The 51402-nt window shown below is 29.9% G+C and overlaps 3 protein-coding genes across 3 annotated transcripts in view; 2 read left to right on the top strand and 1 right to left on the bottom strand.

The window, feature by feature from the left end:
- Positions 1–15214: 15214 nt before the first annotated feature.
- On the top strand, positions 15215–17751 carry LOC137805755 (zinc finger protein JAGGED-like). Its single transcript, XM_068605680.1, has 5 exons — positions 15215–15348; positions 15452–15543; positions 16163–16291; positions 16589–16676; positions 17070–17751. Coding segments are annotated over exons 1-5 (786 nt in total). The 5' UTR covers positions 15215–15346; the 3' UTR covers positions 17545–17751.
- A 21558-nt stretch (positions 17752–39309) lies between these two features.
- Positions 39310–48298, bottom strand: LOC137806280 (caffeoylshikimate esterase-like). The gene is made up of 8 exons (XM_068606295.1): positions 47758–48298; positions 46652–46681; positions 46391–46520; positions 46162–46308; positions 45921–46051; positions 41781–41918; positions 40282–40380; positions 39310–39612 (listed from the first exon to the last, which is right to left on the bottom strand). Exons 1-8 carry the CDS (start codon positions 48034–48036, stop codon positions 39394–39396), a joined length of 1173 nt encoding a protein of 390 aa, XP_068462396.1. The 5' UTR covers positions 48037–48298; the 3' UTR covers positions 39310–39393.
- Positions 48299–51215: 2917 nt separating this feature from the next.
- Positions 51216–51402, top strand: part of LOC137808824 (uncharacterized) — an 897-nt gene continuing 710 nt past the window's right edge. Inside the window, exon 1 of the mRNA XM_068610104.1 lies at positions 51216–51338. Within this exon, the coding sequence (XP_068466205.1) occupies positions 51216–51338 (123 nt within the window). The remainder of the gene's footprint in view (positions 51339–51402) is intronic.

Genomic DNA, 51402 nt, shown 5'->3' with positions numbered 1-51402 from the left:
GTGATATACTCATGAGCTCTTAAAGAAGGAATCTTTAAAGTTGTTTCTACACAACTAGAAAATTGATAAAGTGGTACTTTAGAAAAAACTAGGAACGACAAATAAACTCATACCCATGAATATTTCATGAAAAAACTACTTCTCCCCAAGTAGTGGGTAAAACAAAAATTCTTAAAACTTTCTAAATTCATTGAGAAACTTAAATTTTCCTTTCCCAAATAAGGTTCCTAGGAGAGAATGAGAAGAAAATACTCCTATTTATGGTTCAAGAGAATAAGAAGAAAGCATTTAAGCAATTCAATTCTCATTCAAGAAAAGAGTGAGTGTACAAGTGTGAAAGAGATCTTATTTATAGATGTATAAGCTCCTTCTTGAGCATAACGTACGTGCCTGGTCATTGGCATTCCAATTTGCACTAATTTTAGCCTATTTTAGGTGATGTGGTACTTCATGCTTCAAGCCTTCTTTTTCCTTCATGTCTTGGACAAATTTGACTATGTATCTAGGATTTTTGGTTGACTTTTCAAGCCAAAATCAAGGTCCAATTATGATCCAAAGAAAGCTCACTTATGTCTCTACAAAAACCTAAAAAGAATACAAAAGAAACTACACCTATACAATTTGTACAAGACTAAGAAGAAAAAAGAAAATATTAGAATTCTACTATTCAAATGTAGAGTCTTCTTTCATGAGGTTTCCTCTTAGTCTATAGGCTATATCGTTTCCATCAATATTTTTCAAAACCAATTGGATGTTGATAAGGAATACCAAAATTGATTGGGCATGAGTATTGGTAAAACTTGATTTTTTAAATTCGGTACACAATAACAATGAGTATATAAATATTCATCCTGTCATCATCCTCATATCTTGTTTCATTTTAAATTATTAAAATATCTTTGGTTTATTTGATACTTTATTTTAAAATTTATGCAATTATAATTTTTTTATTGTTAGTTGACATTGAAAAGGAGAAAATGTGTGTACTTTTGACACTAAATTCTTAATAATGTCACGTTTCCTTTTGTCTTATTTTTTTATAAAAAAAATTATTTAATAAATATTTGGATGAGTATGAACGAGGTACAAGTATACTCATTACCCAATGAGAACGGGATGTATTAGAAATTTCATATTCGTCAGGTAATAAGAATAGAGATGTGTATAAATTTGTATTTCAAAGATGAAGATATGTATAGTCAAATTGGCACCCATCATGTACCATTGTCATTCCTTGGAAACAACATTTGACAAGAAATAGTAGAATAAAGAGATTTAATATTTCTTTCAAAGTTAGTGAGTAAGAATATGAGATGAATTAATACTTTTTCAGTAAAATAATTTTGCACTTTTTATTTTATAGTAAATACTTTTTTTGTAATATTTTTAAGTAAAACCTTATGTTTACAAACATACATACATATTTACATACACATACACACATACACACATACATATATGTGACAATAAAGGTAGAAAGAGGTAAGAAAGAAAGATGAATGAACCTTGCAATCACAATATTGACAAAGAAAAGTAAGATAACACTTAGAACTTGAAATTAAGAGTCAAAAGTCTCACATCAAATAACATAAATTTGACTTGTGATCTTCTTGAAAATAGATAAAGGAAATAAAGAGTACGTAATTTGACCTAAACCACGACCTTCTAGTTGAACCACAAACTACCAAGAAAGTGTGACCCTAACCTTCTAGTTTTCACTAACCACACTAAAAATTGACTTTGACAACATGAAAGACATTTAAATTTATTTCATCAAAATTTGAAATGAAAAATACACAAAAAAATTAGTAGGAAATGGATTTTAATTGACTATTAAGTTCAGTCACTAATTAAACATCAACCCATGACTGATGTATTAGTCCTAGAACATTCCACCATGTGTAAAGAGTGATCCATTGAGGCATGAAGTTGATCTACAAATGTTGAAAGGTTGGAGCTTGGAGTTGAGTTAAAGATTCTCAAGGCATAAGGATTAGCTAAAAATCCTTAAATTGTATAGTCAAAGTAGAGATGCTTAAGATGTGAAGTTGAATTAAACATACTTTCATACTTAAATAACAAAATATTTAAGACACAAGATACTTTTGTACTTGATTATAAAGAATTGCTCAAATCATGACGTCGAACTAGAGATACTTAACACTTGAGACTAAACTAGTGATGTTCAAGGTGTCATGTCGAACTATAAATGTGAAAAACCTAAATCCAAATTAAGCATACTTAATGGTGAACAAAGAAATATCAAACATCCAATAATAAGCAAGCTAACAAGTTACTAAACACAAGTTGACCTTGACAAATCTGTTACCATTCTTGCAATTTTTTTCCTTATAAATAAAATTCAAACACAAAATGTATGCGACATATAAGTTAAAATATTTGAAAAAGTTAATAGATTTATTCTTTTGTTACATATAACAACTATATTATAAAATAATATTAAATATAATTGAAGATAAATTTATTAAAAGACTTTTTTTTATCAGCAATAAAAAATAAATTAATAAATTATTAAAAGACTTTGATTATTTGATTATTGTTGATTAATCGATATGTGAATTGAACAACTTATAGGAATTAAAACATACACACATGATGAATTTGAGATTTACTACTATCATCACTACCTCCATTTATAATTATACATGTGAGTAATATAAACCTCTTCAAATGACATCTGCTAACAACTCTAGTATCGTGGACATTGCCTTGTCACTTATTTTGCATAAACATTTGATGTGGAACAGCTTGATCAAGAAAGAAAGTTTAGAATATTTATCACACCCTTCATATAGACTTTCTTAACCATCTTGCATTAACTCAAAAAAATCTTCAATATCATCATTCTCAGTATGGCTTGAATGTGCACTCGTTTCCCTATCATTCACCATGTCATTGCTATATTGATGATGCCCAAATGCCTTGTTAACCATATCATACATCAGATTATCAACAACAATTCTTTTATTATCTTCTTGCGGCATTACATGTGCTTCATTTGTCACAATTACTCCTGTTCTCTCCCCATGTAGAAGCCAGACTCAATATCCACTTGGAAAAGGTTTAACAATCAAGTGGTCATACACTACTTCACGACACTCCCATTTGTTAAAGTTGCACTTTTGACATGGGCATATTATCTTCCCCCTCACACCATTATTAGCAAATGCAAAGTCCAAAAACTTATTCAAGCCTTCCATATATTTCAGTGTATTTCTTGGCATGTCTATCCAAGATTTATCCATTGAAATGAGGTCTGCTCAAACAACGATTGATACATCATTTAACTATTTCAATAAAAATATATTCAATGATCTTAATTCTTTATTAACACAAAACCAAACATGTGAGGATGATTTTTCTGTCATGTTAGATAACAAAGGATGAAGATGCTATAAAGAAAGTTATCAAATAATATATCCTTTTTATATAATAGTATAGATATAAAGATATATTCTAAACTTAAAAAAGTATATTCTAAATCAGTTTTTGAATTAATCCGCATAAAAAATATTGTTTTGATGTCACTTGAATTTTTAAACATATAATATGTACCATCTCAACCAAATCAACATGTCAATCAAGAAATAAATACAGATAAATCAATACTCCGTTAGTACATGTATGCCCTCGTTATGTAAAAATTAATTTTTTATTTAATTACGGTGTAAGATAAATTTGTTGAGTTTTATATAATAATTATTTTTAAAGTATGTCCAAAGTTATCTTCTTAAAAGTCCAGTAGTTAGAAAAAGTTGTAAAAAGCTTCGATATTACAACTTTAGAAACTAGTTGATTAATACTATTTTGAGCCAAAACTAACAATCTAATCATAATAATAGTAGTAGCAACAACAACACAAAAACTGCACACACATTGTTCTAAGTTAGTTAATTAGGTGAATAGTTTATGTGCTTCTTTTCTTTTCCAACCTTATTCTGAGTACATCACACTTTTTATAAGGCCAAAAATTGTACATTAAAACAGGGTGCAGCAGAGATAGAACAAGCAAAAATAAAAAACAGAGTGCATCAGTGAAAAACTAGGACATGTTTTCTGCATAATTATGCAGAACTATACAGCGGCTGCACAAGTTCCTTTTACACAAGGTTCATCAACATCTATCTAGACCCCCTTCACTTCTACACACCAAAAACCTTTCCAAAAACACTTGACAGTAGCATCACGTGCAAGTCCAGAACCATTTGGTCCAGGAGTTTTGTCTAGCCAGAGTCTAGGAGTTTTGTCAATTTGCTAGGTAGTACAACTTGGTCCATTGGAACCGTAGGATATAAGTTGACTTGAAATCATAATGTACTATGCCTCAGACATTGCTCTCAAGCTCTTGACAAAGTGCTACCTCACTGTGGCTGCTCAACTTCTTTTTCCCAAAGCTATGGTTGAGAGTTTCTCTAGGTTACCTTAGACCATAGTTCTCATGCTAATTAGTATTCTGTGGTGTTCAATGAGAACACCACATTTGCTCACCAATAGCTTCGTTAACTAATGATAACTTCTAAGAAACTTAAATTGAAAAACCACTAATAATAAGATCTAAATACAATAAATAACAAAAAAAAATTCAAAATAAGTTAATATGAGAAAACAATTAGACCAGGAATGAGAAACAAGTATCATAGGGCCCAAGCAGAAGTTGTTCACAGTTTTCACTTTGTAAAGATAAAGAAGGGGATGAAGGTATTGATAGTGCAGGAGACAGAACCGTGTAGCAACTTACGAAAAACAATATCCCTATACTCCACTACACAAAACAGTCTCCCTCCATTTATATCCTTAAAAACAAAATGCATACATTTTAAAAAAAATATTCAAAACAATTCTAAGAAAAACAAAGCTCGGAGATGAAGAACATGTCATCGAACCAAAAAATAAAAATCATTACAATAAGAGAAGAGCGTACCTGAGACTAATCAGAGACAGTGTTCCAAGAGACCTTGAGCAGAAACACGAGGTAGTAACGTGCAAAACGCACCGCAACTCTGAAAATGAGAAATGGAGAAGATGAAAACCAAATTTGAAAAATCAAATAGGGGAAAACGGAAATGAATACCAAATATAACAAAAATCAAAGTGAGAAATTAACCTTCAATTCAAAGGGAAGAACGGAGAAGTTGAAGATGACTTTCTAGGGCAAAATCACAGTGAGAAATGAAGCTTCAATGGGAAGAACAGAGAGGTGGAAGATGATTTTCTAAGGCTGAAACGTGAGAGAGTTGAACTGAAATTTCTAGGACCGAAGGATCTGTAAAAACGTGAGAGGTGAGAGGGTTGAACGTTGGAAGATTGAAGAATGTGTAAAAATGAGAAGTGTGTCACCAATAAAATACGGAAAATAAAAAATAAAGAAAAACAAAACTATTATTTTGATAAAAGTATATGAACTTATCAAGGGTTTAAAAAACCCTCATTATGTATATGTATTAGTGGAGGTTCTTATAACCTCTTCTAAAAAACCTCTACTAATTTTTTTTTAATTTTTTTTAGTGAAATGAGTATTTTGAAAATGAATTTAAGTAAAATTATTTTAATAACAAGGTCTAAATTATTTAAATATTTTTCATAAACTTAATTATAATTATTTTCATGAATGATTGAAAACTTTCTTACTTTTATAATATAATTATACATTGTTAACAAATAACATATATCAAAATTAGAAAACAATTTACTGAAATTTCCATAAAAAACACACAAATATATTTAGTAACTTTTTAATTAATTTTTATTTTATTTCATAATATATTGAATGAATTTTATAATCATGTAAAAAAATGTGTGGTGAACAACCTTAACGCACATGCAAATCAAAATTGGGGCGTTTATTCCTGAATCCCAACATTTTTCTTCTTGCACCCCTACATTTCTCAAAGTACCAAAACTAATCTTGCTATTTTTATTTGGAAAGACACCATTATGGTGTTTATAGATTTCTAGAAATTGGGTTTTGGGATATTTATGGATTGGTGAATCAAGAATGCATTTTTTTGAATTATGGATTGGTGAATTCATAATGTATTTTTTTGAGTTATGGATTGATGGACCCGAAATGTATTTTTTTGACTTATGGATTGGTGGGTCCATAATGCATATTTTGACTTACGGATTGGAGGATCCAAGATGCATTTTTTACTTTTAATGTTTGGTTGTGGTTTTCAATAATTTTTAGGAATTTCATGGTAAGATGTTAATTTGTAGAAGTATGGACAATACCGAAGAATTTGTTGAGCTTCGCTATTAGTCAATTTTAAGAAACATAAACATAAACATTTTTATCCAATCACAAAAGTTTGGTCTGCATATGTAGTTATGAGGTTGTAATTGAATTCATAAGTAGTTGTATTTCTAATTTCTAATTTGATGAAGTTACACATTGTTTATATTATTATTTTAAAGGATAATGGAATTAGTTCTTACACAATCGTGAGTGAATTTGTTCTTTCGCATTTATAATAGCCACAATGTATGTTTACATATTAATTTATGAATTCGATTACAATCTCATAACTACAAATGAAAAACAAGCTTTGGAGATTGCATAAGAATGTTTATGTTTATGTTTATGTTTTTCAAATAATCCTAAAATTGATTAATAATGAAGTTCAACAAATCTTTCGGCATTGTCCATATTTCTACAAATTAACATCTTATCATGAAATTCCAACCAATTATTGAAAACCACAACCAAACATCAAATGTCAAAAAAATGTATTACGGATCCAACAATCCATAAGTCAAAAAATGCATTCTGGATGCACCAATCCATAAGTCAAAAAAAGGCATTACGGATTCACTGATCCATAAGTAAAAAAAAAATACATTATGGATCCACAAATCAATAAGTCAAAAAATGCATTCCGGATCCACTAATCCATAAGTCAAAAAAATACATTCCAGATCCACAAATCCTTAGATATCGTGGAACCCACATTCCAGAAACCTATAAATCCCATAACAACACCTTTTCAAATAAAAATAACAAGGCTAGTTTTGGCATTTAAAAAAATGTACAGGTGCAAGAAGAAAAATATAAGAGTGCAGGAAGAATCACCATCCAAATTTATAGCATTAAGCAATCCTAACCTTCTCTTTAAGCCCACTCAAAAACCTCTATCCTTACCACATAATTGGGCCAAAAGGGAGGGGGGAAGAGAGGAAAATCCAAAAGTTCATTTCAAGTGTTGGCGTAAAACCTTTGAGTGAGTTTCATTTTAGTGGGCTTTGGATGAGTCCAACAACAACATTCACACATATCAAATTGAAGCTTGTAATGAGTTGAGGAGGCTATCTTGCATGTGATTTCCCTCCAAGAAAAAGCCAACATGCAACCACACTTGGATTGTTTTGGTCTTTGTGTTAGCATTACATTTAATGAATTTAAGAAAACTAAACAAATTTTTTTTGTAATTCTGGTTGTTATTCACCTGCACTTCTTGTGCAACTTCTTGTTTTTGCCTTAAATTAATATTTATCATCACTACCTCCATTTATAATCATACATCTGAGCAATATAAACCTCTTCAAATGAGTATTTTGAAAATGAATTTAAGTAAAATTATTTTAATAACAAGGTCTAAATTTTTTAAATATTTTCATAAACTTAATTATAATTATTTTCAGGAATGATTGACAACTTTCTTACTTTGATAATATAATTTTACATTGTTAGCTGATAACATATATCAAAATTAGAAAACAATTTACTGAAATTTCTTTAAAAAGCACACACATCTATTTAGTAATTTTTTAATTAATTTTAATTTTATTTCATACTATATTGAATGAAGTTTTTAATCACTGGTAAGAAAAATATGTTGTGAACTATCCTAACACACATGATTATCAAAATTGGGTGTTTCTTCCTGAATCTCTACATTTTTTTCCTACACCCCTACAATTTTGAAAGTACCAAAACTAATCTTGTCGTTTTATTTGAAAAGACACCGTTATGGTGTTTATAAATTTTCGAAAATTGGGTTATGGGATATTTATGAATTGTTGGGTCTAGAATGTACTTTTTTGAATTATGGATTGGTGACTCCATAATGTATTTTTTGACTTATGCATTGGTGGATCCAAAATGTATTTTTTTGACTTATGGATTGGTGGGTTCATAATGCATTTTTTACTTTTGATGTTTGATTGTGGTTTTTAATAAGTTTTTGGAATTTCATGTAAGATGTTAATTTGTAGAAGTATGGATAATACCAAAGAATTTATTGAACTTCACTATTAATAAATTTTAAGACTGATTGGAAAACATAAACATAAACATTTTTATCCAATCACCAATGTTTGGTTTTCATATGCAGTTATGACATTGTAATTGAATTCATATGTAGTTGTATTTCTATTTTGTAATTTGATGAAGTTACACATTGTTTAAATTATTAGTTTAAAGGATAATGGAATTAGTTCTTACACAATCGTGAGTGAATTTGTTCTTCCGCATTTATAATAACACATTGTATGTTTACATATTAATTTATGAATTCGATTACAATCCAATAACTACATATGAAGACCAAGCTTTGGCGATTGCATGAGAATGTTTATGTTTGTGTTTTCCAATGAGTCCTTAAATGATTAATAATAAAGTTCAACAAATCTTTTGGCATTGTCCATACTTTTACAAATTAACATCTTACCATGAAATTCTAACAAATTATTGAAAACTACATATGAAGACCAAGTTTTGGCGATTGCATAAGAATGTTTATGATTATGTTTTCCAATGAGTCTAAAATTGATTAATAATGAAGTTCAACAAATCTTTTGGCATTATCCATACTTCTACAAATTAACATCTTATCATGAAATTCCAACAATCCATAAGTCAAAAAATGCATTCCGGACCCACCAAACCTTAAGTAAAAAAAATGCATTCCGAATTCACCGATCCATAAGTCAAAAAATGCAATCCAGATCCAGCAATCCATAAGTCAAAAATTAAATTCCGGATCCACCAATCCTTAGATATTGTAGAACCCACATTCCAAAAACCTATAAATCACATAACGTTTCCTTTTCAAATTAAAATAGAAAGGCTAGTTTTGGTATTTTAAAAAATGTAGGGGTGCAGGAAGAAACACCCATCAACATTTACAAGATTAAGCAATCCTAACCCTCTCTTTAAGCCCAATGAAATTCCTCACTACCCTTACCAAATAATTGGGCCAGAAGGGAGGAAGGGAAGAGAGGAAAATCCAAAAGTCCACTTCAAGTGTTGGCGTAAAACCTTTGACTAAGTTTCATTTTCAGTGGGCTTTGGATGAGCCGAACAACAACATTCACACATCAAATTTAAACTTGTAATGAGTTGAGGAGGCTATCTTGCATGCGATTTTCCTCGAAGAAAAAGCCAACATGCAACCACACTTGGTTTGTTTTGGTCTTTCTGTTAGCATTACATCTAATGGATATAAGAAACTTAAGCAATTGTATTGTAATTGTGGTTGTTATTCACCTGCACTTTTTGTGCAATATCTTGTTTTGGCCTTAAATTAATATTTATCACCACTACCTCCACTTATAATCATACACGTGAGCAATATAAACCTCTGCAAATGAGTATTTTGAAAATGAATTTTAGTAAAATTATTTTAATAAGAAGGTTTAAATTATTTAAATACTTTTCATAAACTTAATTATAATTATTTTTATGAATGATTGACAATTTTCTTACTTTTATAATAAATTTTTACCTTGTTAGCTAATAACATATATCAAAATAGAAAACAATTTATTGAAATTTTCATAAAAAGCACATATATCTATTTAGTAACTTTTTAATTAATTTTAATTTTATTTCATAATATATTGAATAAAGTTTTTAACCACGGGTAAGAAAAATATGTAGTGAACTACCCTAACACACATGCACATCAAAGTTGGGTGTTTCTTCCTGAATCCTTACATTTTTCTTCCTGCACCCCTACAATTTTGTTAGTACCAAAATTAATATTGCCATTTTTATTTGGAAGGAACTGTTATGATATTTATAGATTTTCAAAAATTAGGTTATGTGATATTTATGGATTCGTGGATCCAGAATGCATTTTTTTACTTATAGATTGTTGAATCTGGAATGTATTTTTTTACTTATGAATTGGTGGAATTTGAATGTATTTTTCTAACTTATGGATTGGTGGATCCATAATGCATATTTTGACTTATGGATTGGCGGATCCGGAATGCATTTTTACTTTTGATGTTTGGTTGTGATTTTCAATAGCTTTTGGAATTTCATGGTAAGACGTTAATTTGTAGAAGTATGGACAATGTCGAAGAATATGTTGAACTTCACTATTAATCAATTTTAAGACTCATTGGAAAACATAAACATAAACATTTTTATCCAATCACCAAAGTTTGTCTTGATATGTAGTTATGAGGGTAATGGAATTAGTTCTTACACAATCGTGAGTGAATTTGTTCTTTCGCACTTATAATAGCCACATTGTATGTATACATATTAATTTGTGAATTCGATTATAATCCCATAACTGCATATGAAGACCAAACTTTGGCGATTGCATAAAAAAATTTATGTTTATGTTTTCCAATGAGTCCTAAAATTGGTTAATAATGAAGTTCAACAAATCTTTCGGCATTGTCCATATTTCTACAAATTAACATCTTACCAAATTCCAACCAATTATTGAAAACCACAACCAAACATCAAAAGTAAAAAAAAAATGCATTAGGAATCCACCAATCCATAAGTCAAAAAATGCATCCCGGATCTACCAATCCATAAGGCAAAATATGCATTCTAAATTCACTGATTCATAAGTCAAAAAATACATTTTGGATCCACCAATCCATAAGTAAAAAAATGCATTCTGGATCCACCAACCCATAAGTCAAGAAAATACATTATGGATCCACCAATCCTTAGATATCGCGAAACCCACATTCTAGAAACCTATAAATCCCATAACGGTGCCTTTTCAAATAAAAATAGCAATGCTAGTTTTGGAGTTTTAAAAAATATATGGGTGTAGGAAGAAAAATATAGGGGTGCAGGAAGAAATACCCATCAAAATTTGTAGGATTAAGCAATCGTAACCCTCTCTTTAAGCCCACTAAAAAACCTCACTACCCTTACACATAATTGGGCCAAGAGGGAAGGAGGAAAGAGGAAAATCCAAAAGTCCACTGCAAGTGTTGCCATTAAACCTTTGACTGGGTTTCATTTTAAATGGACTTTGGATTAGCCCAACAACAACATTCACACATATCAAATTGAAACTTGTAATGATTCGAGAATGCTATCTTGCATGTGATTTCCCTATAAGAAAAAGTCAACATGCAACCACACTTGGATAGCATTACATCTAATGGATATAAGAAACCTAAGAAATTGTTTTTGTAATTGTGGTTGCCACCTACACTTCTTATGCAATATCTTGTTTTTGCCTTAAATTAATATAATTTTGCTTATATGAAAAAGTGAGTGTCGTGCTTCTTTCCTTTATAATTTTGCTTATATAATTTTTTTTTTGGAATAAGTTTCAACCATACACTACAAGAAAATTATTAAATAAAAACAATTTTTAGAGACAAAAAATAATTAGTTGCTATATTGACTAAATTAGATACTATTTTAGAGATTAAAAAATTTATTGGTATCTAAATTAGTTTCTATTATTGATAAATACTTTCTAATTTGACATATAATTAGCTACCAAGGTTTTAGATACCAACTTTAGAATCTAAATAATTGGTAGTTAAAACCTAGGTAGCTAATTAGATACCAATTTAAAAAATATTTTTCAATAATATAAACTAATTTAGATACCATTAATTTTTTTAGTCCCTAAAATAGTATCTAATTTAGTCAATGTAGCAACTAATTATTTTTTGTTTCTAAAATTGATTTTTATTTAATAATTTTCTAAGAGTGATATTTCATAATATATAAGTGTGAAACCTCATCTTATAATCATATCAAGTTTAAAGTCCACTTTTTAATAAATAAATACTATATATGCTGATTATTTTAGGCCTACCAGGGAGTCATTGAGATGTGATGTTTAAGTTGACCACGAGAATGGAATGTATGACTAAGAAGCTAAGTCCATAGATGACCCATTGTTGAAGTGTATTAGAAGAGGATTGGCTTGGCTTGTGAGGAAGTCTCTTTGGAACTTGTCCCCTCTCTTACTAGAGCACAATCATGATCAAAGCCTAAAGAAAGTAGAATGTAGCAGTGGTGAGAAAGGGGTGCACACAACAATAGAATTGCTTTTAGTGGAGCAGATTTCATGACTTATGCAGAACATTATGCCAAGGGGCAAGAAGGAGTGTATGACTGCCTGCAAAGAAAATCTGGGCCAGTTGATGCTTCACTTAAAATCAGTGCCTCTGCATTCTTTTAGCAAATGTATGTTTCTGGTTTTCTAGTTTTGTTGGGCTTTGAAACAACTTAGTTTTTAATGTATTGGCTAAAAAGTATGTATCCTAGTAGGGGATCTGTTTTGGGTATTGTAGGAACTATGTCTGAATTCTGTATAAGGGTTGGAGCATTTCTGAAATATTCCATTTTATTTATTCAATTCTTTGTTGATAAAAAAAAAGTTGATCAAGAGAAATGTTATTATGCATACGATTAGGCTTGGTTTAAGATCCCTGTATCAACACAGTGGTAGAAATAGCAATGTTGGATACTAATAGAGAAGGAGTAAAGTGTTAAGCTTAGGCCAGATAAATTATGCCTTGTAGATGTTTATGTTTGTAATATTTTTCTAATGGATCAACTCAAGGACTGCTTACGGTCTACAAAGTTGAATGGGAATATTGGCATGGATTAAGTATTTTACTAATTGTGTTTGGTATTAATGATGAAAGATCTTGTTTTTTCTTCTGCAACTTTTCTTTTGCTACTGCAAAAACTCTTATTAGGATTTCTATTTTTGTTGTGAGATTTATGTGTAATAGTTTTTATGTGCTGATTAAAAAAATTATATAAGATGTTTTGAAATTCTTTAAAAGATAATATTTATTAAATAACTATGACTAATAATTATAAACGCAGCATCATTATTCAATATCATTTTTATATAGATACACGGTTGACACATCCTTCTTATAATATATCTTTTTGGCCAATAAAAAACACACCAAAGTTTTTGAACTATTAATTGTATTCAACGGTAGTCTCTATGTCACATTTGATTAACTAAAACATCATAACTATGACTTTGGTATTAGCATATTCCCTTGAAAATAATTACATAACAAAAAACCAACACGAAAGATTATTCTCACTACAAGAAAATCATGAATTAGAAACCAATTTTTAAAAACCAAAATAATTAGTTGCAATATTAACTAAATTAGAAACTAAAAAAAAATTGTTTCTAAATTAGTTTCTATTATTGTTAAATAGTTTCTAAATTGGTATCTGATTAGCAACTAAGATTTTTGCTACCAAATTTAAAAACTAAATAATTGGTAGTTAAAACATTGGTTGCTAATTAGATACCAATTTAGAAACTAATTTAGAAACTCAATTTTTTTTTAAGTTTCTAAAATGATCTCTAATTTAGTTACTATTAAAACTAATTATTTTGGTATCTAAAAAATGGGTTCTATTTCATGATTTTCTCGTAGTGTTTTCATAAAATATTGTTTTTCAATGAAGAGATATATATGCATTTGAATTAAAATCTAAAGCAAAGAAAGAGTGAAAGAAATTAGGAAAATTGAAATTGAGTTGTTGAAATCCATAACCATGAACAGAAAAGGACTATGTATATGTAATCTGTGAGATATCAGAACTTCCAAAGAATAAAACAAGAAGTGGGGTTGGGTTTATGAAGCTAGATTGCAAAAACCCTAATGATAGATACTGATAGCAACCCTTCCTTGATGCAAGTCGAAGTCCCCTGGATCGAATTTTAAGCCCTTCAGGAGGCATTCATCGATTGTGGACCATACTTGCCATGTTATATCAGATATATGTGCCCTTCTTTCAACACAACAATGCCTTCTCTTCCTTTCTTTCTTACTATACATATCTTTTCTTTCATTCTTAATTAACCCTCCTTTTAATCTCATCCTTTCTCTCATAACCATTTTCTTTTCACCTATACATTATTTTATTTATTTTATTAATTATTTAATTTCAATATATTTCACCACTCATTGCTTACTCTAGGGCAAGAACAAGATAGAGCCAAATATATAGTGGGTGTAGATTTATTATTATTATTATTATTATTATCATAAAGGCAACTTCCTTCAGTATTTCTCAGACCCTCTTCCATGTTAATGTTTTCATTCTTCTCCTTAGTCCCAACCAAACAAGAAGAAGTAGAAAGATAAAATCATTATAATAAAATTTAAAATTTAGTTCCTATTTAATAGTCATACCCTCATATTTCAAAATATTTTTACTGTCACACACACATAAATATATATATTTAAATTTATTAATTTTCATAATACTTATTTCAAAAATAATATCAATGATGGTTTTAAATTGCAGTTGTCATTGTGGTTGTTGCTACTGGGATGTAAATTGCTGTGGTTGAATCATAATAATCATGCATTGAGCTAATTTTAGAATTACTCTAATTGTTGATATATCTTTAATAATCATGCATTGAGCTACTCTTTAGCATCTCACACAAGAATTACTCATTCCATCTAATTTATACATTTAAAAGTTAAAATAGAATATTGAATTTAGAATCTTTATTTCTTCTTGCAATAAAAGTGAAATTGAACTATGCATACCATGAAGTGTCTCTTGTGCTCTCTCAACATCTCACACAACAACATTCAATCCACCATTGACATTTATCAGAAGTTTGAGATTATAATTAATAATCTTCGTTAATTTCTTGTGATAAAAGATAAAACATGTGATTCAAAATAAAACTGCAATTTGCGGTTGCGGGAGAAACTTCAACAGTAACATTGCAGCCGCAAGTAATTTAGAACTATGATAAAAACACAAAGTTATTTCACAGTCTGAATACATAGAATTTTTTTTTATTTTTTTTACTTTTTACTTTTGTTGTTTCCATAGTCACGAGACCTGTTGGTTGTCCCTTTTTTAGTTTAATTTTATGTTTAAGGGAGGGAAGAGAGTTGGCAGAGGAACTGATATAGAACTTTCAAACCTCTTTTTATCTTGCACCATCACTCAGCTGATAGCATCTATATATGGCAGTCTCAAACTGAAGTGTTCCACAAAATGCTTTAGTCTTATCTTCCCATCTGAAACAAAGTGTTTGCCCCACTGCACTCCAACGTCTTCCTTTTATTTTTTTTCCTGTCTCTCTCTGTCGGTATCATGTTGGTCTTCCCTCACAACACCTTCACATTTCTCATTCATAATCTTCTCTAACTACTCAATACATATCATACTCTCTCTCTTTACTTTGTTGTTGCTTAACAGGAGACCACAAAATAACCCATTAGATCTCAACAACTTTCCCGATGAGTACTCCCGAGATGGCTTACAACTCTTCCAAGATAGTTCCTCATCTGGTAAACCTTTTCTAATCAATCATCCTTCCACCACATGCATGTTGCTATAAAAGTTCAAAGCAACATAAAAGTTCTACTGTCTTTTAGTTTTCCTTTTGGGACATCCATTCCCTTCAAATTAATGGAAGCTTTTCAGTTTTTGGCCATGTATTAGGACACAAAATGGCTGGAACAAACCCCCATATTTTAACACTCATCACATTTTTTATTGTTTTTTTTTTCTTTTTCCCTCACCCATCTCTTTCTTGTCCTTTTTTTCCCTTTCTTCAAACAAACTTGAAAGTTATAAACATCAATCACAAGGAAAAGTCCATGAGAAGGAAGGGTTACAAAAGGAAGTTAGTTAGGTTTACATGTTTGTTTATTTGTTTGTGGTATATTCTGGTGTTTGGGGTTTTAGGAACATTAGCTGCATCTGGAAGGAAGGTGTTGTATTGTTAGTTTGTTTTTGTTCTTTATATGGATCACTTCTAAAAAAAATTAACAATAGCTGCATATGGTTCTGGTCTACTATCTTTGTATATGGAACATCTGTCAAATGTTGTTTTATAAGGAAGATGTTGTTTTATAAGGAAGGAGGGATCTGATGGATATTGTTAAATTGGCTTGTTTTTTGCAGAAGGATACAGGAAAAAGAAAAACATCTTGAAGGAAGATGAGAGTGAGAAGGTCTACGAGTGTAGATTTTGTTCCCTTAAGTTCTGCAAGTCACAGGCTCTTGGAGGACACATGAACCGCCACCGCCAAGGCTAGATAGCTATCTATCTTCATAACTTTTGTTGTTTTATCTTTTACCACTGTTTCCCCCAAAAGAATCACTTTTACAAAGCCCTGGAATAGTAGTGATTCAATTTTTCTTGATTAAAAGAATGGAAACACTGCATGGTTGTTAATGATTTGACCACGAAGCGTGGTCATTTCAATCATAAAATTGAAAGCCGGATTGCTGAAATTCTTGACACGAAAATGGTACTTTTTTTTTGGTAAAAGAAAATTGCTTTTGTTTCCTTATTTGATCTGATGCGTGTGTGAGTCTGTGGTGCAGAGAGGGAAACAGAGACACTGAACCATGCTCGTCAGCTGGTCTACCGTAACGATCATAACCTAAGCACTCAACCCGCCCCCAACCTAGTGTATGTACCCACCATTACCCTAACTCACTATTACACTTTTGTTATTCCTTTTTTATTTGTTTTCTCCCATGTGGTCCATCATTTTAATTGCAGTTCTGCTCTTCTCAAACATCATTAATTAAGGAAACTATTTCATGAATAATTCTAAGGTTTTTTTTAACATCTTCATAGCAGAAAGTAATGGAAGAATAGTTGAAAATAGGGCAAGATAATTTTGATGTTTTCACATACTGAATGCAGAAAAATATTAATAAAATATATAAAGTTAGAGGTCATTAATTGATTCACATCTCGGATTTAAGAACCGATAAAACTGAGCTGCTTTTCATGTTTTTTTTTTTTTTGTTTGTTGTATTTGCAAAAGTAAATTATAACCATGCTCAACTGGTGCAGATGCTGTCAACCAATAGCATCAGGGGGCTATCATGCTGCAAGTAGCATAGGAGACCCAACAATGCATGCAAGGTTCCCAAGATACATGTCGGGTTCGGGTTCGGGTTCGGGTTCATCTTCATTCCACTTACCAACTCCACCACCACAGCTCCACCTACAACAACCATCTCATCATCTCCTACTAGGCTCACCTCCACCACCACCGCCACCACCCCTTCCTTTTCCCTTGCCGTATTCTCACCACCCTCATGACTACTATGTGGGGCATGTTCTGAACAGCGGCAGCAAAAATGGCATCCTCAATGACTACACTTGCATTGGGGCACCCGTAGGACAAGCATTGGTGGGTGGTGGCAAAGACAGGTCAGTGCAGAATCCTGAGGAGGAGACGTTGAATTGGGGAAGGGGCTATTCAGGAACACAGCAGCTATTGGATACTCATGCAGCGATCAATCGGTGTCACGAAGGGTTTTAATGAGTGGTGACGATTTTATTATGTATCACAAAAGACATGCTATTCAGAAAGAGAGAGACTTAACGAACTGACACATGGGGTCATGAGTGAGAGGGAAAGGAAAAAGAGAGAGGTGGTCTTTGCTTTCATACTTAATTAATGGACACAGCTTTTGAGCTCATGGATAGGCTCAGCTACTTTGGCTTAAAGCTCCCACTCAATTTTCAACTCTTTATTATTACTTTTATGTTTATGTTTATGTTCTTTTCTGTACCCTAATTGCTGTGTATGAAGTGAAAAACAATAACATGTCAAATGCAAGTTTTCAACACTACACTTCCAACTTCACCAAACATTTCTATGAAAACTTGAAAGGATATGGTTTTCCTTTTCTACTTCTTACTATTGTTCAGATATTCTTTATCTACTTTCTTCCTTTTTTTCTCTTATTTAACAACTACATTTGATTATTAATATGAATGTTAAGAGATGGGTAAAATATTTTTATATTTATAATAATTATTATTACTTATTAATGAGATACAAGTTGATTTTCATTATTGGTATTTTAAAAAATAACATATTGAAATGTATTTTAAAATAAATAAGAAAAAGATAAGAGGTTAAAGAATCTAAAAAAAATTGTTAAAAGAAAACTCGCTAAAATACTCTTTTAGAGAAATTATTTCTAGAAGTATTTTTTATTAATTATAAGTACTTTTACTTTTATTTATATAAGCAACATCTTATTTCTTAGAAAAGAAATTTTATAAAGGTTTTTACTCAATTGGATATTTAGACAAGGAGATTATTTAAATATGTGAAACTGTTTCTAATTATTTTTAAGTAGAGAAGAACCTAGTTCTTGTAAAACAAAAAAATACAGTGAGAAAATTATGGTAAAATATATTCTTTTTTATTTTCTTTATACATAATACTCACCCACTGTACATCTTTATTTAAATATAAAAATAATTTAAACATTAGATAACATATTTTTTTTATAAAGATTAAATAAAAAATGTTTAATTTTTCTCAATAACCATTGAAGGTATGGATCTAATTTATAGTATGTAATCATAATAATATTGTGAACGATTTTACACTGATATTATCAATATGAGGCAAGAAATAAAAACTATGATATATATTTTCTTTTCCATCCATGGATGTTTTATTATAAAAATTAAAATATAATTAGTAAATAAATAATAATTGAAGAATTGCAGAATTACAAATATTGACCTAGTTAAAAATTAAAGTTACACTAATTGGATTATATAACATAGTTAAATTCAATTAAATTGATATGAATTAGAAGAAACAACATTAAACTGTTTATTTTTTAACAATATGTTTTATGTTAAAGTTATAAGTTATTATAAGTAGTGAAAAATGTATTATAATAAATTTCTCATAAACATAACATTTAGTTCCAATAAATGATATTACATAAAGAATTAATGCACTGTATTTGTTTTTCAATTTCACTTTGACAACTCTTTATCATTTGTTTTTATTTATAAATGTAACATATGTGTGGTGACCATTTTAAAATTTGTGGGAGCTTTTTTTTTTAATCAATAATGAGATGGATAGGGCAAGTGTGAGGCGGTTAGGAGTTGTTCCTCCCTTTCTCTTCGTATTTGCAAGTAAGTACCCAATGTAGCCTTTATATTTGATATCTTTTGTGACCATTAGTATGGTGATTCTAAGAAATTTAAATAAGTTTTATTTTATTTGTATGATAGTAGTTTGATGATTTATTTTATATGAGAATTAGTATGATGTTTTAATTGTATGAAATTGTTTTTTTGTATGTATGTATTTATAATTATTGATTTATATTTATTTTACTAATTTTATTCAAAATAAATATTGTATTCATGTGCATATTGAGGGTTAACTTTAGTTTTTGTTTGAGATTTAGTACAAATGGTTAAACATTAATCCTTTGTATTAAATCTTGAATTGTCCAAATAAACATATTCTGAAAATTATTTTTTATTTTTTTTATCAATAAAAAATTCATAATTTGTTAATACGAACACATTATAGTCTAACCTTAAATTAGGTGTAATTTTGGTTCAAATCATGTAGTGTTGTTTTCTGGATGCATATTTGACTATGATATGTTTTTTATGATCACTTTTGCATTGTGTACTTTGGAGGCCAACGCAAAATGCTGTGAATATTTTATCAAATTTAAGATAATAGACATAATTTACATTTTTTTATCAATAAAAAGAAGTGGATTATGGAAAATATTTTCTTAAATGGGTAGGTCACACCTTCAATTATAAAAGTAAAAATCACATTGCATGGTTGATGATGATGGAGTTTGTAACATATCTAGTTATGGAACAAAGTTGAATGTATGCATGTCACATTTGTGAAGAGTATGAAACGGGAGTTGATGAGTTCTTACAATTTGCTCACCAAAATGAAAATACTATCAAGGGGATGTTGAGTTAATAGACAAAACAATACTCATCAGATGATCTCGTGATTGAGCACCAATATGTTTTTATGTTAACAAACACTATAAGGTGTATTGTGATACGAAAAAGCTCATTCATCTATAGAATAAGATCAGACAAAAACAAAAGAGAAAGTGAGCAAGGCTCACTAGACGGTATGAAAGAGAAAGATTGTTAAGACGAAATAGTAGAAAACCCTGATCAGACAATCCAATCTTAATGTTCACTTGCAGCCAAGTGTACAGAGAAAAAGAAAGACTAGTGTGCACAAAATACAATAAGATGAAATAGCATCATATTAAACGAAACTCGTAAGAAAGAACGTGTTAGACGAAGGATCATGCTATGAAGTTGAGAAAGATCTTAGAGCCACATATTGCATTTCATGGTTTTCATGTGTTTATTAGCCTCCTTATGTGTTTGGTGTATGCATGGTTGTGTGCGGTATATGTTGGGCCTTGTGTTCACTTCTTCTGGTCTCTTTAATTAGGATTTTGACTTCCCTAATATAGAGGATTGCATGCTAACTCAACAAATTAGGGTTTCAACTCCCAAAACCCTAATTAGGCCCAAAAGAAACTCATTTATGCTTCTAGTTTTTACAAGCTATACAAAATTGATACTCCTATTTTTATTAAGGAATACTCCTTTACATTTTTTTTATTTATATGAATAAGAAGAAAAAAGAAAATATTTTTATTTCTAATCTTCAATGGAGATCTTTTCGCCATGACGCTTTTATCTTTTCCTTTCCTTTTAGCCAAAGGTGTAGTGGTTGGATGATCCTCGATCACTTGAGAAGATTTTTTATCACTTATTATCATTGGTATTGTTAAGATTTATATGATATGATAATATGATAGAGAAATATTAGACATTCCAATTGTGTAACTTTTATTTAACTTATCTTTGTCTCTCATTTCCTCTTGTGGCTCTTCAGATCTAGGTTAGGAAGAGTAACCTTCCCTCTTAAGCTCTCTCCTAGGTTTTCTCCTCAATTATTGTTCAACCCTAACACAAAGTTGAACTGGTTCATTTATATAATTAAAATGTATGATTTCAACCCTATCCCGAATCTCATAATTTAGGCCACTTTTGAACCTTGCCACAGTTATCCTAAGTTCTTATCTTGTACCCTCAAAATGAGTAACTCCATTTTTTGTTTGTACACTTCTACAGTCATGTCTCCTTGTTGGAGTCTTTGGAGTTAATAGATAACTCTTTATCATAATATGAGGTTACATGGCGTTTCCTTAGAGCATATATAAGTTCATTCCAATATCTTATTTGAAAGTTATTATTTATTCTAAGGTCTTTAACTAATGAGGTCTACCAATACATGGTTGGTCCTTGAAAGCTGAGTGTAGCTAGGGATACTCATCTTTCTTGATCCACTTGATGACACTGAAATATTTGTTCTACCTTCATCACCCAGTTTAAATATTCTTCAACATTTTCTCTGCCATAAAAGGGAGGAATTTTAACCTTTGTTTCTTTTGGATAATTATGATGAGATCTATATCTATGTTGCCTAGGGTGTTTTTGATAGTGATCCATGCTATGGTGACTATAATATACATCTCTTCATTGTGAGAATAGGGTTCTAACATCTTATCTTTTCTTCTATTAGGCTTTTCCCATCTTGACTCTTAGGTTTTTCATTAATACTTAAATATTTAGATAACATATCTTTCAACTCAGAGATTTCTTTTTTTTTTCTCTCAAAGGTTCGCACCTTCGTCTATCTTAATACTATCTTGGACACTAAACTTATTGAAATTAGACTTATGTGAACGATCACTCATTTTATTTTATTTTTGAATTTTTTTTTTGCAAAAAGGCACTACAAAAAAAAGTGTATATTTTGGCGGTTTTTTTTGTATAAAGTGACGTTTATAACCGCCACAATATACGCTTGTGGCGGTTTCCCAAACCGCCATAGAATTGGCCGCCACAAAGTTTAATGTGGCGGTTTTATGTTACCCCCGCAACACCCGCCACTTTAAACATAGTGTAAGTAGTGGCGGTTTTTATATGTAACAAGTGTCAGTTATAACTGTCGCAATTTACATTCATTGAAGAAGATTCTGGCGCCATAATATACATAAGTAGTGTCAGTTACAACTGTCGCAATTTACATTCATTGAAAAAGATTCTGACGCCATTATATACGTAAGTAGTGGCATTTTTAACTGACGTAATTTTAATTCTGACCAAATAAAATATAACCACCACCTTTTTTATAAACTTTTTTATAAACTTTTTTATACAATTTTAAAATTTAACTACCACCTTTTCATAATAAAATAAAATAATGTATAAAGTTATAATCATCCATTCATTTCGTTGAAAATTAAAACATACATAATAATATTCAAAAGTTTATATATAATTGAAAATTAAAACACATAAAAAGTTCATACATCCCTAATCAAATTTAAAATTACAACACATAATTGTTCAAAAGTTCATACATCCCTAATCAAATTTAAAATTACAACACATAATTGTTCAAAAGTTCATACATCCCTAATCAAATTTAAAATTACAACACATAATTGTTCAAAAGTTCATACATCCCTAATCAGTTTGCTTCGAGCACTTGGTCCTATTACTTGATTCTATTATTTTATTAGGTGATGAAGAACCGGTCACTGTTCCTCTAACTGGATCTTGCCATTGCTTGAAAAGATCCTGAATGAGTTCCTGTCTATGAACTTGAGCTCAGACTAAACCAGCCTACTTTGTAATTTCAGGATAATCTTGAGAAGCCACAACCTGCAGTTTTAACACACCATTATTATTTAAATTGCTAAAGAAAATGTCAGTATTTCTCCCAGACACTTTTACATTAATTTTCAATGCAACATTTGCAAGGTACTGCTTGCTCATTTTAACACATGCTTAATCCAACAACATTGTGAAACTAGTCCAAGATTTGTCTCACATATACATTTGAGGTCACCTACACAAAAAATAATACAAAATTAAGATATTTTCACATATACGTGTGCATAAAAAAAAAACAAGTTACAATGATCACAGTCAATACACCAATCATAAAGAGATTCATTATTGTCAGGCAAAATAACAATGAGCAAATCAGGCTCCCTTCCATGAAGCTTATTCTTTGCATCATGATAACGGGTTTTCAGATCTTTCTCCACTTGATCAGGGCGAGCACTAACCAGTGGGACAATTGGTTCGGGATTAAATGTCTGAGCACATGAAACAAATGAGTCAAGCAATCAAGCAAGTTGCATGCAAAACAAATTGATTAAAGAGGATGTACACAAACCATGCCAGATATATAGCACATCTGAGCAAGTTCATAGCCAAAGCCACGGGAAACACTATCTTGAACACTCTTTGAAAAATTTACGCAGAACCAGTTATTAACAGTACCCCCATTCTCCATTTTCTGAAAGAAATAGAAAATTATTATTCATAAAAAAAGAGTTAAGAAATAATCTAATTGCAAAAAACAAGCCAGACATCCTAATAAAGTCATTCAAAAGACAAACACCTTGTAACCATGCATGTATTAGAATTTCACTCAAACTTAAAAACTAATTAACCTAATACGGCTCACATCTTTAAACCATTAAAGATAAAAAAAAAAAGCACACATTTTATATTATTATCATATAATGTACACAAGTACCTTGTTCATCATGTTCCATTGCCCAACTTGAGGAAGACAATCCTTCTCTCTACCCGTGTCATGATACTTGAGCTGAAAGAAACATAAAATCAATGGTATTATGAATAATTTATATTCATCTCTTTCTCAAAGGAGTTTACATGATAAAATAAGAGAGGATAAGGTGCAGAGGAGAATAATTTACTCTAAACTAAAACTATACTAAAATTAAAGTTGCTTCTAGATATTGTTGATGAAGAACTAACCAGTTTCCAACTACAATGCTCTCTACAGACTTACTAAGAAAGATGGATAATGAGATTTTGTCATGTTTCTCGAGGGCCATCAAATGATTGTGTCTTTCTCAAATTCCAATGGAGGCCTTCATGAATGCTGCGCAAGAAGTCATTAGTGGAATCATCCAAACAAATTATTTCTAGTATAAATCACCGGTAATGTAATTGCTGGAAATCTGAAGTTTAATAATAATAATAATAATAATTATATAAATACAATGTATTATTTCTAGTCTTTAATATTTATGGTAGTTTAAACTATTTTTTTACATCCTTTTCAGTAAAGTTTAATTTTAATTTTTAAATTAAAATAGAAAAACATTTTAAGAAACTAAAACAAAAAACTAAAAAGAAAATTTTATAAAGATCAAAAACATTTTTTTAATAAAACCTAAAACCAAAATTCTGCTAATCATATGATAAAAAATATATTTAATTAACGTACGGGTATTTCAACGCTTCTATTCGGCATCCAACTAATCTCTCTTAGTGGATTACCCATTTGGAGCAAATGAAGTTTATGCTGAAGCTAAAATCGAAGTCCAAACTTTGATTAAGGAATCCAATTGTGTTAACAGTGAAAGCTTGATCTGTTTGAAAATTGTTTACTGTTTTATATTTTCAGAGAAGGGAATTTGAAATGGGTGAAGTGCATTATAGAGAATCTGAAGGTAAAAGATACAATACCTCAAGCCATCTAGGAAAGCCAAAGCCACCTCTTGGACTATATTCAGGTGCATGTCCATCATTCTTGACTATTGAGATGCCTTGACAAGTAATTTTATATATAGCCTTATCTTCTGTACTTCTGTTAGTAATAAGCAAGAACGAAGTGTCCATGTTCTGGAGGACTAAACTGTTTGGGCTGAGAGTGGCTTCTGGAACATAACATAAATCTTCAAGAACAGATCTTATTTTCTCATTTGATTTCATAATCACCCCAAACTCCTTTCTCCTTATAGATCTATCAATATGAGAAATTTTTACATTGAATTTACACTGGACAGATTTGTGATCACTATCAGTCACATCCATGCAAGCATCATACCTGTCAAAGGGTTTCAATGATGACAAACTGTACCAACAAGAAAAACAGAAAATAGAAAAGCAATAGTGGTGATCAAGTAACATGCTGCAAAATTGATGATAGAACAGGGCAATCTAAACTGCACTCATAACAGAACTTACAGCAATGATAGCCAGTTTGCTATGTGATAATGACTTCAAGATTCAACTAGTTTTACAGACATTCAACTAAATGTCAAAATTCAAGATGGCATGTAATATTCTAAATAGACAAACAGGAAAACATGATTACTTTACTCACCTGATCAATGAAACGCTTAATAACATGTTTGAAACTCTCAATAGAAGTTTTCTCAAAGACCTTCTTTAGGTGTTTAAGTGGAGTTGTCGCTAGCTCAGGAAATGATATATGATAGCTCCATTGTGCAAAGTGCTCTGAAAGGGGTTCACAGGCAGATAAGATACACTCTTCTTGGAAGCCACGTGATTTTAACCAATGCTTTGGAAGCTGCAGTAATTTTAAACTGTCAACTATAATGATCAAGTAAATGGTCCATATATGTGCTAGAAAGAGGCCGAATGATATTAGATATGTATAATTGATTAAACCAAAGAAATTATTGTGTTGGGGGCGAGGGTGGTGTCAAATTCATCTAACCTTTACGGTCCACATTGGTTGCAAGACTTTGCCAGGTTCCCACTGTCCTTGGCAATTTTGTATTCTAAAACATCCAGCACCAATGATGTAACAGGGATGAAAACCCCACTAGAACTAGAAAGATTATTAAGCCATCGGATAATTAGGCCTAGGAAACAGGGGAGCAACTCCATTTATAATCTGTACAATCATAAACAACAATGGCTGAATATCATAGTCATGCACGCTAGCTAATATTAAAGTAACCCACATATCAATGCAATTTAAGAATACCTTAAGAAGATTGCGCAGTATTCTGCCGATTAATTGCTTCCAAATGTGCAACCATGTTACAATTCAAAAAGCACATTATCCTGTCATACATTCTGATTCTCAAACCCATTCCTCCCTAATTGATCAACATTTATCATGTAACAAGTATTTGACAAATTAAGAACAATAGATTTCACAAATTAGGAATCACAATAGATTTCACAAATTAGGAACAATTCGGTAGTAGATTTTGAACCTGAACAAAAGATGGCGGAGGAGGTGACGATGGCAGACAGTGGCGGATAGTGGCAGACGATGGCAGACAGTGGCGGACGATGGCGGACAATCGCGAACCGTGTAACGTGTGAACATGAGAGTGAAGAGAGCTAGGGTTCACAGACAGCAATGCGAGAGTGAACGCGAGTGAACAGAGCTTGCGTTTTGTGAGTGTGTATTAAAGAGAGCTAGGGTTTTGCAGAGAGAAAGAGAAAGGGGGAAAAATGGTAGAATTTCGTGAGAGAGAGGAAATGAAAAGTGTGAAGAATGGTGTATGGAGGGAAGGAAAACGCGGGATTTTGAAAAGTGTGAAAAGTGGTAGGATTTAGTTTTCAAGAGTCAAAACAAGTTTTAAAAAAATGGGAATAATGAAAAATGATGTATGGAGGGAAGAAAAACACGACATTTTATTTAGGATAATTGTGACAGTTATTAAAACGTCGTATTATACGGAAAATTGTGGCGGTTATTAATAACTGCCATATTAAAACTGTCATTTTATACCAAATTTTTTGTAGTGAGGTTCAAATATTAAAGGTTTTCAAGTTCACTACCATGAAAGAGAGGTCAGTCACTAAGATTACTTAAGTACCAAGTTTCCTAGTAAGAGTTCCTTCGATTAGCTTTCACCAATCTCCCTTAATGGAAACTCCGATTAGTTTTTCTTAAACAAAATTAAACTTGGAAAGAAATAAAATATTTTTAAACATACACTAGACTCTAATCAAGACATTAATCTATGTTATCGTTTTCTAAGTGAGGCATAGAAGCAGGTGTGGACTTCTTAAGACACATTCATTGACTAAGCGGATTAACTTGAAATGAAATTAGACTAGACGAATCCTAAGTAAGGCTCATTGACACCCTTAGATCTTTAAGACTATATGCGCATTTTTACTTCAATATTTATGAGTACAAGTTGAATTACATAAAAATGAATACAAAAAGTTCTATAATGAAAAATTCTCTTAGTGTTTGCACTCTTTCTTTCCCTCTCTAGTGTTTAACTTTTCCTCACTTGCAGTTGTACTTAGTGTGTCCCTCTAGATGATTACTTCTAGCTTGAACTTGGCCGTGAGAATCCTAATCAAAAGGTGGCTTTATTCCTTCCTCAAACCAAATTCTTCTTCTAGAAAGAATAATCACTTCCAACGGGCCTATAAGTATACAACATTAAAGCAAGAAGCTAAACTCGATAGGAGTAAAAAATAGTCACAAAATTGGAAGAGATTGAAGAAAATTGAGAATCAAACAATTAAAGCACAAAAAGGAAGTTATGATCACATTAAACGGAACCTATGAATGGCACTAGAATGGATTAAAAACATAAAACAAGACTAGACTGGCTTTGGTAGCGAGACTTCTAGAATTTATTTAAATTTTATCTTTTGGACTTTTGAGGCTGAAATTTTTATCACAACTAGCTAAGATATTATAAAGCACATTCGTAAAAATATTTCACCAAATCCAATAATGGAATACACGTAATAAAAAATTCTAAGACCAAGAGCAAAGTCTACTAAAAAAAATTCAGTACTTGACATTCTGGCTTTTATGATTTATAATTTTTTTCTCTCTTTTTATTAAGGATGCACCTTTTTAACACGATGTTATTCACAACTTTAAAGGCTCAAATATAAAATTTTACACAATTCTACCGCGAAAATTGTTCAAAACAATTTTTTCAGTTTAGTGCTAATATGAATAAGAAAATTCGACGAGAAAGGAAACCTAAAGAGTTCAGTAAATTTAAACAAAACAAGAAAGACAATTGTGAAACCTATTTCTATTATACAATTTCTAGTAATAATATAATTGAACTCAATAACAGAAATGAAAAAGTACACAAAGCACAACGCAAGTTTAGTGAAGCATTTTTATCAAACAGCTTGTATGTTTTAGCTACGCATTTCATCAAATACTTGGTGAACTAGTTGAAATAGACCCATTTAATTTTATTGTTATTTGCAGGAAAAAAACCTACACATTTCATCAAATACTTGGTGAACTAGCCTATACTGAAAGTTTATGAAAATTTGTGGATGCACGTTACACAGAAAATGACTGAAAAATATTATAAAATAAAAAATAAAAAATAAACAATTCTAAGATGATTCAACCGATTAAAAATGATCAAAGACTCAATAAAAATGAAACAACACACATCAAAACGAAAAAGAACACCTAAAAAGTATTTATGGACGATTTAAGAAAAATCATGTTGTTTGAACCAATTCAATTGCAAAAATAGTGAGTTTAAACACCAAATTTCATTGCAAACAAGTAAAACAATGAATGAACAACACGAAAATGAAAAATGCAACACAATTCATCGATTAAAACACAAAGAACAATTAGTTGGAATGTGTTGTTGGACCGTGAAATGACTCTAGATACCACATGATGTAATCCTCCTTGGCTCCAATGGTTGAAACTGTGTAGGATTGGCAATGGGGATGTGAAAGTGTGAATTGATGTTTGAAGATTGAAGGAAGTGTCATGGTGGTGGAATGAAGAGAGGTTTGGCCAACTCTTGGTTCAAGAGAGGTTGTGGCAAATTTTGAAGTGTTATAGATTAGTTTCTAGTAGAAGGAATAACAAAGAGGGAGCTAAGAACAAGTACAAAGTTGTGCACCAATTTTTGCAACAATGCATTCAAGGCTAGAAAATCACGATGAATGTCATATTTATAGAAGAAGGTTTTTTTTTTAATTGGTAATAAACAATTAAATTAAATTGACCCACTTAAGGGGTGGTCCAACCCTCATACAAGAGAATAAAAGATAAAAGTTCATTTCCACCTTCATATCTAAAACCCACAGATTAATGCTCTACTTCCTTTTCCAACACTAATAACTGAAGAATAGAACTATAATAAAACAATGCACCAGCATTAAATCGAATACATACATACCAAGGGTTCAAGACACCATTCAGAGAACGAGAAACTCAGTGACGTTATCTTTGAATTGATCCAAGACCAAACCTTGACCTGTGTCAGGGAAAATACTTCAGTATGATCAACCACTCCTCCTTTAAACAAACAATTACTCATGTGTCTCCAAATCTCACTGACCAAAGCTATCCAAATATTACCCATAATAAGATTAACTGAATTAGGTGCATCCAAAATCTTGAAATGTTCGAAATGTGACCCGGGAATGATAAGATCAATTGAGTTCATTCCTAACCAGTCATAACATAGGTTCCAAATTAGCCAAGCAACCCTGCAACCGAAGAATGGATGAGGTAGCTTGTAGCCAAAGCTACCAAAACCCTAACCCTAGGCAGAAATGTGCATGGAAGAGTAACTTGCACTGCAAGCTAAGGTAAATACATTGACTTGGCATGCAAGTAACGCCTAACCCTACCTTGGCGCCTAAGTTAGGATTTCCAAGGACGGAAATGAGTCTTCTCTCTCCTAAGGTTATGTTTATTAACCTAGATTAGGGTTTGGCCCAAATAGAAAGGCTCAAAAGTAAATCTTATACTAATGTGGCCCATAATACAAGGTCCATATATGTTATTCTATTTCATACATTTATTTATAAGACTTGGGAGAAGAATTATTTATTTGAAGTTGAGTTATTTCTCCCAATGTAGATCCTCTCCTGAGTATTCTTATTTTAAGCTAGCGGTGACTCGCAGGATTGCATCAGGTACATTGACCTTGAAAGAAAGGTCTTGTCTTACATTTATAATTTTATTTTATCTATACATAATATAATTTGTTTTATTTTTTTCTTGTTTCTGCATGATGGTGTTTGACCCTGGAGAAGATAACCTAATATAGAAATAAATCAATAAAGGTGACGACTATTTAGCAACATTTAGATATGAAAACATATCATTTTCAAGAAGGAGTACCTGATGCAATCCATCCAGTACCACATCTTGAGCTTAGAAGACTAAAAAGATGTGACTATATAGGAGGGAAATGAGATCCAATCTTCAAGCCTCCTCCTACTTGTTTGTCACGGTAGTAAATCAAATAAGTAATTCAATTTTTAATCTCATTATTCTCTTCCTTTATATCCATTTTATTCATTCTCATATATTTATCAGTGTGTTTTATGAAAATATTAATACAAAATTATATAATAAATAAAGTGTATCAATAAATATTTAAAAGTATCCAAATTAATATTTTATTATTTTATTATATACAAATAATATTAATAAAAATAATTTACTTTTTATTAAATATAATTAAAGTTATTAAATTCGATTATATTAAACTATGTTATACAAATCCTCAAAAAAATATGTTTTCATCCAAAATAAAAATATATTAGGATTATGAATTTATCTCAATCATTTTTGTTCTTATCAAAGAAAAGCATGAATTGTTCGGGGTGAAAGTAAAATTTCAAAAAAAATCTTCGAAAACATCAAGTAGAAGTTCACTAAATGATTATCTGACACTTAAAAACTAGTAAGAGATAAATAAATAAAAATGAGTATAAGTATAGAATAAAAAAATTAAGAAAGTATTTTATATGAGATTAAATAAATAAAATATATATGTTTCTTATTTAATATATATATATATATATATATATATTTAGACCTATATTAAAATATTTAGAAATAATATTTTTTTATAAGTTAATTACTTTCTCATTTGATCAATTACAACTAACTTACTGATTGTAAATATACTCTTCAAATATCTTATAAATGAATAATATTATATCTCCAGATATCAATTAATTGGTATAGTATAAATTTGTCAACATCAAAACTTAATATAAACTTTGACATTATTTAATTTTGATCATCATTCATTCTTCATCATTGAAGAAATCTAATATTAACTTTAAATTATTCTTTTAGAATATAATAAAAAGAATAATTTTAAACTAATATAAAATAGTTAATAATTTTTTGTCATGTATTTATTGGAAGACATTTTAAAATATCTTACAATTAGAGTGAATACCTATTAATTTATTTTATATTCATTTCATTATACAACTTTTTTAACTAATTGTGTAATAATTGAAATAGTTGATACTTATATCTGACTCATAGCATAGAGATACGAAGGAAATAAAATAGAGAGTAAAATTAACGTTTATTAATTAATTAAATATTATTTATATGTAAATTATTAATTATGGTTTCTAATAATTTTTTAATTATTATGTGTTTGATAATTTTTAATTATTAAAAAAAATAATTAACAATATAATTTTAAATTAAAAAGTAAATTTGCACAAATATGACTAAATTTTTACTTTTTTTTATCGATAAAAAAATATTAAATTAAATCGGTCAATTTAAAGGGGTAGTTTAGAACAAAAAGTATCTTTCCACGTACAACTAAAAATCTACGAAACAATCTTTTATTGCATTTCTTAACACAAGAAAAAACATTAAATCAAATATATTAAATATGTACTTAAGTATTAATTAAGTGATGAAATAAAAAAACATGTAATTAATGTGTTTGATTACTCATTACAACTTTATTGACAACTAACAAATAATTACCTCAACAATAAGCTTTACATTTTTATTTTTATATATTTGTATTAATTCAAATAATTTTATTTGTTAAAATATGTTTTTTTAATGAAGTATACATAAATATTAGCATATCTGTATTTAATAGTTATCTATACATGTCGAAACACTGTTTAAGTTAAATATTTAGTATGTACATGAACTGGTACAATAAATAGTCATTAATATTATCTTATTCTCTAAACTATTTTACGAATTTTTTTAGTTTTATTTATTTTATGTTGACGAATCTCCGAAAACAAAGAGGCAAATAGGAGTAATAAGTTAAATTAGTTGGTGTGCATATAGATGCATGGTTAAGGCTAGGGTGTGTAGTATGTAGCCCTAGGTGGGAGAAGTGATTGATAGAAGGAAAAGTTGCAGAGAAATTTCAGAATCTGCCTAAGATGTACACTTTATAGGCCAAATCCATTTTTGGACAAGCCAAAATGCAGACCTTAATTCAATTTCACTTCAGGTGCTTAAAACCACCCAACCATTAATACCTATTAGCTAGGGACCTACCTATAACCTACAATGCCAGAACACACAGATTCATACACATCATCAATAACAGTTGACTCTCACCCCTACAGTTACCTTCATAACTTTTCTCTTTTCTTTCTGTTAAATCCAATTTTCATATATATTCTAAAAATTATTTATGTTATCCTCTAATAACATACTGTTTTAGGTGATATACTGTCAAAGTCAATAAATATATAACTTCATTAAATATTTGTAGGCATAATACTATGTGATATTATACAAATTTATCATATACTCATTTAGTCCTGTATTTCAGATATATTAACATAAGATAGGGTAAATATTAACATGACTAGCATATTTATTGAAGGTTTTTACAAAAAAAAAGTACTAAATCTTTTAAAGTAAGAATCCTATAGGAATCAATCTTGGATATATCTTATTTAACCAAAATATTTCTAAATTATATATATATATAGATTATAATTTCATATAATAAGTATAATTTCATTTAAAATGATGAGTTGCATTAACAAACTGCACAAAAAAGATCAAATTTGCAAAAATGTAGTAATTATTATGAAAACACATTATCTATTAAACATCCCGGTCTCTTTGTCACTTTACTATGTTTATCTTATGTTATATAATAATAATATAAAATTAATATTAATTTTAACATTGAATTGAGTAATAGTAAAAAATAACACTAATAAGAAAATAAATTATATTTTTTTAATTAAATAACTCTTACTTAATTTTATTTGTTTCGGTCAAACATGAATAGATAGTAGATAGGTAAAAAATAGATAAATAAATAAAAAATAAAGCAAAACATAATGTATCATCAATGTATTATTATTACTATAGTAATACAATGGAATTCTAAATAAATCAGTAGGTTGAGATTAGATTACAAGAAAAATAGAATATCATCTCACAGGTTGGACACATTTTTATTTGTAAAATTATTGTCTACACTATCAAAATATTTTACTTAAAATATTTATCTTCAAATATTTTTATTAAATAATCATGTTTAAATGTTGAACAGAAAGTGAGTAGTTCTTACACTACACAGGCTTTAGCTAAAAAGTGACAAATCCGGGTCCCCTACTTTTTCTTTAGCATATCATTTTAGCACAAATCAACGTACATTGATAAAGACATTACCATTGTCATACGCATTATTATTTAGTATTAGACAAAAACATCAAAATTAATTCAATATTCATATAGATATACACTGATAGATATATAGACAGTACATAGATCAAAATATTTCTTTGATCCTGAAACACTGATCCCAGTAAAACTATACACTTCTGATACAAAAACATTCTCTTCTCAACAGAAATCTAAACTAAACTTTTCTTCTCTCTTCTTTCATCATAATCTATCTCATACACTACTGTTACTATTTTATCTGCAGTTTCATGTTAGTGAAGCATGATATAGTTCAAATTGAAGTGATACTTCTTTCATAATAGAATAAAGTATTTTACAAATAAAATTAACTATACATTTTGCATAAGAGTGAAGAAATAAGCACTAGAATCTTTGGTTTGATTCATAGAGTTATTATAGAGAGTTTCAAACTCTCTTTTTTTCATGTAAATGAATATTTAATCTTGATCTTTAAAACTGTTTGTAACTTTTTAAATAAGAATCTATAAATAAAATTGTGTTAAACATGTAATATACTATCATAAAACTTATGTTTATTTGTTCACTGTATACATTTTCAAGACTAATTTCAATTTTAACTCTATTTCTTTAATAAAACAAAATATTTTGACTTAATATTTAATTGATGAAATATAAGTTTGATTTTGTATAAACATCATTCATTCTAAATATTTTCTATTTCTTGATATATACATGCATGTATTCAAGATTTCAAACACCAAACTACAGATCAGATCAAAGGAGAAGTGAAATGTAGAAGAAGATGAAAATGTAAATAAAAAAGAAAAGAATTAAAGCAGTGTTGATGCAGAAGTTTTAAATTTTGTGCAGAGTTAATAGTAGAGGTGTGTATGATAGTAACAAAGAGCAGAGTGGACCATGGTTTTCACCGAACCAAAGCCATGGCAGTGTGGAATTGATGATGGAGGACTGAACAGCAGAGAGAGAGGTGAAGAGATCGTGTGGCTGGGGTTAGAGATCACTGAGTTTCCTCATCCCTAGGTAAAGTTGAAAGAGCATAGTCGATTCTCCATCGCTATCACATGCACAACGCATTCTAATACATATCTCGTTTCTTACGTTACTTTAGAAAACCAGTTTTGGATGTTTTCCTCGTTCACCAACTTGTGGAGTTCCAAAACACGCACATGCGTAGTCTTTTATAGCAGCTTTCACAGTTATTGTTTGCTCTGTCACTAACTCCATGCATGCCTTTTCTTTTCTTTTTTATTTCTCTCTTTCGATTTCATGTCTCTGCGGATCTTATGTTGTGTTAACTGCTCCATGTCTCTGCAGGTGAAAAAGAAACAAGAACTGTTTCTTTCATGCAACATCGCATTTTCGGTTCCTGTGCTTTTCAATCAAATCAATTAGGTTACTCTTCAACACCAATGGTGATTTCAGCACTTCAGCAGTGAGTATATATTAATCCTTTCTCCACTCACAAACATTGAGAATTTATCACTCAAACACTCAAACTACAAGGGTTTAATTCTAAGTGAAAGTAGTATTTATTCAATATGTACATATTATTGTTTATGTGACTATTGGGTTGGTGTTATGTTGAAAATATATGATGAATGAACTTTATTATGTAAGAGTTATAACATAGGATGATATCATGATTTTATGGTATTAAGTAAAGAAACTAAGAAAGAAAACATAATAAATTCACTTATAATCTAAGTCATATATTTTAATATATCAATTGATTTAAAATGAAGTAAGGTTTATAAATTAATTTTATAATAAAAAACTACCTTTAACTTATTAAGCCAAAGTTAATATACTAAAAGTGTTTAAAGTAAATAAAATGTTGGTATCATGTAATTGATACTTAACATTCCAGGATATAGTTCATGATATTTTATGATGAGAAATGTTGTTCTTATAAATTTGTATGTTTATTTATATTTAATATAAATTAAAGTTAACTTATTATTATTATTGTAATTATTATAATAATATTATTATTATTATTCAGATCACATTTGTTATAAAAGACATACGAGTTTTATTTATTTTATTAACTTTATATAAAGATGGAATAAATATCCAATGATGTTAGAAGAATTTTATGTTATATATATATATATATATATATATATATATATTCATCCACATGATTAAAGATTATAAGTAGAATCTAAAATCTCATTATGCTTAAGTAACTCAATACTTATATTCAATACTTATACTACATTAATTGATATGAACCAAGTGTTGAATTGAGTTTAGAAATATTGAAAGAACTTTGCAACATAATCATGAATCATGCCAAAATGAAGACAAAGAACAAAACATGAATAGTCAAGTTATAGATGAGTACATCCTCTTTATATTAACACTATATAATTGTCAATACTATGTAACTTGGAGATCCATACAATTCATTCTTATAAATGAGATACAAGACTCACAAAAAGTTAGTTAGAATTAAAATGGATTATATTTCAAAATCATTATTTTTGTTGTTAATCAATTAATCATGATAATTGATTATGTTTTTAATTGACTAAAATTATTTTTTATAGGCTTGCATTGATAATCGATTATATATTAATATAATTTATTGCTATATTAGTCACATGCAAAACTTATCTATGTTTGCATGAAGAATCAATTAAATGGAAGAATTATTGATTGTATTGTTTTAGTTTAGTTTCCAAAAACAAGTTTGAAACAAAACAATTTTTTATTAACTAATATAATAAATCAAGCCATGTATGAAACATTTTCTATAAAAAGTTGTACAAGCTTTCTTTAATTACTTACTTTCAAATCTACTACTTACATTCAAGAACTCTCCAAAAAGCTTTCATCTATGTGAAAACATCAATTTTTCTTAATGATCATATTCAAGATTGTTTGGTGCAATTTTTGCTTTCTTATTCATAACTTGTAATTTTTTTTATTTACAATATCAGGTGATATCCTTTTTTAAAACCTTTTAATTCTTGGTATACATTTGTTTGGTATATTTGTTGTAAACTGTATCTGCATTACTTGGTTATTCTCTTGAGAGTTGTTGAAGAATTTTTTGTGAGTGTGAAAAGAATAATTTTGAATGAAAAAAAGTAAAGAGAGATAAAGGGGAAGCATAACACTACAAGAAAATCATTAAATAAAAATCAATTTTAAAGACAAAAAATAATTAGTTGCTATATTTACTAAATTAGATACTATTTTAGAAGTTAAAAAAATTATTGGTTTTTAACTTAATTTTTATTATTGATAAATAGTTTCTAAATTGATATCTAATTAGCTACTAAGGTTTTTGCTACCAAATTTAGAATCTAAATAATTGGTAGTTAAAACCTTGGTAGCTAGTTAGAAACTATTTGTTAATAATAAAAATTAATTTAGAAACCAATAATTTTTTTAGTTTCTAAAATAGTATCTAATTTAGTCAATATAACAATTAATTATTTTTAGTCTTTAAATTGATTTGTATTTAATGAGAGAGAGGGAAAGAGATAATAGAGAGTTATGAGGCTTAAACACTTCTTTTAAATGGTGTATCTGTGTCGGACACACGTATCGGTGTCGACACTCATAGGACACTTATCGGTTAAGTGTTCAATTCAAAAAATATTTGTTGGACTTTTGAAAATTATAACACGGTTCTAACACAATTTTAAAAGGTATAAATACAATAATTTTATAAAAACTCAAATTTATTGTATAAATTTTGTTTATGATTATAAAAATAAGGAACAAATTATTTTGAACTAGTCATGAAAAATATCTTCCTGCTCCTGAAACATACTTTTGCACATAAATATTTATTTTCAATTTATATAATTCAAAAATTATATAATATATAGATTTGTTTCTCCGTGTCCTACATTTTACAGATTATACGTATCTCTGTGTCCGTATCCATGTCAGTATCTGTATGTATGCTACATAGATAGAGAGAGAAGGAGAGAGGGGGAGAGAGAGAAGCATCTTATAAAGGTGAAAATGAGTTTTTTTAAGTTAATTTAGAATAACATAGTCTATAAAAGCCCAGCTAGGTGAAAATGGGTTGGTGAATCAAGTCCAAAAACTTCGGTCATAGGCTAAATATTTTGGTTCCTACTATTTACACACCAGATTTTCCTTTACACACTCTCCTTTTGATTTTAGAACACTTTCTTCGTATTATTGAAAGTTATATTCAATTTTTTTTTCATTTTATATTTTGAAAATTACTTCTTACAATGTTAATAATGGTATATTTTAAAAATTTCATTGTACAAATTATAAATAAAAATGTTATAAAAATCATATATTCTGAAATCCAAAAAGAAAAAAAATGCTTTAGAATCTAATTCTTTTTAATTCCAATACTTTTTTAGAACATATTTATATTTGATTCTTTTGAAGGAACTTTCTGAAATACTAAAAGTAAAAAGATTGTTTATAAAGTACTTTATTTTCTACTTTTATATTAGGTATACTTATAAAAAGTTTTATGCATGAGTAAGTTCTAAATTAAAGATAAATTTCATAATCCAAACTTGTTAAAATACTTTCCCCATTAAAAAATTATATTAGGTTGTTATCTAGTCATCAAACTTAACACATGGCATATTTAGCCTAAAATTATTATCCTAATCAATACATGTAAGTTTTTTATTATGTTAATTATCAATTTATGAAATATTCTTAATTTATGAAAGAAGTACTTTGACATTATTAAATTATTCAACAAAAATTAATGAAAAATAGTTGTAAGATTATTATATAAAAAAAACAGCTGTCAAAATATTACAATTAATTTAAATACATTTTTTAGATATATAGAAAACCCATGTACATTTATTATATACAATATGTGTTTAATAATCCTACCAACAATAGCTGATATAATCTTATTTATTATATACAATATTTGTTTAATAATCTACCAACAATAGCTGATATAATCTTAATTAATGTCGAAGAATAACCTTGACTAACAATGATAAAAAAAAGAGTAATATCACTCAATAAACATTATTCTTTATTGACATTGACTATGAATAAATAATCGTTTAACGTCTTTAAAAAAATTCTAATATTGACCAAAAAGTTTTGACCATATCAACAAAAAAAAACTATAATCAGTTTCAGCTTAAAAGAAATCTCTAGCCAATTTCTTCCTTCACCTCCATATTTTCTTTCTGCATCTCCATAAATATTTCAATTCCAAAATTATCCTTCAACAAAAGATACAGCAGATTTATTTATTTATTTTTAAATTATTTTATTTTAATTTCAAATGTTGGTCTCCCAAATTCTAAAATCCAAAATAAAAAATTATATTTCAAATTCTAAAATTTAGAAGAAATTTTTTAAGTTCGAAAATACATTTTGAACTGTTGGTATACAAAATTGTATTTTGAATTTAGAAGGTATTTTCTAATTTAAAAATACATTAAAAATATATATTATGATCTCTATAATTTGGAATACAATTTTGTATTTAAAATTTTTGGAATTGAAATCCAGATTTTAAAATTCAAAACTTTAAAATTTAGAAAAAAGGGAAGAGGAATGTCAATGAAAAAATGAAAAAAAAAGGACAAAATTGTCATTTTACGTGTTTTTTAAAAGGTGTAAGATGAAAGCATGGAGATGCGGGAAGAAATTGCCTAATATCTGTGGTGATTGAAAACAAAGTGTGAAATCGATACTATTTCTATCAACCCTTGATCTTAGGACTTCTTCCTGCAGTCACATTATTACTAACTGCACCCTTACTAATAAAAAATTATCCTCCTTCACTACATCACCCATGTTTCCATCATTGTCACTATTACATTATTGCCACTACACCTTTCTCTTTGTTCTTCATTACATTTTTTAGGAATAAAGAAAAAACAAAATTCATTCTAAAAAAGTCTATTCTGAAAAACTGAAATGAGTTTTTCATAATGTTCTAGACAGGTTGTTCTGAAAAACATTTAAAAAAATTTGATCGAAAAAGTAAAGTACCACATATTCTGTAAATATTTTCCATTCAAAGACTCTATAAAATAGTATAAGAATGAAACAAGAGAATGGACAAAAATTGAGGTTTAGGCCTCATTTGATTGAAGACCTAAAATCAAGCCAGGAGATAATGTCATGATGTACAGCAAATATTGTGTCATCAGGTTCACCTTCCAAAATGCAGTGGTAACCACCTTCATACAGCTTTAAACTCTTATCTTTGCTTGCTGCTTTCTCATAAAGAAATTTACTCACTAATGGATCTGTCACCTTATCTTCTGCTCCATGAAGAACCAATAATGGTGCTGAGACCTGCAATCACCCACAACAATTAAATGCTTCTCTTATTCTATCCAATTGGGGTTTTCTCTCAACAAGTTTCTCCCTCAACATTTCTAAAACAGAAAAATAAATGAAACAAATTGAACAAATTTCTTTGCCAATGTAACTTCTCTAAATTTTTTAACTTCTGCATAAGTTTTATTTTACCTAGTGAAAAAGTTTATTTTACTTTTCTTCTTATCTAATGTCCTTTAGGAGGTTTTTTTTCCCAAAATGGTGTAATTCCATTTGGTATTTACTGAAATGGGGAAATTTTTAGAATTGGACAAGTTTAGCATATGGATAACGACTTCAGTGGAAGTTATATAACTGAAGTTGTACATGTCAAATACGAGTTCAGTTCAGTTCAACAGCGACTTCAGTGAAACTTATATAACTGAAGTCGTACCTCGCAAGTACGAGATCAGTTCCACAGTTTTAAATTAAAACTGTACTAGTCATGTACGACTTGTCCAATTTTAGAATAATTATTTTTTCTCTTTAAGGAAATATTAGATGGAATTACACTATTTATGAAAAAAAAACCTTTAGGATAAGTCTATCCATCAGGACTTTTACTGCACACATATATAGAGAGAGAGAGAAAGTGAAATAACCATTGGATAAACCCAACTTATATTAAGTAAGAAAATAACTAACCTTGTGAACTTGTGACTCAATTTCTTTTGTGGTTCTTAAAAGCTCCATGCCAGTTCTAAGACGTGGATTATCATCATAACAAATAACATTGTAAACAGCCTGCAAAGAATTAGACTTGAAGAATAAAAATGTTTGTAACAGATTAATTACATGGGATTTTAGTTTTTGGTCTGTTTTGGTAGCATTAATTAAAGGAGGGGGTTGGAGGTTGTGAAGCTGGAGACAGTGACAACATATGGATATTATATTATTTATTCCCACAACAAGGATAGTGATAATTAATAGACTTTGCAACAAAACTATGAATTATTGGTTGAGCAGAGTCTGAAGCAGGGAAACACAAATAAATGACATGAGTGAGAAACAATGATAAATGCTACTATGTTTTAGTTTACTTTTGAGCTGACCAGTGCTTTTGACTCCACAAACAGACAAATAAACAAAGTTTCATTATGAAAAACACTGTTGTAATCACTCTCATAGATATCATCAATGTGTGGCTGTTTGGTAACCCTGCACATGAAGAAACCTGTACAAAGATACTTTAAGGTGCTTAATGGCACCCACATATTGGAAGCAAAACATTAAATTCTGATCAGATGATAAATGTATAGAAGAGTTACTCCTCCCTCTGCCAAAATAATTACAGTTTTAGTATCTCAAGATAACTGTTGTTCTCACTTTTTAACAAGATATTCCAAGTATCTCTTCCAATATTGAACTCTAATAAATAAAAAGGCTTAATAATGCATTCATTGAAATTAAGAAAGAGAACAAGGATGTTTTAGTAAAATTGTACCTAATAAATACTATTTTTCTTGGAATGCGTATTTTTGTTTGTGGATTGTTATATACATATGTTGTTCCTTGACTGATGACCTTATGTTATCATGTTAAGGATGGTGAACCTCGTATATATTGTTCGAGATCCCACATCGACTGAATATAAGGATATTTCATATTATATAAGTGGATGCAAACATCATCTTATAAGTTTGTTTTATAAAATTGAGTTAGACTTAAAGTCTACTTCTTAATATGGTATCAAAACCATTTAAAGTCTATACTAGCAAAAGTTTGTTGATTATTATATACATATGGTTGTTTCTTGACTCGTGACCTTATGTTATAATGTTAAGGATGGTGAGCCTCGTATGTATGAATATAAATTTATATGCTCATAGAAACTGCTACTTCAAACAGCATAATTGGTTATAATGTGATCATTTTATCAAGTGGATAATATGGATATGCTAGTAAGTGAAATGTAAATGACAATCATGATATAAATGAGTTTCCAAAACGACAGTTCTAGGCACTATTCCATTACAATGCACTTAGGGAAGTTTCTGTAACACAAACTGTGGCTGTACTTTCCTACTGTTAAAAACAATTAGGAAGTGCAGGACATTTTCATAAAGAAGCATGAGATGGAAGAGAAACTGTTAGTTATTTCATTATATAAACACGCAATAACTAATGATTGCAAAGGTACCAACCAATTTTCTCTTGCTAGGTTCCCTGAAGAACAGCTCATCTAGTTCTTGGGTTGGGAAGAGCTTTGCCTTTGGCATCACTTTAGACAAAAGAGTTAACACCTTCATAACTGCATCTGATGGTAAGACGTCATCTGCAATCTTACCAGAAACAGAAGATCGGCAAGTCATTTTTTTATCTAACTATAAAGTAAATACAGCCCCAATTAGAGGGGGAGAAACAAAATATAATGTAATGTGTACCAATTGACTTATGGCATTTTCGTCTAATGAATGTTTAGAGATCATGAAAGAGCATTATCCTTGTTTGAATAACATTAAAAGTTTTACATGCAATACTTTTCACTATGCGAACCAAAGAAAGCTTCATTTTCCTCTTAGTAATTCTCATGCTTCACAATGTCTGGGGACCTTACTTGATACTATCTATGCCATAAGTATTTTCTTACTACAGTAGACATCATACACGTTACACCTGGGTATATTTGATACATAATAAAACTGAAACTCGTATACATATCACTAATTTCATAAATCTAGTTGAAAATCAATTTAATACGCGTGTAAAAATCACTAATACAAACAATGACATTTTGTTTTCCATGCTTGATTTCTTTAACTCAAGGGTACTATTCACCAAAATTCTTGCATTGAAACACCCCTGAAAAACAATATTGTAGAGTGCACATCAACATTTTCTCAATGTCACGTGTGCACTTTTATTTCATTCCACTTTACCTCACAGATTTTGAAATTTGCCTTATTACATGCGACTTATCTTATTAATTGCATTCCCACACCTTTTCTAAAAAAATACATCTCCTTTACAAAAATTGCATGGTCATCCGTGTGATATTAATATGCTTAAAGTCTTTGGGTGTCTCTATTACATCACCACTATCAACCCAAGAGCCCATCCTTGCATTCTTTTAGGTTTTCTTCCTAATACCAAAGGCTATCTCACCTATATTTAAATATTCACAACCTTACCATATCTCACAATGTCATTTTCAACAAAGATCATTTTCCCTACCTACATCACCAACACAATGAATCTAATCCTAGCACAATCTCTTCTCTATCTTTCACATATGATAACTAAACCTCTTATCCACACCATTGAAATCATTGATATATCTTCATTCAACTACACCCCATAACTCAATCACCATTCATCATTCTAGCCAACCACCTTCATTTTCAAAGGATTTTGATAGCATTCTTGTGTCAACTTGCCTGAGTCCAAATCCAAGTATTTGCTATCCTATTGACAAGTATTTGTGTTCTATTCATGTGTCACCCACGTATCATCATTTATTGCATCTGTATCCACTATCACTGAACCTATTTCATATGATGAAGCCGCCAAGAGTGATTGTTGGCTTAAAGCCTAGAAAGCCAAGATAGATGCTCTTCAAGCGAATCAAACTTGGACCCTCAAAACTCTCCCACCTCACAAAACTTCTATTGGATGTTGTTGGATATATAAAGTAAAATACAATGCTAATGGGACTTTAGAACGATACAAAACGCATCTTGTAGGAAAAGGCTATACTCAATTGGAAGGCTTGGATCTTCTTGACACTTGTTCCCTAGTAGCTAAGCTCACTAGTGTGAGGCTTCTTGCCCTCACTGCCATCTACAATTGGCATCTTAAACAATTAGATGTTAATAATGCATTCTTACATGATGATTTAAATGAAGTTTATAAGAAATTGCCTCCTGGTCTACATCCAAATCGTCCCAACTAAATTTGCAAGCTTCAAAATTCATTATATGGGTTAAAACAAACTATTGGCCATGTTTTGCTTGTCTTTCTTCTTTTTTCATTGAGCATGGTTTCTTTCCGTCCTTCACTGAGACAACTAATCTGCTCTTCAAATAGCAGCAACTGAAGTTTTTTATGAACATACAAGCACATAGAAATCGATTGTCATATTGTTTGTGAAAAAGTTAATTCTGGTTTGCTCAAGCTTCGAGTAACTTCATCACACCAACTTGCCTACATCTTCACAAAGGCTTTATTTCCTACAACCTCTCAATATCTTGTTAGTTGCACTGTTATAACAGTTGTTTTACTTTTATTTTTGCTTTGTATAAATACTGTATCAGTCATCATAGTAATGTAAGCAATTAGCAAGTTGTTTCTTGTTTCAGCAATGCTCCATTCTGTTATCCATTTCTGGTGGGTTGGACTCTTCTTTTCTGGTTCCTATGCCTCACCGGAGATGGAATCTTCCTTCCCTTTTCCTTGGAGGAAGCAGTGGACAGACTGAGTATTTCAGCTGCCGATTAAGTTCTGGCCCCATGGAATATAGTTCTGGCCATTAAGTTAGTAGTCAGTGATTGGAAGTGGATTTGTATCAGTCAGACTGGGTACTTGAGTCCCTGATTTCTTGTGCTTGTCTACCATGGTGACTCACTTTGCTGTCACAGTTCAGGTACCGACTCTGATACCATGTGAAAGTGTTCATTCCCTTATAAAAAATGTGTGATACAGAAGGCATGAGCAGCCTTTAGGGTACAACCCTAATTAGGGATAACAAAGAATCTAATTTACAGAAAAGGAAAGAATTCAAAATTGCTATGTACAGTGAAGGATATTAGTCCCTTAATTTTGGTTGTACAATTAATCAGAATATTTCCTCTGTTAATTTAGGAATCAGCCAGATGTGGGCATTTCTTGGCTTGATATCTCAACAAGTACCCAAGCATTTCAACAACACACCCTCAAAAGTTAGCTACTAAAGGCGGGCAACCAAACATTTAAGTACCGCGCCGAACATCTCTCATATAACTTTTATAAATTCCTACTTTTAACTTACAGAAAAACTTATTTCATGTTTTTTTTTCTCTTCTAGAAGTCTTCATAGAGAAGTTTGTCCAAATGGATCCTTTATCTATGTAGACCACAAATAGCTTTCTTTAAATATTGCTATGTGTCTTTCACAATCCTCATGGAAGTACCCAAGCATTTGGATAACCCTCCCTCAAAAGCTAGCTATTAAAAGGAGAGAACCAAACATTTAAATATTGCTCCAAACATCTCATACTATTTGATGTGAAATTAAGACACCTCATAATATTCAAGTCCCCATCACTCGATATGGATGAAATTCCTCATTCACATCTGTTAGGTGTATATTGTTTCTTCTAATTCACCAAAAATGTAGGATACCATTTCTTTATAGTTTCCTAGAGTGTTCAAAGGCTTGCTGCAGAATCAAGCAAGGTATTGATTTTCCTATACCACAATTTTAAATATTTTCAATAATTGTTTCTAGTTTGATTGTTATCTCACTGAAGGGACAGCTTTCTAGTCTCAGAATATTCATTCTTTAACTAAATCCTAGTATGGCATTCAATACACACACATCAAATCTAGGAAAATCCAGCAAAGAAGAATATTATCCAAAAGTCGTTGCTTTATAACTTTGCATATTTTTTTGTATAAATTCAATTTACACCATAATTTTCAGATATATACTTAATATGAACATCCAACGAAATATGTGCAGTGCTGGTAAAACTGCTACAATTGACTTAAAAATGAAGTAATAGTAGTCTCTACGTGGTTCAAATATCGTAGCATAGTTGAATAGTAAACAACATAAAAGGTTAGGAAAATATACTTTTAAATCAGGTCGATACATGAGTAAATCTCACAGTTCTATGAAATATATTACATTTTTATTTATATTTCATCAGAGGCATTGAAAATGGCATTATAGTAGTCCCTCATCTTTATTAAAGAATAGGATTTGAGGGAGACACTTCACTTTAGAAATTAATCCTGACCATACTTTTTACTTGCCAATGCCAACAAACAGAGATCCATTTATATCAGTGTTTTAACATAGCAATGACGTTGTTTTAGCTTGCAGCTTGCATCTGCAATGAAGCTTGCAATATTGCAATTCTTGTTGTCTTTATAATTTCATCACAACAGAAACTGTCACTGCATCAGCCTTAATTGCTTGTAATTGCAGTATTTGCTTAAAACTCATGAGTAATACCAACACGCACTTATCAGGGTAGACTTCTTTTATAGTTTGGAATAATCATGATAAAAGAATAAGCTGAATCATACTTTGAAAAATAAAGAAAACTAGCATCAATTGAAGTACAGAAGCATGAGCTTACTTTACACATTGGAGCTACAAGTATCATTCCATCCCAATTATTTGGCTCCCTTAAATGAACTTTAAGAGAAACTGCTCCACCCATTGACTGCCCCAATATAAATCGAGGCAAGCCTCTCAGATCAGGCCTGGCTGCCAATTGAAATATAATACATAATCAATAACAACATTTCTTTTAGCATGAAAATCATAACGACATTGATCAATATGACACCAGGGATACTGAAAAGTGAAAGACACACCTTTAATTTTTGTATAATGCTCTATAACATCATCAACCAGATAATCAAATTTTGGAATATAACCATGCAAGCCTTCTGAAAGACCAAAACCTGGATAGTCCATTGCAAAGACACCATACCCAGATGCTGCAATTCTCCTGGCTATACCTGAATACAAAATCCAAATCCTCCAAAAATCAGAATCTTATTTTCCCTAGAAACATTTAGGACGGCATATACCGTTACAAACCTTCAAAAAAGAAGGTGCAAGTATCACCATATCCATGACAGAAACACACAGAAGCCTTGAGTGGAATCTCTGGCCTTGGCATCCAGCTTTTGCAGAAAATTTCTAATCCCCTTGAATTCGTTTCATACCACTACTCTCAAACAAAATAAAAAGTAAATAACATTTTCTAGCAAGGTGACAAAGAAGTAAAAGGAAAAAACTTCAGAACATCAACATTTTCATGGATTTTTTAAAATAATAAGGTTAAGCAGAAAACCTTACTTCTTCAGTTCTGATCCCAGCAGGAGCATTCTAGAAACAGAGGTTAAAACATCAGTCAGTTACCGAGTCTTGAACAAAGTACTACTCATACCCATTAAAGGAACACTAAAGGAGTTCATAGATAACTTGATTCTATAAAGCAAGGCTTTAACGACCTTTAAATACAACTCGATGAGCATTTCAAAACAAAAGAAAATAATTAGCCTATGAATAAATTAAAAATACGCTTTTAGAGCAGCCATTTTAAGAGAGTTTTTACAACTTAGCTTATACGTAGAGGGTATGTTTAGATGATTTGTTCTATAAATACTTCTAGAAGAAGAAAATAAGAAGAAAAATGAACGAAATTTCACTTTAAACTAAAATTTGTAGAAGTTCTCTTGTATTAGCTTCTCCTTTTCAACTTAAGTACAAGCTAGCTTTAGCTTACGGAAAAATTTATTTAATTTTTTTCTTATGTTCTTTTTCTAAAAAGTTTCTATGAAGAAATTTATCCAAACAAGCTCAAACTAATTTTGCTTATGGTAAATTAACTTCATTGTTTCTTTTTTTATATTCTCCTAAAAGTATTTGCGAAAATATTTATCCAAACACAACTTAATTAAAGGGCTGCAACTGCAAGTGTGGCAACAATGTCGAGGTTTCCAGGTCTACCTGAGTGAATCGCAACTCAACCACATTAACCACATTTGTAAGCAAATTTCCACAATCCTAAGGGTCACAACCACAGTTTAAAACCTTAGGATAAAGATACAACTTATGTTACCACAATCAAAGCAATGATAGTTAAAAACTTCACTTTCAAATACCAAATAATATACTAAAGATACAAACAAAAATGTAAACATCAAACTTCATTCAATTAAAACCTTTATCTACAAGATGTTTGGATGGATCTCTAAAGACAAACATAAAGATAAAAAAAAATGAAACAAGTTTTTTCATAAATTAAAATTAGCTCTTGTATAAATTAAAAATACAAATTTAGAGATAAGAAAAAATCAACAAACTATAAAAAAAACTAATTTCAATTATTTTCCTATCTTTATCAGCTAAAGGAGTTCTTCCAAAATACCTATCAGTCACTCTGTCAAAACTAAACTAACCTTGAACAAGCAATGATCCAGCTGCTGGTGCACCTCGATGAAAGCATCGCGGACCCTTCTTCGAGTGTAAGCAAAGTCAAGGTTACGACGAGCTATAGCGTTCAACTCATCGCTCAGCCCTTCCAAAGGTGCCTTTCTCAGTGCTCTCACCGTCAGTGTAGAATTCTTGGGCTTGATTGAAAAGGGTGGTTGATGCTTCAAAGGATGGCTGATGGGTTTGTGCGTAAAGGGTGAGTTGAGGTTCCTTGATCGAAATCTGAAGGGCACAGAGAGTTCCATGGTGATCGAACTTTAACAAGGGTGTGTATGGGATCACGAAAACGCTTACAAAAGAACAAAGTTGGGTTTTTTTTATAGTACTAATCGTTTTCATTGCAATTGTAGTGAAGGGTCAAAATCCCAAAGTGAGCATTCACGAAGCAGCGTTCTAAGACCACACTCCATGTTACCCAGAAAATGGGCACAACAACGCCCACTGTTCTCACTTTTCTCGCCAAATTGGGGTCGGCGGAAGCATGCCTGTTGCACGTGTCTAACGTGCGACTATGTTGGCAATGTATGTTATTTTATATGGACGGAATTATTTTTATTACGAAACACATTTTATTAAATGGTTTATTAAAAATTTGTGGTTAGTTTATTATTTAATATGTTCTCTTAATTAATTCTAAAACATGCATTTAAAAAGTGGGTTCGATAATACTTTTTGTATTTTTTAATTTATGTCATTAGTGTTTTTACAGGAGTTTAATTATAATTTTAGTCTACGCAGAATTCTGGACTTAGTCTCTCTAATTAAACTTTGGGATTGGAGTAATTGTGATTTTGATTTTTCAAATTTAAAAAGTATTTTTTATCTCTCAAAATGAAATAAAAATATGATTTTAATTTCTACATATCAAATTTTAGCAACTAAAAATATTATTAAGTATTTTTCTGGGAGACGATCTTAGTATTTTTATCATAGAAAAACTTGCCTGAATCTCTGATAAATTATTTTTTCCGAAAAATAGCCATCAGTGCATATTTAAGATTTTAATTCAAAAATTAAAGATGAAGTATGTTTTTGAGAATATTCAATATAGTTACATATTTGTAATTTTTATTTAAAATTATTAATTAAAATAAAATAGTTTTATGTTAGTTTATTCTAATTGTTAGTGCTCCCTTCACTTTCTTTTTATTCAAAGTTCAAAGTCAAATAAATGGTTCAAAGAAGTTATTTCAACTTATACTTCTACTTAATTTTATGTTTTCTTGGTCGGTCCACACACACACACAAATATATATATATATATATATATATATATATATGTATGTATATATATGTATGTATGATTTTGTTCCCGTATTTTTGTCGTCCAATAAACTATTCAACTCGGATTTTTTTCTTTCAATTCATATATAGTATAACGTGCATCATGATATCCTTAGAAGTTAAAGAATTCTCATCCGGAAAACATAAAATAAAGAAGTTTCTAAGTAATAAAATATACTTTTACCAATATGATGTATTTTTCTGGACTCTGATTGGAAACATGCATATAGTTGTTGGATGCATGAATATTGATAACTTTTATTTTCATTCTATCCCAGTGAAACTTCAAGGTTGTTGAAGAAACTCTTAATTCTCTCTAAAAGAAAGTTTGTCGAGAAAGAAACTTAAGAAAAAATTATTTCTTTTTGTGACTTTTAAGATAAAGAGAGTGCTTAAAAATAATGTATATCTTATAAATAAATTTTTAAAAAAAGTAAGGAAAATTATTTATAGAAGGGGATAGCTTCTCTAGTCTAATATTTTGAAAAGTTAATATTCTAATTTATATATATATATATATATATATATATATATAATTGAATGATTTGGATAAAAAATTTACATCTATCTTGAACTAGTATTATGACATATGAAAAAAGGATTCGTCTAAAATATTGTAATCAACGATTTCGATTAATGTCTATCGTATAAAATTAGATATTGAATTTTTGTATGATAAAGTTGGAGAATAAGTGAGTACGAAGATCTCGTCTCATCAACAAATCTTATGACTTCATCTAACATCCTCATTCAACAAAATCTATAATCACATTCTCGATTTAACAAAATTTATAATAAATAATTTTGTCTGACATGTTCTAAAAAAAAAAACATTACAAATAAGCAATCTATACATAAAAGTGTAACTCAAACATGACAAAAATATGACAATAACAAACGATTTATAAATTTGCATGAAAATCACGTAAAGAATGATTATTTGAAATAAGTAAGTTATTTCATAAGTATTAGAATATAGTAAGATTATTTAGAGTATTAACTAATCTTTTGACAAGGTAGAAAGGGATATTTTGCATTCCTTTACCTCTCACACCATTGTTTTTACCTACTAGGGGCATCGTGTTTGCATTAGCATATCATATGAATGAACAAGTGCCTCCTCGAGGTATAAAGATGCATTAGGTCTCTGATTGTGATTGTGTTGTTAGTTGCATGTCACGCATGCTTATTTTTGGTTTCATGATACAGATCATAATTGGAGAAAGAGGAGATTGAGAAGAACCAATTCATGTTTTTCTTCTCCATGCATTGTCACTTGTTTGATTTTTTTTGTTTGTTAAGTAAGAAATTACAAAGCTGTGTGTTTATCGTGTTAAGAGATGAAAACTAAAATGGGATCCGAAATCGAGAGTCCAATTCAATGCTTGGGAGAGTTGCACACATCAAAATAAAGTTTCACTAGATGAGCAACAACATTTAAAAAATATTTTTTTCATTCATTCACTCTGAGTTATTATCTTGAATTCTGAAGAAAAAATATATATTTTTATTTAATGGAGATTCATGAATAACTCCTTACTATAAACAGAGAAAACTTAATCAAGACTAGCATGTACACACAAAAAAAGGAACTAACACGTGTTAGAAAATAAGATCTAAATATATTACCCATAAAAAGCTTAATTTTTCTTTTCTTTTACTATGACTAAATTATCAAATCACTGATAAAAATAATTAAAGAAAAGAAGAAACGAGTATTTGTACTTAAAATATGAAACCCATTGCTTCAATCTTAAAACTTATTTTATTTATTTCATTTAGAAGGAAGAATGCTTAATACTAGCTAGTGTTGGGTGGGAGAGGAGACCAAAAAACATAGGTAATCAATCACCACATGATGTTACATGTATGTTTTAATAGACTTCATTAGTCTTCAAACAACATTAACTTTTGCAAAATTACTGGAAAACAAATTCTAAAATGGTTGAATTGTAACAATGAAGGTTTCGATATCTGACAAAAATGTTCAAAATCTACCTTTTAATAGCATTTATTGGTTGCAAAGATTATGAGCACAACCATCTCAAATTGGTATTTTCTTTTTCTTCCAAGTCAAAACATCTATATATATGTGTGTGGAGTTTTGAAGATTATAACAGGTTACTAAGAATTGTGAAGCATGGCTTCTTCCTCCACATTGCAATTCTCAATTCTCATATCTCTTGTTTTAGTTTCATTATTTTTGAGTGTTAAAGGGAAAATTTCCAAATCATGCAAAACATACGAGTGTCCCACCTATAGTGTGATAGAAGAGGGGCAAGGGTTATGAAATTCGGAAGTTTTTTTTTTATCAGCAATAAAAAATA

This window comes from Phaseolus vulgaris, chromosome 3 (assembly GCF_000499845.2).
Source record: "Phaseolus vulgaris cultivar G19833 chromosome 3, P. vulgaris v2.0, whole genome shotgun sequence".
NCBI classification, from domain to species: domain Eukaryota; kingdom Viridiplantae; phylum Streptophyta; class Magnoliopsida; order Fabales; family Fabaceae; genus Phaseolus; species Phaseolus vulgaris.
The sequence above is the reverse complement of the archived record's forward strand: the minus strand, read 5'-3'. Positions and strand labels throughout refer to the sequence as shown.

Excerpts from the sequence above, each read along its gene's own strand:
- LOC137805755 (XM_068605680.1), top strand. Across the intron at positions 15,544-16,162 it reads CCAAGATAGTTCCTCATCTG|AAGGATACAGGAAAAAGAAA; the intron begins GTAAACCTTTTC and ends TGTTTTTTGCAG. Across the intron at positions 16,292-16,588 it reads CATGAACCGCCACCGCCAAG|AGAGGGAAACAGAGACACTG; the intron begins GCTAGATAGCTA and ends TCTGTGGTGCAG.
- LOC137806280 (XM_068606295.1), bottom strand. The coding sequence starts at position 48,036 with ATGGAACTCTCTGTGCCCTTCAGATTTCGATCAAGGAACCTCAACTCA. Across the intron at positions 46,521-46,651 it reads CTGGGATCAGAACTGAAGAA|TGGTATGAAACGAATTCAAG; the intron begins GTAAGGTTTTCT and ends GTTTGAGAGTAG. Across the intron at positions 46,309-46,390 it reads TTGCACCTTCTTTTTTGAAG|GTATAGCCAGGAGAATTGCA; the intron begins GTTTGTAACGGT and ends TTTTGTATTCAG.